The 72,089-nt window shown below is 42.1% G+C and overlaps 1 protein-coding gene across 1 annotated transcript; it reads left to right on the top strand.

Annotated features, from left to right (window-relative positions):
* The first annotated feature begins 61,174 nt into the window (after positions 1-61,174).
* On the top strand, positions 61,175-70,011 carry LOC123465818 (pregnancy-associated glycoprotein 1-like). Its single transcript, XM_045165836.1, has 9 exons — positions 61,175-61,275; positions 62,329-62,479; positions 63,465-63,582; positions 63,681-63,805; positions 64,997-65,190; positions 66,110-66,226; positions 67,883-68,024; positions 68,112-68,210; positions 69,898-70,011. The coding sequence occupies exons 1-9, from the start codon at positions 61,175-61,177 to the stop codon at positions 70,009-70,011; spliced, it is 1,161 nt and encodes a 386-aa protein (XP_045021771.1).
* The last annotated feature ends 2,078 nt before the right edge of the window (positions 70,012-72,089 follow it).

Genomic DNA, 72,089 nt, shown 5'->3' with positions numbered 1-72,089 from the left:
TCTGCCACATATGCCTGCTCTGTCCTGTCTAGTCCTACTTGGTAAGTGATGGCCCCAGTGGATCCCTGAGCCATCCCCCTTCTCCAGGGTCCACAATTCCCCTTTCTTTGCCTCCAGTGCTGCTGGGGAGAAAGCAATGCATGTATCAGGAGACCCAGGGTACCCAGAGCCTTAAGCCTTTCTGAGCTTCTCCATGGGTGGGGCTACAAACTGTTTGCTTGAAGCTGCCGTGGTTAGGCTGTTTTGCAGTGGAAGAATCTGTTCTTTCCCCCTGGAGGCCCTCAGTAGATGCCTCAACTGAGACAGCAGGGGTCAGAGGTTGATTTCCTTTCAGATTGACTGGTTTGTTCTCCTTGCCGTATAAGGGACTCTCAAGAATCTTCTCAAGCACCACAGTTCAAAAGCTCAATTATTTGGCGTTCACCATTTCTTATGGTCCAGATTGCACATCTGTATCTGATTACCGGAAAAACCATAGTTTTGACACTAAAGACCTCTGTAGCAAAGTGAGTCTCTGCTTTTTAATACACTGTGCACGTTTTTCATAGCCTTTATTCCTTCAAAGGAGCACGTGTGTTTTAATTTTGTGGCTTCAGTCAAGGTCCATAGTGGTTTTGGAGCCCAAGAAAATAAAATCTGCCACTGTTTCCACTTTTCCCTCATCTATATGTCATGAAGTGGTGGGACTGGATGCCATGAAGGTTGACTGTCTGCTTGTGAATAGTTTTTTGGATGTTGAGGTTAAGCTAGTTTTTTCATCTCCTCTCCTCATCAAGAGGCTCTTTAGTACTTCTTTGCTTTCTGCTATTAAGGTGGTGTCATCTTCATATCTGTGCATGTTGATACTTCTCCCAGCAATCTTGATTCCAGCTTGGGATTTATCCAGACCAGTATATTGAATTATGTATCCTACATATAAGTTACATAACCAGAGTGACAATGTATACCTTGTCATTCTCCTTTCCCCATTTTAAATCTTTCAGTTGTTCTGTGTCTGATTCTAACTGCCGCTTTTTGACCTACATACAGACTTGTTAGGAGAAAGGTAATGTGATCTGGTACTCCCATTTCCTTAAGAATTTTCCACAGTTTGTTGTGGTCCACACAATGAAAGGCTTTAACATAGTCAGTGAAGCAGATGGAAATGTTTTCTGGGATTCCCTTGCTTTCTCTATGATCCAATGGATGTTGGCAAGTTGATCTCTGTTTCCTCAAAGTAGTTTGCATAGCTGGAAGTTCTCAGTTCATGTACTGTTGAAACTTAGCTTGAAAGATATTGAGCATTACCTTGCTAGCAAGTGAGATGAGCACAATGGCATGATAAGTTAAACATTCTTTGAAATTGGCTTTTTTTTGCATTGAAAGGAAAACTGACCTTTTCCAGCACTGTGGCCACTATTGAGTTTTCCAAATTTGCTGACATATTGAATGCAGCCCTTTTACAGCCTCATTCTTTAGAAATTTTAAACATCTCAGCTGGAATTTCATCACCTTCCCTAGCTTTTCTTGTAGTGATGCTTCCTAAAGACCACTTGACTTCATACTCCAGTATATCTGCCTTTATGTGTGACCACAGCATCATCCTTATCCCAGTCATTATGACCATTTTTGTATAGTTCTTCTGTGCTTTCTTGCCACCTCTTCTTAATCTCATCTGCTTCTGTTAGGTCCTTGATTTTTCTGTCCTTTATTGTGTCCATCTTTGCATGAAGTGTTCCTCTGGTATCTCCACTTTTCTTGAAGAGATCTATACTCCTTACAATTCTATTGTTTTCCTCTAATTCTTGCACTGTTCACTTATGAAGACTTTCTTATCTCTCCTTGCTATTTTCTGGAAGTCTGCATTCCATTGGGTATATCTTTCCCTTTCTCCTTTGCCTTTCACTTCTCTTATTTTCTCAGCTATTTTTAAGGCCTCCTCAGGCAACCACTTTGCCTTGTCACATTTGTTTTTCTTGAGGATGGTTTCAATGACCACCTCCCATACAATGTTACAAACCTCCATCCATAGTTCTTCAGGCTAACAGACCTAATCCCTTGAATCTATCTTTCATCTCCACTATATAATCATAAGAGATTTCATTTAGGTCGTAGCTGAATGTTCTAGTGGTTTTCCTTACCCTCCTCAATTTAAATGTGAATATCATTTGCTTCTGCCTAAGCATTGCTTCCAGATCACCACCCACCACTCCCAGTGGGTGTGGAGCAAAAACACACAATTTGAGGACTGTTACCCTGGGTTTGTGCTTGGTTTTTCACATGCTTTGCTGTGTGAGCTTGATCAAGTATCTTAATCTCAGTTTTCTCATCTGGAAAATTGGAACCATGATGATAAGTCCACCTTCTAGATTGCATGTGTGCCTGCAAAGAACAAGTGGCCCTGAGAGGGCTTTCTGGATTTCTGAGTCTGGAACAAATATGAATTTTTCTGCCACCTGGGAGAAGGAAATCTTTGTTTAGAGATTATGGCTGCCATCCCCAAGGCTAAATATTGATTCAAGCCAAATTGTATCTATTTCTGAACCATGACACAGAACTCTGACTGAGCCGATGCTTCTGTTTTCCGGGCTCACACAAGAGCTAAAGATTACTGGCTCAGATTACTCCCTTCCTCAGCCTTACCAATAAGACTTTCCTTGTCAACTACTTCTCCCCCGAAATCACACTGAAAGGAAAGTCGCAAAGGCTCTTGCTCTCTGTCAGTTTCCCACATATCCAGCATAGCAACAAGTAGCTGTTATGGCTACTTGTCATAGCAACAACTATGGCAACTTGTACAGTCCAGTCTCCTCCTGTTAAATGAATCTTTCCCCATTTGGCCCCTCATATTTAAATTACCTATAGTTGCCTTAGTAACCTTCCTTTGCTTGCTGTTTAATGTTGAAATATGTGTTGGCCTCATCTAGTTTTCTTTCCCAAGCATAATTCAAACCATGCAATGAAGTAACCAAACATTTAGTCATCTAACTACCCACAGGAATTGACAAAAGCAAACCACCCATCATGCATTTTTTGCTTGCCCCAAAACACCATTGAAGTGATCTGCTGAAACAATACACTACAGTGGCATGTACACTCTAGAAGGGAAACTTTTTCTCTGGATTTGTTTTCCAACTAGTGCAGAATGTCTACCATAAGCCTGGCCCTCCATCAGCTGGTCACCTAATTTTTGCAGACTCAGCCCACTCCGTATCCCTTCCACATCCCTCAGTAAAATCTAGAGAACAGACTCAGTCAAAGTTCTCAGTCCTGCAGAAAACAGTTTTTTTTGTTTGTTTGTTTTAGAAAACAATATTTAATAACACATTCAAACTACTGTGCTCCTTGCCTTGGATTCAAGGACCTGCACCAGAGGATGGGAAGCCTCCCTTTCCACCTAAATCTTTCACCACTCCCACCGGGGCCACAGGCTTGACTGGACCTGAAAGACTTCTGCCTGCTCCCTGGTGTCCTCTGTGCATCAGTTCAGTTCAGTCTCTCAGTTATTGTCCAGCTCTTTGCTATATCATGGGGTGCAGCATGCCAGGTTTCCCTGTCCTTCACCAGCTCCTGGAGCTTGCTCAAACTCATGTTCATGAAGTCGGTGATGCCACCCAACAATTTCATCTTCTGTCTTCCCCTTTGCCTTCTGCCTTTAATATTTCCCTGCCTCAGGGTCTTTTCTAATGTGTCAGTTTTTCTCATCAGGTGGCCAAAATATTGGAGGTTCAGCTTCAGCATTGGTCCTTCCAATGAATATTCAGGACTTATTTCTTTTATCATGGACTGGTTGAATCTCCTTGCAGTCCAAGGGACTCTCAAGAGTCTTGTCCAACACCATAGCTTAAAAGCATCAATTCTTTGGTACTCAGCTTTCTTTATGATCCAATTCTCACATCCAATCACGACTTATGTTAAAACCATAGCTTTGACTATACAGACCTTTGCTGGTAAAAAAATGTCTCTGCTTTTTAGTATGCTGTCAGGTTTTTCATAGCTTTTCTTCCAAGGATCAACTTTTTTTTTTCACAGTTGCAGTCACTATCTACAGTGATTTTGGAGACCTGGAAAATAAAGTCTGTCATTGTTTTCATTGTTTTTTACATGTATTTGCCATGAAGTGATGGAATTGAATTCCATGATCTTCATTTCTTTGATCTGTATATACCACATCAACCATCCCAAAGAAAAAGAAATGCAAAAAGGCACAATGGTTGCCTGAGGAGGCCTTACAAATAACTTAGAAAAGAGGAGAGGCAAAAGGCAAAGGAGAAAAAGAAAGACATACCCATCTGAATGCACAGTTCCAAAGAATAGCAATAAGAGATTTGAAAAAAAGCCTTCCTAAGTGATCAGTACAAAGAAATAGAGAAAAATATTAGAAGAGTAAAGACCAGAGATCTCTTCAAGAGAATTAGAGATAGGGAAAGACTGTTTCAGGCAAAGATGGGCACAATAAAAGAGAGAAATTGTATGCAGCTAACAGAAGCAGAATATATTCAGAAGAGGGTGAAAGAATACATAGAAGAACTGCACAAAAAATATATTGATGACCCAGATAACACTGATGGTATGACCACTCACCTAGAGCTAGACAATCCTGAAATGCGAAGTCAAATGGGTCTTCAGAAGCATCACTACAAGCAAAGCTATTGGAGGTGATGGCACTGCAGTAGAGCTATATCAGATCCTAAAAGATGACGTTGTTGAAGTGCTGCACTCAATATGCCAGCATATGTGGAAAACTCAGCAGTGGCCACAGGACTGGAATGGTTGTTTTCCTTGCAGTCCCCAAAAAAGGTGATTTCAAAGAATGTTCAACTACCACACAGTTGCACTCATCTCACATGCTACTAAAGTAATTTCTCTAAGCATGTCTTCAATGGTACATGAACTGTGAAATTCCATATGTTCGAGTTGGATTTAAAAATGGAGAGGAACAAAAGATCAAATTGTCAACATTCATTGGATCATAGAAAAAGCAAGAGTTTTCTAGAAAAACGCCTACTTCTGCTTTATTGACCATGCAAAAGCCTTTGACCATATGGATCACAACAAACAGTGGAAAACTTATAGAGATGGGAATACCAGACCATCTTACCTGCCTTCTGAGAAATCTATATGCAGGTCAAGAAGTAACAGGTAGAACTGAACATGGAACAGCAGACTGGTTCAAAATCGGGAAAGGAGTATATAAAGGCTGTATGTTGCCACCTTGCTTATTTAACTTATATGCAGAGTACATCATGTGAAATGCCCAACTGGATGAAGCACAAGCTGGAATCAAGATTATTGGGAGAAATATCAATAGCCTCAGATATGCAAAAGACACCACCCTCACGGCAGAAATTGAAGAGGAACTAAAGAGCCTATTGATAAAAGTGAAATAGGAGAGTGAAACATCTGGTTTAAACTTCACATTCAGAAAATGAAGATCATGGCATTTGGTCCCATCACTTCATGGCAAATAGATGGGGGTAAAATGGAAACAGTGAGAGACTTTATTTTGGTGGGCTCCAAAGTCACTGCGGATGATGACTGCAGCCATGAAATTAAAAGATGCTTGCCTGTTTGAAGAAAATCTATGACAAGCCAAGCAGCATTTTTAAAGGCAGAGACATTACTATAAACACTGCTGTGATGAACATAGGGGTACATGTGTCTCTTTCAATTCTGGTTTCCTCGGTGTCTATGCCCAGCATGGGATTGCTGGGTAGTATGACAGTTCAATTTCCAGTTTTTTAAGGAATCTCCACACTGTTCTCCAGAGTGGTTGTACTAGTGTGCATTCCCACCAATAGTGTAAGAGGGTTCCCTTTTCTCCACACCCTCTCTAGCATTTACTGCTTGTAGACTTTTGGATAGCAGCCATTCTGACTGGCGTGAAATGGTACCTCACTGTGGTTTTGATTTGCATTTTTCTGATAATGAGTGATGTTGAGCATCTTTTCATGTGTTTGTTAGCCATCTGTATGTCTTCTTTGCAGAAATGTTTGTTTAGTTCTTTGGCCCATTATTTGATTGGGTCGTTTATGTTTCTGGAATTGAGCTGCAGAAGTTGCTTGGGTATTTTTGAGATTAATTCTTTGTCAGTTTCTTCATTTGCTATTTTTTCTCCCAATCTGAAGGCTGTCTTTTCACCTTGCTTATAGTTTCATTTGTTGTGCAGAAGCTTTTAAGGTTAATTAGGCCCCATTTGTTTTCTTTTTGCTTTTATTTCCGTTATTCTGGGAGGTGGGTCATAGAGGATCCTGCTGTGATTTATGTCGGAGAGTGTTTTGCCTATGTTCTCCTCTAGGAGTTTTATAGTTTCTGGTCTTATGTTTAGATCTTTAATCCATTTTGAGTTTATTTTTGTGTACAGTGTTAAAAGTGTTCTAGTTTCATTCTTTTACAAGTGGTTTACCAGTTTTCCCAGCAACACTTGTTAAAGAGATTGTCTTTTGTCCATTGCGTATTCTTGCCTCCTTTGTCAAAGATAAGGTGTCAATAGGTGTGTGGATTTATCTCTGAGCTTTCTAATTTGTTCCATTAATCTATATTTCTGTCTTTGTGCCAGTACCATACTGTCTTGATGAATGTGGCTTTTCAATATAGCCTGAAGTCAGTCCAGCTCCATTCTTCTTTCTCAAGGTTGCTTTGGATATTTGAGTTTTTTTGTATTTACATACAAATTGTGAAATTATTTGTTCTTGGTCTGTTAAAAATACCGTTGTTAGCTTGATAGGGATTGCTTTGAATCTATAGATTGTTTGGGGTTGTATACTCATTTTCACTATACTGATTTTTCCAATCCACAAACATGGTATATGCATCTATTAGCGTCTTCTTTGATTTCTTTCACCAGTGTTTTATAGTTTTCTCTATATGGGTCTTTTGTTTCTTTAGGTAAATATAGTCCTAAGTATTTTATTATTTTCGTTTCAATGATGAATGGAATTGTTTCCTTAATTTCTTTTTCTATTTTCTCATTATTAGTGTATAGCAATGAAAGGGATTTCTGGGTGTTGATTTTATATCATGCAACTTTACTATATTCATTGATTAGCTCTAGTAATTTTCTGCTGGAGTCTTTAGGGTTTTCTATGTAGAGGATCATGTCATCTGCAAACAGTGAGAGTTTTACATCTTCTTTTCCAATTTGGATTCCTTTTATTTCTTTTTCTGTTCTGATTGCTGTGGCCAATACTTCTAAAACTATGTTAAATAATAGTGGTGAGAGTGTGCACCCTTATCTTGTTCCTGTCTTTAGAGGAAATGCTGTCAATATTTCACCATTGAGGATACTGTTTGCTGTGTGTTTGTCATATATAGCTTTGATTATGTTGAGATATGTTCCTTCTATTCCTGCATTCTGGAGGGTTTTATCATAAATGGATGTTGAATTTTGTCAAAGGTTTCTCTGCATCTATTGCAGTAATCAAATGGCTTTTATTTTTCAATTTGTTAATGTGGTGTATTACATTGATATCTTTGTGTATATTGAAGAATCCTTGCATCCCTCGGATAAAGCCCACTTGGTCATGATGTATGATCTTTTTAATGTGTTGTTGGATTCTGATTGCTAGTATTTTGTTAAGGATTTTTGCATCTATGTTCATCAGTGATATTGGCCTGTAGTTTTGTTTTTTTTTTATAGCATCTTTGTCAGGTGTTGGTATTAGGATAATGGTGGCCTCATAGAATGAGTTTGGCAGTTTGTCTTCCTCTGCAATTTTCTGGAAGATTTTGAGTAGGATGGGTGTTAGCTCTTCTCTAAATTTTTGGTAAAATTCAGCTGTGAAGCCATGTGGTCCCGGGCTTTTGTTTGCTGGAAGATTTCTGATTACAGTTTCAATTTCCATGCTTGTGATGGGTCTGTTAAGATTTTCTATTTCTTCCTGGTTCAGTTTTGGAAAGTTGTACTTTTCTAAGGATTTGTCCATTTCTTCCATGTTGTCCATTTTATTGGCATATAGTTGCTGAGAGTAGTCTCTTATGATACTTTGTATTTCTGTGTTGTCTGTTGTCTCCATTTTCATTTCTAATTTTGTTGATTTGATTCTTCTCCCTTTGTTTCTTGATGAGTCTGGCTAACGGTTTGTCGATTTTATTTATCCTCTCAAAGAACCAGCTTTTGGCTTTGTTGATTTGTGCTATGGTCTCCCTTTTTTTTTTTTTTGCATTTATTTCTGCCCGAATTTTGAAGATTTCTTTCCTTCTACTAACCCTGGCGTTTTTCATTTATTCCTTTATAGTTGCTTTAGGTGTAGAGTTAGGTTATTTATTTGACGTTTTTCTTGTTTCTTTAGGTAAGCCTGTATTGCTATGAACCTTCCCCTTAGCACCGCTTTTGCAGTGTCCCACAAGGTTTGGGTTGTTTTGTTTTCATTTTCATTCATTTCTTATTTATTTATTTATTAATTTTATTTTATTTTTTAAACTTTACATAATTGTATTAGTTTTGCCAAATATCAAAATGAATCCACCACAGGTATACATGTGTTCCCCATCCTGAATCCTCCTCCCTCCTCCCTCCCCACACCATCCCTCTGGGTCGTCCCAGTGCACCAGCCCCAAGCATCCAGTATCGTGCATCGAACCTGGACTGGCAACTCGTTTCATACATGATATTTTACATGTTTCAATGCCATTCTCCCAAATCTTCCCACCCTCTCCCTCTCTCTCAGAGTCCATAAGACTGTTCTATACATCAGTGTCTCTTTTGCTGTCTCGTACCATATTTTGATATCTTTTTTGATTTCTTCTGTGATTTGTTGGTTATTCAGCAGCGTGTTGTTCAGCCTCCCTATGTTGGAATTTTTAACAGTTTTTCTCCTGTAATTGAGATCTAATCTTACTGCATTGTGGTCAGAAAAGATGCTTGGAAGGATTTCAATTTTTTTTGAATTTACAAAGCCTAGATTTATGGCCATGGCTGTGATCTCTCTTGAAGAAGGTTTCATGTGCACTTGAGAAAAAGGTGAAATTCATTGTTTTGGGGTGAAATGTCCTATAGATATCAGTTAGGTCTCACAGGCCTATTGTATCATTTAAAGTTTGTGTTTCCTTGTTAATTTTCTGTTTAGTTGATCTAGCCATAGATGTGAGTGGGGTATTAAAGTCTCCCACTATTATTGTATTATTGTTAGTTTCCTCTTTCATACTTGTTAGTATTTGTCTTACCTATTGTGGTGCTTCTATGTTGGGTGCAATTATTTTTGTAATAGTTATATCTTCTTCTTGGATTGATAGTTTGATCATAATGTAGTGTCCTTCCTTTTCTCTTTTCACAGCCTTTGTTTTAAAGTCTATTTTGTCTGACATGAGGGTTGCTACTCCTGCTTTCTTTTCGTCTCTCTTTGCATGGAATATGTTTTTCTAGCCCTTCACTTTCAGTCCGAATGTGTCCCTTGTTTCGAGGTGGGTCCTTTGTAGACAACATATACATGGGTCTTGGTTTTGTATCCATTAATCTAGTCTTTGTCTTTTGTTTGGGGCATTCAATCCATTTACATTTAAGGTAATTATTGATAAGTATGTTCCTTTACCTTCTGGGTATTTCTCTGCCTCTTCATCTTGTTTATATTGCTGTGTTTGGGGTCACCTTTCCGTATTCTGTCATGTTTAGGGAAGCTTGTGTCTGGTGGGGGGAGCTGGACTTTTTCTCTCTGAAGTGCAATGAAGTGTCCAGTAAAGAGTTATGAGATGTCAATGAGTTTGGAGTGACTTTGGGCAGCCTATATTTTGAAGCTCAGGGCTATGCTCTTGTGTTGCTGAAGAATTTGCGTGGTATGTCTTGCTCTGGAACTTGTTGGCCCTTGGGTGGTGCTTGGTTTCTGTGTAGGTATGGAGGCGTTTGATGAGATCCTATTGATTAATGTTCCCTGGAGTCAGGAGTTCTCTGGTGTTCTCAGGATTTGGACTTAAGGCTCCTGCTTCTGGTTTTCAGTCTTATTCTTACAGTAACCTCAAGACTTCTCCATCTATACAGCACCAATGATAAAATATCTAGGTTAAAGGTGAAAAGTTTCTCCACAGTGAGGGACACCCAGAGAGGTTCACAGAGTTACATGGAGAAGAGAAGAGAGAGGAGGGAGATAGAGGTGACCAGGAGAAAAATAGGGGGAATCAAAAGGGGAGAGAGGAAACTAGCCAGTAATCACTTCCTATGTGTTCTCCACAGTCTGGATTCCTCAGAGTTGTTCATAAAGTTACACAGAGAAGAGAAGAGGGAGGATGGAGATAGAGGTGACCAGGAGGAGAAGAGGGGAATTCAAAAGGGGAGAGAGCAAACTAGCCAGTAATCACTTCCCTATGTGCTCTCCACAGTCTGGAGCTCTCAGAGATATTCACAGAGTTACACATAGAAGAGAAGAGGGAGGAAGGAGACAGAGGTGGCCAGGGGGATAAAGGGGGGAATCAAAATTAGAGAGACAGATCCAGCCAGTAATCAGTTTCCTAAGTGTTCTCCACAGTCCGGAACACACAAAGAGATTCACAGAGTTGGGTAGATAAGAGAAGGGGGAGGAAGGTGATAGAGGTGACCTGGTGGAGAAAAAGGAGATCCAAAGAGGGAGAGAGCAATCAGACCAGTGATCTCGCTCCCAAGTAAAAATGGTTACTGAAGATTGGGTTCTTAAAGGTACAAAATTGCTAACAAATACCCAAAAGCAAAGATTAAAAATCTAGAGTAGAGGTCGGATTCTCAAAAATACAATATTAAAGAAAAAAACAAAGTCACAAAAATTATATATATATATATATATATAAACAAAGTCACAAAATTATATATATAATACATATATAATAATATATATAATATATATCTCTTTTTTCAAAGTATAGTAAGTTATAAAAATGAAAATTAAAGGAGTAGTAGTGGACTTAAAAATTAAAAAAAAAATAAATTTAAAGAATGAAAGTAGTAAAAATATATCTAGGACTTTCTCTGGTGTTGTTGTGGACAGTGTGGGGTCAGTTCACTTTTAGATAGTTCCTTGATCCAGCTTATACTTCTAAATATCTATAGGCCCCTTCCTATGCAGTTGGTGATAAATGCAGGGTTTTAATCTATTGCACCTGTCACTTCCAGGGCAGTTCCCTCTGTTGTAGCTTCTTCTGCTTGCTGGTCTCTTCAGTGTCTAATTTCAGCCCTGACACAAGTCGGTGGTGGTGGACAATTTTTTAGGCTGACTTGTTCAGTCAAGCTGTGGGGAGGGAAGGGCACTGCCAACAGATAACACTGGCATGTGGTTGCAGTAATTCGGCCACACTGGGTTTTCCCCCGCTCATGGCGTGTATGCTTTCACTGTCTACACTGCTCAGGCTCTAGGTTGCTCTGCTGGGAACTGTCTGAGGTGGGCTCTGGATTGCATGCACTTCCCAGGTCTAAGCTGCTCTGGTTCATGTACCCGGGTACTCCTCAAAGGCGCAGACTCGAATGGACCTGTGTTTTGTGCCCTTCCCAGGTCTGAGCCTCTCAGGTGACCAGGTGTTTGCTGAGCACGGTCGCTGAGACTTATTGCCTGTCCCGTTCCTGCCACTCGATTTTCTGGGTGTACCTTCTCAGGGGGATGTTGACCGTTCAGAATCCCAAGAAATCTTGGTTAGCAACGAAGCCTTCTTGCAGTTTTGTAGATGATGCCTCTCTAGGGCCGCAATTGCCCCCTTCCAGGTCTGGCTGCCCTCGCTCCTCTGTCTCTGGCAGGGGATGGGCCTGTCCACAGCCGGCTAGCTCTGCTCAGTCCTTTGTTCTGTGAGCAGGCCTGGCGGTGTCTTAGTTTAAGGCTTTTCACCAGGGTAGCTATCCCAGGGTCTGGTTTGCTATCTCAAGTTAGTTCCCTCAGATTTCCCTCGGGGCATTCAGGCCCGGTCCTTACTCTAAGCAATGCAACCTGCACCTCCCTGCCCAGCGGCCATTTGCTAGTGGTAGAAGCAGACGTCTGTGCTGCTTCTCCGCTGGGAGTTACCATTGGGCATGTAATCTGTGGGTTTAAATTATTTATTTATTTTTCCTCCCACTTATGTTGCCCTCTGAGGTTTCAAGGCTTGCCAAGGACTCATCAGTGAGAGTGTTTTCTGGTGTTTGGAAACTTCTCTCTTTTTCAAGGCTCCCTTCCCAGGACAGATCTCCATCTCTACCTCTTTTGCCTCTCTTTTTACTTTTACATTTTTTCCTCCCTCCTTTTGAAGACAATGGGCTGCTTTTCTGGGTGTCTGATGTCATCTGCCTGCATTCAGAAGTTGTTTTGTGGAATTTACTAAGCATTCAAATGTTCTTTTGATGAATATGTTGGGGAGAAAGTGGTCTCCCTTTCCTATTTCTCCACCACCTTAGGACTGCCCCCAAAATTACTCATAATTCCCATGAGATCAATAGGGCCCTGAAGACAATATTGCCTTGCTAGTGGGGAATAGTAAACCTGGTCTAAAGGCTGGTTTCATCTCAGCTTAAAAAGCTTTACAGCAAGCCTTGAAAAAAAAAAATGCAATTGTTTCCAAGAAATTAACAGTGTTTGCAAACAGTGGAAGGAATAATTTATAAAAACTAAAAAATTATCCAGCATCCAAAGGTAAAGTGACCACATCCACAATTCAATTAAAAATTTCCATATAAATTGTGAAAGTATTTGTCCTAGTTTCATTTCAATATTGTAAGGTAATTATCCTCTGATTAAGATAAATAAAGAAATATAAAAGAAAAAAATCCAGATGTGTAAAGAAGCAAGAAAATTTCCATAACGAGGGAAAAATCAATTAGTAAAAACACAAGTAAAATATATATTACATAATTTAATGTTCGATTACAGTAGTTGAATCTGTAACCTAACACTCATAATAGAATAACTAATCTTTGTGTTAGCCTTGTCTTGACATTAGGGTCTAAATGAGACAATATCTACTGGCGTATACTTAGAAGTGAGTCAAGTGACAGCCCTGCCCTCTGGAAGCTGTGCTCTAGTGTGGGATTCAGAAACTGAAGCAAGAACAAAGCCACATGCAGGAGAGATTCATGATCTTGTAGGAACCCTTGGGAGGGGAACCTCAATCAGTCCTGATCTCAGGAGGTTGCTTGAAGCAGGGACAATCCTCTATCAGTCTCCTCATAAATAGGCCATGGTGCCAAGTTTCATGTAAAAGTGATGTGTTTCAAATTCCTTCCAGAGTGTTTTCCCTTTTGATCCAGTGCTTAAGATATGCATTTGAGACCTGGTTTGGGAAGATTGCAAATGCCCCAGGGCAACTAAGCTGGTGGGCCACAACTACTGAGCCTGAGTGCCTTAGTGCCTGTGGTCTACATCAGGAGAAGCACTGGGTTGAAAAGCCAGTGCACTGACATTACAGAGTAGCCCCTGCTCGCTGCAAATAGAGAAGACATGAGCAGCAATGCAGACCTAGTGCAGCCAAAGTTAAAAAAAAAAAAAAATTCTCCCAGAGAAACCAGTGAGGTCTCAGAGAAGCAGGACATGAAAAAGGATGAAACCAGCCTTGGTCTGATATCATGCAAGTCATGTAGAGGGAAGATACAGCCTGTTTTCACAGGGAACTTGGGATATAAGTTGTGCCTCAAACGTGCCCCAACCCAAGGCTAGGGAGCTGGGATTTCACTCTCCCACTAGCGCCTCCCCCTCATCCTTCAACTAACACCCAGCTGGTTTTTCCAAGCCCTTGTATTAGATCCTCCAAAGACAAATCAAAGGTGACACTAGAAGCAAGACACCAAAGCTCAGAAATGAAACCCCAGTTAATATCTAGATTTCTGCACCCATTCTGCCATATACAGCATCATATCTGAAATCCTGTGAGTCTAAAGAACCCCATGGATCTCTATATGTAAGCATTTTTTTTCAAAAAAAAATTCAGGTTTGAATTTATATAGGAATGTAGTTGATTTACAGCATTGTATTAATATTAGATGTATGGGAAATTAATTCCCTTATACATACACATGTACCTATTGTTTCTTAGATTCTTTTCCCATACAGGATATTACAGACTATTGAGAAGAATTCCTGTGCTGTACAGTAGGTCTTTGTTGATTATCTATTAAATAAAGTAGTATACATATATTAATCTCAAACTCTCAATTTATCCCTCTTCCACCTTTCCACTTTGGTAACTATAATTATTGTTTTGATGGAGGGATGTTTCTAGGCAATTTTTGGATCAGGGTCTGTGCTTGTGAGAGTGCATGGCCAGGGAAAGCAAGGCTGAGAGAGACTCATTTGAGATGATGCTAAGTGTTGAGAAGGACCTGGCCATGCAAAAAGCTGGGAGAAAAACATTGTAGATGTGGGAAGTACCCCTGCTAAGGACCAAAGTAACCAAGCTTAATAAATGGCTACCCTTCCACTGCTAACCTTCCTTCCATGTTTGGAACTTGGCCTAGAGGTCAACCACCATACATCATCCTGTGCATCAGTGGTGGCTTAGAAGCAATGAGGCATGTCAGCCTTCCCAAGTAGGGAGAACCTGGGGCTATCACGAGACTGAATATGCTCTGGACTCAGGGACATGAACACAAACTGCTTATCACCAGGAGCATCAGGTGCCAGGGGCACCACCAATGCCTCTGACTATCTCCATGTACTTGTTCTCAGGAGTAGAAGTGCCAAGGAACTGATAGAGCAAAGAAATAAGTGATCACTCTTGTTTCATCTTGCCCCGTGTAATTCCCACAGCCCTTTGACCACACTGCTCTCTGACCAAAAACTCCTCTTTTGCTTCTTCAAAGGTGGCTTTTGAATTACATCAGCACCTGACTGTGAAGCCTGGTGGCTGGAACTCAACTCATAGTCAGCTGGGACCCAGAGAAGTCCCGCCTTGTCCTGTTTCTGTCCTTTTTCTCCAACCAGATTCATAAAGCAAAGTTCCTACGAAATATAAGGGTATTTGTCATTCTCTCAAGGCCTTTGAATCTCCAAGATCTATTTGGACCATCAAAGAGGGAACACATCCCCTGCATCCAAGCTAGTCTCAGAGCCGAACTCACTCAGCCAGTGGTTCCCTGAGGAAACATAAGACACATATCTAAGTTGCCAGAAGGCTGAGAAGAGAATGCTTCTCGTTGTGAATGCAGGTTCATGTTACCCAGTCAGCCAAGGGTCTGTCTTGTGTGGAGGAGGAGCGGGAGCTCTGGGGATCTGAGTTGGGAGTGAGTCAGTTACCACCTGCATGACTGCCTCCTAGGGTCACTACAGCTGGGACTCTCCCACTGTGTCCGGAACCAGAAGAAACAGCCCTGAATATTGCTTTTCTGCTGCTGCATGGAGGCAGCTCTGCTGATAAAATCAGAACCAGACTTGAGGGGCAATGGGAAATAAACTTCCACTCTGGTGCTTGCAGACATCTGAGAGTTACCCAGCAGTGGATACAATTGAGCTTTCTCACATCATTCCCTTCCTTGAAGTCTCCTAGCCTGGGGACCAGAGAGAGTTTCTGGTTCCCAAGTCTTCACTAATTTACCTGCAGCTAAGGTGAGTCATACACCCCAGGGTTCAGTGTTCCATCTCTTGGATGAGGGAGACTGGAATTGCTCCAGAACACTTGTTCCAGACTAAGCCTCAATGCCAATCGGTGGACAAGTGGATCTGATGGGCCTCTTGCTGAGCATGCTGAGTGAGGTTGCCTCTGATGGGCAGGGGGCTGTAACTGTCTGGTGATGATCATGGGCCCCGGGCTCAGGACAGGAAGTGGTTTACCACTTGGCACACAGCTGCTGTAACACCGAGGACCTTAGAAGCCTTGCCCCCTGGAACTTATCATCATTTGGGTTCTGTGGGATGAGATTAGGTAGTTATAAGTCAGAAGTTACCAATGGGGATGCTTGTAGATTCCTCAGCAGAAATCCAAATTAGTCTGATGAATCATCTCTCCTAAAAAACTCTGGGAACTAGATATGCCAGAACTCTTAGCCAAATTTTGTATATACCATTTAAAGTAGGTCATCTTTTGGATGACCTGCCTATTGCTCTCTGGCTTGGGATGATACCCACAGTTAGAGTGGAATCAAAGGGCCTCTGGGGGAGGCTGTCCTCACCCCGTGACTCATTAGCAGTGAGTACTGCTCTTACCCTACACATCTGGACCAGGAATTCCATTAGGAAGGACGTAATCTCCAAGTTTAAATGGAAGACTTAGGTAGTTCTGGCCCTCTGATAAGCACTATTCTTTTCCCAGTGCTTCTGCCTTCCCTCCTGTGTCCTGTGCAAGCTGCCCACCTCCTGGTTTCTGAGTTCTGAATTCTGCCTCCTTTCACTTGAGTGTCTCTATGCAGTCCCACTTGTGGCTCCCTCCCTACCCAGGCCCAATCCCTCACCTGAAGATGGCACTAAACAAGGGAAAACCAAGATGGGTCTGCCCCATTCATTCTTTCTTAAAATGTCTGCATTCCTTCTGTTTCCAGACCCTGTTCTGAATCATCAACATCTAAAGCTAGATGACTCAGCTTAGCAGAGGAATGGAGATGCAGATGGTGGTGGTGGTGGTGGAGTGGTGGGAGGTTAAGGGTTTCAGGTGTGGGGGACAGTTTTCAGATTACAAGAAATGAGTTGGAGTAAAGAGCATGTTGTCCTCCAACCACTTATTCACTGGGGACCTGCCTGAATCTGCTATCTTGGGCTCCTCAGCATATCACTAAGACAGATACTTAAAAATGGACTTTCTATAAACTTCTTACTGCAAAACAATTTCAAACATAGCAAATATAGGAAAGAAGAGTGTCATGAACCCTATATTTCATCATTAGGCATCAATAACTACAAAACTAACCTCTTAGTCCCACAGGTGGTCATACTCTGGAGACTATGCAACATCAAGGTGATGGCCAATTCAGTTCCCGGTGAAGACATTCTTGACTTGCATCAGTCTTTCTCTTCTTGCTATCTTCTCACATGTGGCGGTTGAAGGGAAGGAAGAAGAAGGAGAATTAGAGATAAAAAGAGGGAGAGGCAAGTCTCATCATGATGGACCACCATCAAAACCCCATGTCAACCTGGGTACCTCCCAGGGGCCCTACTTCCCAATACCATCACATTGGGAGTAAAGGATGGACACAATTCAATCCATAGCAGTATAGCATAACAGCTCTTTGTTTTTAAATCAAGAGAGACCATCATTTCATTCTCTCTTTTACCCCTTATTCATTTTTCCTGAAGTATTTTAAGGACAAGATGAACATTTCACAAAATGCACATGAGTATTTGTGGTAGAATGATAGGACATGAAAAAAAATGCTCTTTTGTTCCCAATAAAATGAACATTTAATATCCAGTCCATGTGCAAATTTCTCTGATTCTTAAAAAGCAGATGTCTTTTCACAGTTTATTGAAAGAATGCAGTCCTATGTTGCACTTGGTTGTTCTCCTTTAGGACTAAATAACTGTTACTCTCCCAACTTTAATGCCATTTATCTGTTAAGAAACAGAGAGGAAGCAGGGTGGTTTGTCTTACAGAATGTTCCACTATTGGTTTTAGAGCAGGAGTCCACAATACCAGCACAGTGGGTCAGGACCAGTACCAGTCCTTGGTCTATTAGTGAGAGAATCATTTCCTAGGCAGGTTGATAAGAAGTCTAGGGGTCCCAAGGAGAGAGGGGTCTGGAATTCTCAAGGAGGAAGAAGGGACAAACGTTTTTTCTTTCTCCACATTCCTTAGGATTATATAACAATAAAGTATCCTGCCTAAAGACAGTCTCTGGATTAAACCTTCTGTTATCTTAAAATGTAAATTATGGGAGTAGGTCTGATGAGGTCTTTACAACCTCCAGACATTCTTTGGATTATATAACTTCATTGTTAACACTAGCAAGCGGGTACTCTTTCTGCCCCCTTCTGATGCCTATGTCAGAAGCTTTCTCTATCTCCTTTATACTTTAATAACACTTTATTACACAAAAGCTCTGAGCGATCAAGCCTCGTCTCTGGCCCCGGATTGAATTCTTCTCTTCCTGGGGCCAAGAATCCCAGTGTCTTTGCGTGATTCAACAACAACCTTTCATTAGGAACCAGACCTCCACAGCAGGAGGTGAGCTGCAGGCCAGTGAGTGAGGCTTCATCTCTATTATAGCTGCTCCCCAACACTCTTTCATCACCCCCAAAAGGGACAGTCTATCTGGTTTTCCTGGAACTGTTCGTAGTTACATAACATATGCTTAATATAAACAAAAATACCATAAATATTGATGATTATTTTCCTTTCTCAGTGCTCAGAATGTTGAGTTGGTGCCCTAACAGTCTATCACAGTGACAAATTAGACGTTGCCTATTAACATTTGGACAGATCCAGCCAGCTTAAAATTAAATATTAAAAAACTAAGATCACGTGATCCATCCCCATCCTTCATGGCAAATAGAAGGAGAAAAGGTGGAAGCAGTGACAGATTTCTTCATGTTAGCCTCTAAAAGCACTGTGGATGCTGCCTGCAGTCTTGAAATCAGAAGACATTTGCTTCTTGGCAGGAAAGCTATGAGAAACATAAACAGTGTGTTGAGAAGCAGAAACATCATTCTGCCCAAAAAACTGGTAGGTGTTCAGCCTTTTCATTTGGATTCCTAAACTTTCTCTCCAGTCCCCATTGGTCTTTGAAGTCCCTCAGTTTTCTGGTCCTTCCTGATTCCCAAGATTATTTTGTGCATTTCTTTACCCAGTCCTGAAATCAGCCATCTCTTTAAGATCATCTGATGGGAAATGTATTTAGAAGCTAGATGTTAGACCTCAGAATAGTCACTGTTATCAAGTTGTCACTGCTTCTACACTTTACAGTGGATGGAGGAGGAACTACACATTTTCCTTAAAAATGAAAATAAAAAGGAATATAATTAGTTGGTACAAACTTATGCTTTATCTTCAACATTTAAGACAGCATAGTTTGAACTAAACTTCTATATATTATGTGTGAACCGCTTTTTCTAGCCACTGAAAGTGAGAGAGTAACAGGCAGGATGGCCAGGGGTCTCCTAATGGAGGAAATAGCTTTCAAGTGTCAGATATTTTTATCTTTCTTAAGCGGCAGGAGGAAACAAACTAGCAATATTTTTTTCCTTCTCTATAGAAATTTAAAAGGAGGTTTCTCTTAAAATTCAGTGTTGCCTTAGTGACACCTGGTTTCACCTGAAATTAACCAATGCCTTTTTCTTATGGAAATGTTTATCTTCAGTTCAGTTCAGTTCAGTCGCTCAGTCGTGTCCAACTCTTTGCGACCCTATGAATTGCAGCACACCAGGCCTCCCTGTCCATCACCAACTCCCGGAGTTCACCCAGGCTCATGTCCATCGAGTCAGTGATGCCATCCAGCCATCTCATCCTCTGTCGTCCCCTTCTCCTCCTGCCCCCAATCCCTCCCAGCATCAGAGTCTTTTCCAATGAGTCAACTCCTCGCATGAGGTAGCCAAAGTACTGGAGTTTCAGCTTTAGCATCATTCCTTCCAAAGAATCCCAGGGCTGATTTCCTTCAGAATGGACTAGTTGGATGTCCTTGCAGTCCAAGGGACTCTCAAGAGTCTTCTCCAACACCACAGTTCAAAAGCATCAATTCTTCGGCGCTCAGTTTTCTTCACAGTCCAACTCTTACATCCATACCTGACCACAGGAAAAACCATAGCCTTGACTAGACGAACCTTTGTTGGCAAAGCAATGTCTCTGCTTTTGAATATGCTTATCTAGGTTGGCCATAACTTTCCTTCCAAGGAGTAAGCGTCTTTTAATTTCATGGCCGCAGTCATAACCTGCAGTGATTTTGGAGCCCCAAAAAATAAAGTCTGACATTGTTTCCACTGCTTCCCCATCTATTTCCCATGAAGTGATGGGATCGGATGCCATGATCTTCGTTTTCTGAATGTCGAGCTTTAAGCCAACTTTTTCACTCTCCACTTTCACTTTCATCAAGAGGCTTTTGAGTTCCTCTTCACTTTCTACCATAAGGGTGGTGTCATCTGCATATCTAAGGTTATTGATACTTCTCCCAGCAATCTTGATTCCAGCTTGTGTTTCTTCCAGTCCAGCGTTTCTCATGATGTACTCTGCATATAAGTTAAATAAGCAGGGTGACAATATACAGCCTTTACATACTCCTTTTCCTATTTGGAACCAGTCTGTTTTTCCATGTCCAGTTCTAACTGTTGCTTCCTGACCTGCATACAAATTTCTCAAGAGGCAGATTGGTGGTCTGGTATTTTCATCTCTTGAAGAATTTTCCACAGTTTATTGTGATCCATCCAGTCAAAGGCTTTGGCATAGTCAATAAAGCAGAAATAGATGTTTTTCTGGAACTCTCTTGCTTTTTCCATGATCCAGCGGATGTTGGCAATTTGATCTCTGGTTCCTCTGCCTTTTCTAAAATTAGTTTGAATATCAGGAAGTTCACGGTTCACATATTGCTGAAGACTGGCTTGGAGAATTTTCAGCATGACTTCACTAGCGTGTGAGATGTGCAATTTTGCGGTAGTTTGAGCATTCTTTGGCATTGCCTTTCTTTGGGATTGGAATCAAAACTGACCTTTTCCAGTCCTGTGGCCACTGCTGAGTTTTCCAAATTAGCTGGCATATTGAGTGCAGCACTTTCACAGCATCATTTTTCAGGATTTGGAATAGCTCAACTGGAATTCCATCACTTCCACTAGCTTTGTTTGTAGTGATGCTTTCTAAGGCCCACTTGACTTCACATTCCAGGATGTCTGGCTCTAGGTCAGTGATCGCATCATCGTGATTATCTGGGCCTTGAAGATCTTTTTTGTATAGTTCTTCTGTGTATTCTTGCCATCTCTTCTTAATATCTTCTGCTTCTGTTAGGTCCATACCATTTCTGTCCTTTATCGAGCCCATCTTTGCATGAAATGTTCCCTCGGTATCTCTGATTTTCTTGAAGAGATCTCTAGTCTTTCCCATTCTGTTGTTTTCCTCTATTTCTTTGCATTGATCGCTGAGGAAGGCTTTCTTATCTCTCCTTGCTATTCTTTGGAACTCTGCATTCAGATGCTTATTTATTTCCTTTTCTCCTTTGCTTTTCACTTCTCTTCTTTTCACAGCTATTTGTAAGGCCTCCCCAGACAGCCATTTTGCTATTTTGCCTTTCTTTTCCATGGGGATGGTCTTGATCCCTGTCTCCTGTACAATGTCATGAACCTCATTCCAGAGTTCATCAGGTACTCTATCTATTAGATCTATGCCCTTAAATCTATTTCTCACTTCCACTGTATAATCATAAGCGATTTGATTTAGGTCATACCTGAATAGTCTAATGGTTTTACCTACTTTCTTCAATTTAAGTCTGAATTTGGCAATAAGGAGTTCATGATCTGAGCTACAGTCAGCTCCTGGTTTTGTTTTTGCTGACTGTATAGAACTTCTCCATCTTTGGCTGCAAAGAATCGAATCAATCTGATTTCGTTGTTGACCATCTGGTGATGTCCATGTATAGAGTCTTCTCTTGTGTTGTTGGAAGAGGGTGTTTGTTATGACCAGTGCATTTTCTTGGCAAAACTCTATTAGTCTTTGCTCTGCTTCATTCCCTATTCCAAGGCCAAATTTGCCTGTTACTCCAGGTGTTTCTTGACTTCCTACTTTTGCATTCCAGTCCCCTATAATGAAAAGGATATCTTTTTTGGGTGTTAGTTCTAAAAGGTCTTGTAGGTCAAGCTGGACAAGGGGAAAGCAAAAACTCTTCAGTATCCTGTCATCTGATGGTTTCTGAGCACACAGGTAGCAGGAGGTCCTGGACCTCTTCAGAAGACATGATGGGTGGAGCCAGGTCATGTGACTCAACTTCTAACCTCCTCTGCGCCACTCATTAGCCAGTTACTGACCTCAGTCTGGTTCTCAATCGCTCCTAGCCTTGATTTCTGCATCTGTAAATAGAATCCTTATTAGGGCCTTGGTGGGTAGACAAGCACAAACACAAGTTCTCCAACAGTGCTGTTGTTACTGTCCTCCAAAGATATCCCCTTCTTTTCTCTCTACAGATGCAGCGGAAGGGCAGTAAGGTGATGTTTGGTGGGATGGACAAAGCCTACTACCAGGGAGCACTCAACTGAGTACGATTAATCCAAGCGGGAGACTAGAATGTACACATCGACCTGTAAGTCTCTCCCTCCAAGGGTCAGCCCAAGTGATGCTCCACATCTGTACATTGACATAGGCATACGCACACAGATGTATTCTTAGACACATAGTGACACAGACATATAGACCACCGACAATGACACAGACAGACACACAGACACATGGAAACACACAAGCAGACACATATAAACATGCATAGCTAGTCAGAGACACAAAAGCACAATTAAAGACACATACAAACATATATACAAACAAACGCATAAACATGCAGATATGCAAACAACCCATGGGTTCATAATCCCCAAGCCTTCTGACCAGGGCTCTGACCAGGGTCCTAAAAGGGTCTGGAGAGGTCTGTGCAGCTGGGAGAGGGCTGCACCCACTGCCCTGTGAGGCGTGGGGCATGGTTAGAGGATGCTACAGTGCGGAGAACAGAGGATCAGGGAGGATTACACCAGCGTGAACAGAGTTACAAGATGACCAACTGTCCAAGGCTACCTGGGGCCAAGGAAGTTCTCAGTACAGATAAATGTCAGTTTAAAAACAGGGAAAGTCCTGAGCAAATGGGGAAAACTGATCTCCTTAGGGATCAGCTACCCAGCAGTGGAGAGAGGTTTGCTGTAGTCTTATGACTTGAAAGCAACTAATAAAAAAGATACCCCATGTACCTGGGCACACAGCTGGGCAGGGGCTATAACAGAATCAGGAAGGTGGGATCCAGGGGTGACCTGAGGACAAGATGCATAATTGATAGAATTCTGTGTGATACCCTCAGACAAAAGCTGACCTGTCCTTTGGAATTTCTGTGGGTCAGTTATGTATTTCCTGGCCAGGGTCTCAGGGTCTGAGGTGATTATAGGAGCAGTGATGGGAAACACCCTCTCCCAGTGGAGCCCCACTCTCCCACCATTATGAGACTCTGCTGTCCTCACGAATCTCCATCTTCACTCTGTGGTTGACCCATTATTTGTTCCCCACCAGATACAACTCTCTGGATGTTTTTCATTCCTTTTCACAGTCTTCACTCACTCACACTAAACAGACAAGCATTGGGCATCCACTGTGTGCCAGGCACTTTAGGGAGGCAAAGAGAATAAAACTCGCCCTCACATCTAAGAAGGCAGATGCACAAGAAATGACACACACACACACACTTAGTGAATTGTGACTTTGTTACATACTAGACTTGAACATGTGTGTGTGTCATGAGCATGTACCAAGGTCACAGTTCCCTATGTGTGTGTGTGTGTGTGTGTGTGTGTGCCATTTCTTGTGCATCTGCCTTCCTAGATGTGAGGGCGAGATAGTGAATTGTGACTTTGGTACATGCTAGAAATGAGAAACGGAGAAGGCAATGCCACCCCACTCCAGTACTCTTGCCTGGAAAATCCCATGGATGGAGGAGCCTGATAGGCTGCAGTCTATGGGGTCGCAAAGAGTGGGACACAACTGAGTGACTTCACTTTCATGAATTGGAGAAAGAAATGGCAACCCACTGCAGTGTTTTTGCTGGAGAATCCTAGGGATGGGGGAGCCTGGTGGGCTGCCGTCTATGGGGTCGAGCAGAGTCAGACACAACTGAAGTGACTTAGCAGCAGCAGCAGCAGACATAAGAAAGGGTCTGAAGTGACCTGACAGGAGACTGATAAACACCAAAGGAAAGACTTCCCTGAATCAGTGACAATTAAGCTGGAATCTGGAAGATAACAATACATTTGCTAATCAAAGGGGAGGGGACTCTTCTATGTAGGAAGACCAGCTTGTGTCAAGATATAAAAAATCCTGGTGTATTCAAGTACTGCATTCAAGGATGTCAAGGAAGGTACTGTGTCCAGAGCAAAAGAAAAGAGTCAGCGCAAAAGATGGAGGGCTGTTTAGGAGACAGTCGGGAAGCGGGCAGCTCTGGGGAGACTCAGAGTGACCTTGATGCCTGCTTTGTCACACTGTCTTTCAACATCTCCATGAAAAGAAAGGTTATTGCTTGTTCTGATGGCTGCGAGGCCCTTGTGGATACTGGGACATCACTGATCCTTGGCGCAAGAAGACTAGTCAATAACATCCAGGAGCTCACTGGCGCCACACCATGGGGCTCCGAGGTGAAGGGTCATGCTCCAGGGTCACTCCCAGTCTCCACACACAAGAAGGATCTCCAGGGCTAACTTCTCTCGCTCTCTCTCTAACAGCGCTACGTTTCATGTTTTGCCATCAATACGCTGTCCTCTCTTATCTTCACCATCAATGGTATCAACTACCCAGTGCCAGGTCAAGCCTACATCCTCAAGGTGAGGGGAGAACCCTGAGGGGTGGTTCTCAAATAGGAACTTGCAGGAACCCTTGGGCTGCTGCTGGGAGGAGGGTGCCCTCTCAGGCCACCTCACACTATTGCAGATGCTGAGCCCTGGGGTTGGCCAAAGCCTCCCACAAAACAAACCACCTGAGAGTAAAGGGCCGTGTGGGACACTGATCATCCTGAAATAAATGTGGAAACAGCATACCATGCTGGCATGGTGGGAGTCACAAGGTGAAGGGAACCTTCGATCTGAACCCTCAGATGGAAGAACATGAAAAGTCGGCTCTAGCAGCCTTAAAATAAGTCATGTGACAAGGAGAGTGGCTGGGGACAGTCCCAGTGTGCTCTCCCACCATAGGGATTAACAGTCTCCTTTCACTTCTCTCAGTTTTCCTGGTTTGGATGATAAATCACATGGTCACTCTAGTTCTCGGATACATCTTCCCCTAGCTCTGGCCGGGTGCCCACTTTGAGAGTCAGGCTACCCGACCCCTCTGTGGGGAGGTTGAATGCTAATGTGAATAAAGGGTGCACAGTGACTGATCAGCCCTGGCACAGGGTTGAGGCTTCATGTCAGCTCCTTAGGGGAGTTCAGAGCTGGCTGATAGGCTCAAAGAAGACTTTGAGGAAGGGAGGGAATTTCAGGAATAATACTCATGGAACCATATGGAGGGTTGCTTGGTTCTAGGCAAAACTGCACTGGATTCTATGCAAATGCATCCCAAGGTGGTCTGCTTTGGGGCACTGGGGACTTACTCGGGATGATGAGGGCTATGGATTGACCAGTGGGGATGGGGAACCAGAGTATGTTACCCAACCAAACCTGGAGTGGCCAAAGAGGGTGAGTGCAGACCGAAGGAAGGTTCCCAGAGTTCCTAAGTTAAGTCATCAAGAACGTGTTGAGGGCTCTGCTCTATTTAAGATGGATAACTAACAAAGAGTTACTGTGTGGCACAGGGAACTAGGCTTAATTATATGACAACCTGGATGGTAGGGGTATTTTTGGGACCAGGATACATGGATACATATGGTTGAGTCCCTTTACTGTCCACCTGAAACTCAGAATATTGTTAATCCACTATACTCCAATACAAAATAAAGTTTTTTGATAAAGTATGGATTGTGGGGATGCAGGAGGAGAACCAACATTCTCTGCAGAGAAAACAAGGAGCAGGAGTCAGAAGGAAAGAAACAGGGAGAGAGAACTACAGACACTTTTTCTTTTCTAAAATTTTTATTGAAGTGTGGCTAACCTTCAGTGTTGCATTAAGTTCTACTGCACAGCAATGTGACTCAGTTATACACATACAGAAATATATTTTTTTCCTTATTCTTTTTCAGGCAGTTTATGACTGGATATTTAATATATTTCCTTATGCTCTTCAGTAGGACTTTGTTGTTTTTCATTCCTCTGTATCTTGAAATCCCAGTCCTCCCCTCTCCAACACCCTTCTTCATGGCAACCTCATGTCTTGGCCGTTTTTGGTTGTGGATGAACTCTCATATCCCCTGCTAATGAGAAAATCCCTTGATACTTACCAAAAGAGGGAAATACGACCAAGAGTTGTGCTTGGACTGGATATTTGTGGGAGTCACACGTAAGGGCTCATGCTGACTGGTGTGTGTCTCTGACTCCCCCAGGATTCTAGAGGCCACTGCTATACCACCTTTAAAGAGAACACAGTGGGGGTGTCTAGAGAGACCTGGATCCTTGGTGATGTCTTCCTGAGGCTGTATTTCTCAGTCTTTGATAGAGGAAATGACAGGATTGGCCTGGCACCAGCAGTATAAATGCTTGGAGTTGTTCAGGAATCATTAAGGCCATTCCGAGCAAACAATCACTCACACTTAGGGTGCTCTTGCCCGGGATGCTGGTGAACAGTATTTCGTGGTGCACACCCTATGCTCATTAAATAATCAAGGGTTTCACTCATAAGGGTGCTGAAACAAATAGGTGCCTCTTTTTGTGTCTGGGAGGTGTACAGTGATCGGGAAGGATCTAGAACCAAGTCTAAATCACAGTTGAGAGGAGCCCACCTCCAACTGGCTTCAAAGAAAGGGGACTCACTGAAATGATTCTGGGAATCCAGGACACAAGACTCTGAGCAAATACAAAGATCTCAGTGACTGGACCCAAGAAATCAGAAGTCAACAGTTCTCTATTTCACACCCTCACTGTTTCATTCCCTCTTCTTTGATGGTCTTAGCCTGACAATTTTCTTCCTTAAGGCTTGTACACCTATTGAGGGAGTCCAAGCTACCTACCCTAGGGTTTTATATCCTGAAGGCATCTCCAATAAGGAAAGAAAATATTGAAGACATCAGAGTTCAAGGGTGTTCTCTGAATGACCCACCTCATATCATGTGTACAGTCCTAGATAAGCCATCCTGTCAGGGCCATGGGGTACTATGATTGGCTTTACATGGTCATTGACCCTGACTCAGAAGCACACATGATTGTCAATTTCCTCCAGAACTATATGCTTGAAGTTGGGGAGAGGCAGAGCCAAAGAAAGTGACTGGGAGATAGTCTAGGTCATGGAAGAGTTTGTGGTAACCCACCAACACCACCACCTCCTCATTCAGAGGAATTATAAGGGGTAATGAAATAGACTCTCTTCATCCCATCTCAGATAAACTTATCACTGGGCTTCTCCTCCAAGGGAGTTTGGGTGAGGTACTTCATGCAGAGCTGGTTCCCTTTTGTCCCACACCCAGTCACCAGGTCTCTGAGACATAAGCTTGCTCTGTCCTTTCCAGTCCTACTTGGTAAGTGATGGCTCCAGTGGATCCCTGAGCCATCCCCCTCCTCCAGGGCCCAGAATTCCCCTTCCTTGGCTTCCAATGCTGCTGGGGAGAATGCAGTGCATGTATTGGGAGACCCAGGGTACACAGAGCCTTCAGCCTTTCTGATCTTCGCCATGGGTGGGGCTACAAACTGTTTGCTTGGAGCTGCCATGGTTAGGCACTTTTGCAGTGGAAACAAACATTCTTTCCACCTGGAGGTCCTCAGTAGATGCCTCAGCTGAGACAGCAGGAGTCAGAGGTTGATTTCCTTTCAGGTTGACTGGTGTGATCTTGTTGTATAAGGGACTCTGAAGAATCTTCTCAAGCACCACAGTTCAAAAGCTCAATTGTTTGGCATTCACTGTTTCTTATGGTCCAGATTGCACATCTGTACCTGATTACTGGAAAAACCATAGCTTTGACACTATAGATCTCTGTAGCGAAGTGAGTCTCTGCTTTTTAATACACTGTGCAGATTTTTCATAGCCTTTCTTCCTTCCAAGGAGCAAGTGTGTTTTAATTTTGTGGCTGCAGTCAAGGTCTATAAAATAAATCTGCCACTGTTTCCAATTTTCCCTCATCTATATGCTATGAAGTGGTGGGACTGGATGCCATGAATGTTGAGTGTCTTTTTGTGAACAGTTTTTTGAATGTTGAGTTTAAGCTAGTGTTGCCATCTCCTCTCTTTATCGAGAGGCTCTTTAGTTCTTCTTTGCATTCTGCTATTAGGGTGGTGTCATATTCATATTTCTGGATATTGGTACTTCTCCCAGCAATCTTGAATCCAGCTTGGGATTTATCCAGACCAGCATATTGAATGAAATATCCTACATATAAATTAAATAACCAGAATGACAATGTATACCTTGTCATTCTCCTTTCCCAATTTTAAATCTTTCAGTTGTTCCTTGTCTGATTCTAACTTCCGCTTTTTGACCTACATACAGACTTGTTAGGAGAAAGGTAATGTGATCTGGTACTCCCATTTCCTTAAGAATTTTCCACAGTTTGTTGTGGTCCACACAGTGAAAGGCTTTAGCATAATCAGTGAAGCAGATGGAAACGTTTTTCTGGGATTCCCTTGCTTTCTGTATGATCCAATGGATGTTGGCAATTTGATCTCTGGTTCCTCAAAACAGTGTGTATATCTAGAAGTTGTCAGTTCGTGTACTGTTGAAACTTAACTTGAAAGATATTGAGCATTACCTTGCCAGCAAGTGAGATGAATAAAATTAAAAAAAAAAAAAGCGTATAAATAAAACAAACAAAAAAAAGAGATGAACAAAATGGCATAATAGGTTGACATTCTTTGGAATTGCCTTTCTTTTGGATTGGAATGAAAACTGACCTTTTCCAGCACTGTGGCCACTGATGAGTTGTCCAAATTTGCTGACATATTGAATGCAGCACTTTTACAGCCTCATTCTTTAGGAATTTTAAACAGCTCATCTGGAATTTCATCACCTTCCCTAGCTTTTCCTGTAGTGATGTTTCCTAAAGCCCACTTGACTTTATAAACCAGTGTATCTGCCTTTAGTGAGTGACCACAGCATCATCCCTACCCCAGTCATTATGGCCTTTTTTTGTATAGTTCTTCTGTGCATTCTTGCCACCTCTCCTTAATCTCATTTGCTTCTGTTAGGTCTTTGAATTTTCTGTCCTGTATTGTGCCCATCTTTGCATGAAGTGTTCCTCTGGTATCTCTACTTTTCTTGAAGAGATCTATACTCTTTACAATTTTATTGTTTTCCTCTAATTCTTGCACTATTCACTTATGAAGAGTTTCTTATCTCTCCTTGCAATTCTCTGGAAGTCTGCATTCCATTGAGTATATTTTTCCCTTTCTCCTTTGCCTTTTACTTCTCTTATTTTCTCAGCTATTTTTAAGACCTCTCAGGCAACCACTTTGCCTTCTCACATTTGTTTTTATTGAGGGTGATTTTGATGACCACCTCCCATACAATGTTGCAAAACTCCATCCACAGTTCTTCAGCCTAACAGACCTAATCCCTTGAATCCATTTTTCATCTCCACTATATAATAATAAGGGATTTGATTTTGGTCATAGTTGAATGTTCTAGTGGTTTTCCTTATTTATTCAATTTAAACGTGAATATTGTTTGCTTCTCCCTAAGCATTGCTTCCAGATCACCACCCACCACTCCCAGTGGGTGTGGAGCAAAAACACACAATTTGAAGACTGTTACCCTGGGTTTGTGCCTGGCTTTTCACAAGCTTAGCTGTATGAGCTTGATCAAGTATCTTAATCTCAGTTTTCTCATCTAGAAAATGGGCATCATGATGACAATTCCACCTTCTATATTGCATGTGTGCCTGCAAAGAGCAAGTGACCCTGAATGGGCTTTCTGGGTTCCTGAGTCTGGTACAAATATGAATTATTCTGCAACCTGGGAGAAAGAAGTCTTCTGTTTAGACATTATGACTGCCATCCCCAAGGCTAATTATTGATTCAAGCCAAATTACATCAATCTCTGAACCATGACACTCTCTGACTGAGCTGATGCTTCTGTTTTCTGGGGTCCCAGAAAAGCTAATGATTACTGGCTCAGATTACTCCCTTCCTCAGCCTTACCAGTCAGCCTTTCCTTGTCAACTACTTCTCCCCTTAAAATCATACTGCAAGGAAAGTCATAAAGGCTCTTGGTCTCTTGTCAGTTTCCCACATCTCCAGCATAGCAACAAGTAGCTATTACGGTTATTTGTCATAGCAACAACTATGGCAACTTGTACAGTCCAATCTCAGCCTGTTAAATGAATTTTTCCCCATTTGGCCCCTCATGTTTAAATTACCTATAGTTGCCTTATTAACCTTCCTTTGCTTGCTGGTTAATGCCGAAATATGTGTGGACCTCATCTAGTTGTCTTTCCCAACCCTAATTCCAACCATGCAATTAAGTAACCAAACATTTAGTCATCTAGCTACCCACAGGAATCTACAAATGCAAACCACCCATCATGCATTCCTTGCTTGCCCCAAAACACCATTGAAGTGATCTGCTGAAACAATGTAATACATTGGCATGTACACTCCAGAAGGGACACGTTTTCTCTGGATTTGTTTTTCATCTAGTGCAGAATGTCTATCATAAGCCTGACCCTCCAGCAGCTGGTCACCTAATTTTTGCAGACTTAGCCCACTCCATATCCCTTCCACACCCCACAGTAAAATCTAGAGAACAGACTCAGTCAAAGCTCTCTGTCCTGCAGAAAACAGTTTTTGTTTGTTTGTGTGTTTTATTTTGTTTTTGTTTGTTTTTTTAGAAAACAATATTCGGTAACACGTTCAAGATCTTGTGCTCCTTGCCTTGGATTCAAGGACCTGCACCAGAGGATGGGAAGCCTCCCCTTAGACCTAAATCTTTCACACCTCCCACAAGGGCTACAGGCTTTACTGGACCCCAAAGACTTCTACCGGCTCCCTGATGTCCTCTGTACATCAGTTCAGTTCAGTCTCTCATTCATGTCCAACTCTTTGCTATATCATGGGGTGCAGCATGCAATGTTTCCCTGTCCATCACCAACTCCCAGAGCTTGCTCAAACTCATGTTCATCAGGTTGGTGATGCCACCCAACAATTTAATCTTTTGTCTTCCCCTTTGCCTTCTGCCTTTAATCTTTCCCTGCATCAGGGTCTTTTCTAATGAGTCAGTTCTTCTCATCAGGTGGCCACAATATTGGAGGTTCAGCTTCAGCATTGGTCTTTCCAATGAAGATTCAGGACATATTTCCTTTAGCATGGACAGGTTGGATCTCTTTTCAGTCCAGGGGACTCTCAAGAGTCTTGTCCAACACCACAGTTTAAGAGCATCAATTCTTTTGTACTCAGCATTCTTTATGGTCCTACTCTCACATCCACTCACGATTTCTGGTAAAACCATATCTTTGAATCTACAGACCTTTGCTGGTAACGTAATGTCTCTGCTTTTTAGTATGCTGTCAGGTTTTTCATAGCTTTTCTTCCAAGAAGCTAGTGTGTGTTATTTTTTTTTCACAATTGCAGTAACTATCTATATTAATTTTTAAGCCCAGGAAAATAAAGTCTGTCACTGTTTTCATTGTTTTTCGAGGTATCTGCCATGAAGTGATGGAACTGGATGCTATAATCTTCATTTTTTGATCTGTATATACCACATCAAGACCATCCCAAAGAAAAAGAAATGCAAATAGGAAGAATGCTTGTCTGAGGAGGCCTTACAAATAACTTAGAAAAGAAGAGAAGCAAAAGGCAAAGGATAAAGAAAGACATACCCATCTGAATGCACGGTTCCAAAGAATAGCAAGAAGAGATGAAAAAAAAAAAGCCTTCCTAAGTGATCAGTGCAATGAAATAGAGGAAAACATTAGAAAGGTAAAGACCAGAGATCTCCTCAAGAAAATTAGAGATAGGAAGGGAATTTTTCAGGCAAAGATGGGCACAATAAAAGAGAGGCATGGAATGGACCTAACAGAAGCAGAATATATTAAGAAGAGGGTGAAAGAATACATCGAAGAATTGCACAAAAAAGATGTTGATGACCCAGATAAGCATGATGGTGTGATCACTCACCTAGATCTAGACAATCCTGAAATGCGAAGTCAAATGTGGATTCAGAAGCATCACTAAGGGTAAAGCTAGTGGAGGTGATGACATTGCAGTAGAGCTATATAAGTTCCTAAATTTGATGCTGTTAAAGTGCTGCACTCAATATTACCAGCAAATGTGGAAAACTCAGCAGTGCCCACAGGACTGGAATGGTTGTTTTCCTTGCAATCCCCAAAAAAAGTGATTTCAAAGAATGTTCAACTATCACACAGTTGCCCTCTTCTCACATTCTAACAAAGTAACTTCTCCAAGCAAGTCTTCAACAGTACTAGAACTGTGAAATTCCATATGTTCAAGCTGGATTTAGAATAGGCAAAGGAACCAGAGATCAAATTGTTAACATTTGTTGGATTGTAGAAAAAGCAAGAGACTTCTAGAAATACACCTACTTCTGCTTTATTGACCATGCAAAAGCCTTTGACTGAGTGGATCACAACACACTGTGGAAAACTTACACAGGTGGGAATACCAGACCATCTTACCTGCCTTCTGAAAAATCTGTATGCAGGTCAAGGAGCACCAGTTAGAACTGAACATGGAACAGCAGACTGGTTCCTATTTGGGAAAGGAGTATGTAAAGGCTGTATATTGTCACCTTGCTTATTTAACTTATATGCAGAGTGCATCATGTGAAATGCCCAACTGGATGAAGCACAAGCTGGAATCAAGATTATTGGGAGAAATATCAATAGCCTCAGATGTGTAAAAGACACCACCCTCATGGCAGAAGTTGAAGAGGAACTAAAGAGCCTCTTGATAAAAGTGAAATAGGAGAGTGAAACATTTGGTTTAAACATCACATTCAGAAAATCAATATCATGGCATTTGATCCCATCACTTCATGGCAAATAGATGGAGAAATAATGGAAACAGTGAGAGACTTTATTTCTGGGGGCTCCAAAATCACTACAGATGATGACTGCAGCCATGAAATTAAAAGATGCTTGCTCATTTGAAGAAAAACTATGGCAAACCTATACAAATGTTTTAAAAGTAGAGACATTAATTTGCTGAAAATGTTCAGTATAATCAAAGCTATGATTTTTCCATTTGTCATGTATGGATATGACACTTGCACCATAAAGAATGGTGAGCGATGAAGAATTGATGGTTTTGAACTGTGGTTTTGGAAAAGACTCTTGAGAGTCCCTTGGACTGCAAGGAGATCCACCCAGTTATCCTAAAGGAAATCAAACCTGAATATTCATTGGAAGGACCGATGCTGAAATTGAACCTCCAATACTTTGGCCAACTGATGTGAAGGACTGAATCATTAGAAAAAAACCTGTTACTGGGAAAGATTGAAGGCAGGAGCAGAAGAGTTTGACAGAGGATGAGATGGTTGGCTGGAATCACCAACTAGATGGGCATGAGTGTGCCCAAGCTCCAGGAGTTGGTGAAGGACAGTGAGCCCTGGCGTGCTGCAGTCCATGGGGCTGTAAAGAGTCGGACATGAGTGAGCAAATGAACTGAACTGAAGAGACAACATAGCAAATTCTATTTGTAATTGGCCTGTTTCTCCAGCAAGACTGGGGCTCCCTAAGGCCCCAACACATATCCCCAGTCAAATCTGTCCCCATGCACAAAAGTCAGTGCCTAGCATTCACAAGGCATTCTGTGAATTCTGATTGCAGGGGGACCTCCATTATAGTCGACATAAAGAAGTAAATGACACATTTATCCTCCTGTCTCAAATAACTCCAAAGTAGAAAAGACAAATGAAAGAGCATTGTTTTACACCACACATCTGGCAGAAGAGAATGGATTCCTGAGGCTGGGAGCAAGCAAGGAGACTTCTACAATTACCCCAACTTTAGGAATAGTTTCCAACACATACATGGAAGGTGTACATAGGCAGAGACAGTCTCCCTAAAGAAGATAGATTTATGACTCTATATAGTTAGAGTTCACAGGAGAGAGCTACATACAGGGAACTGTAGGAACAGGTGATACCCTTCCAGGTTTCATCAGAGTTGATACTACTGGTCTGAATTATAGGGAATAATCCTTGAGTCTCAAATTGCACCAAGTCTAATTGTGTCCCACCCACCAGCGTGAAAATTACTCATATTTCAAATATAAATTTATTTTAATTGAGGCTAATTACTTTAAAATATTGTATGATTTTGCCATACATTGACATGAATCTGCAATGGGTGTACACATGTTCCCCATCCTGTACCCCCCTCCCACCTCCCTCCCCATACCATTCCTCTGAGTCATCTTAGTGCACAAGCCCTGAGCATCCTGTATCATGCATCGAACCAGAACTGGAGATTCGTTTCACATATGATAATATACATGTTTCAATGCCATCCTCCCAGATCATCCCACCCTTGCACTCTCCCACAGAGTCCAGAAGACTGTTCTATACATCTGTGTCTCTTTTGCTGTCTCGTACACAGGGTTATGGTTACCATCTTTCTAAATTCCATATATATGTGTTAGTATACTGTATTGGTGTTTTTCTTTCTGGCTTACTTCACTCTGCAGGATAGGATTCAGTTTCATCCAACTCATTAGAACTGATTCAAATGTATTCTTTTTAATGGCTGAGTAATACTCCAATGTGTATATGTACAAAAACTTTCTTATCCATTCATCTGCTGATGGACATCTAGGTTGCTTCCATGTCATGGCTATTATAAACAGTGCTGCGATGAACATTGGGGTACACGTGTCTCTTTCAATTCTGATTTCCTTGGTGTGTATGCCCAGCAGTGGGATTTCTGGGTTGTATGGCAGTTCAATTTCCAGTTTTTCAAGGAATCTCCACACTGTTCTCCAGAGTGGCTGTACTAGTGTACATTCCCACCAACAGTGTAAGAGGGTTCCCTTGTCTCCACACCCTCTCCAGCATTTACTGTTTGTAGACTTTTGGATAGCAGCCATTCTGACTGGAGTGAAATGGTACCTCATTGTGGTTTTGATTTGCATTTCTCTGATAATGAGTGATGTTGAGCATCTTTTCATGTGTTTGTTAGCCATCTGTATGTCTTCTTTGAAGAAATGTCTGTTTAGTTCTTTGGCCCATTTTTTGATTGGGTCGTTTATGTTTCTGGAATTGAGCTGCAGAAGTTGCTTGGGTATTTTTGAGATTAATTCTTTGTCAGTTTCTTCATTTGCTATTTTTTCTCCCAATCTGAAGGCTGTCTTTTCACCTTGCTTATAGTTTCATTTGTTGTGCAGAAGCTTTTAATTTTAATTAGGTCCCATTTGTTTTCTTTTTGCTTTTATTTCCGTTATTCTGGGAGGTGGGTCATAGAGGATCCTGCTGTGATTTATGTCGGAGAGTGTTTTGCCTATGTTCTCCTCTAGGAGTTTTATAGTTTCTGGTCTTATGTTTAGATCTTTAATCCATTTTGAGTTTATTTTTGTGTACAGTGTTAAAAGTGTTCTAGTTTCATTCTTTTACAAGTGGTTGACCAGTTTTCCAAGCAACACTTGTTTAAGAGATGTCTTTTGTCCATTGTGTATTCTTGCCTCCTTTGTCAAAGATAAGGTGTCCATAGGTGTGTGTATTTATCTCTGGGCTTTCTAATTTGTTCCATTGACCTATATTTCTGTCTTTGTGCCAGTACCATACTGTCTTGATGAATGTGGCTTTTCAATATAGCCTGAAGTCAGTCAGGTTGATTCCTCCAGTTCCATTCTTCTTTCTCAAGGTTGCTTTGGCTATTTGAGTTTTTTTTTTGTATTTCCATACAAATTTTGAAATTATTTGTTCTAGCTCTGTGAAAAATACCATTGGTATCTTCATAGGGATTGCATTGAATGTATAAATTGTTTTGGGTAATATACTCATTTTCACTATATTGATATTTCCGATCCATGAACATGGTATATTTCTCCATCTATTAGGGTCTTCTTCGATTTCTTTCACCAGTGTTTTATAGTTTTCTATATATAGGTCTTTTATTTCTTTAGGTAGATATAGTCCTAGGTATTTTATTCTTCTCGTTGCAATGGTGAATGGAATTGTTTCCTTAATATCTCTTTCTATTTTCTCATTATTAGTGTATAGGAATTCAAGGGATTTCTGTGTGTTCATTTTATATCCTACAACTTTACTATATTCATTGATTAGCTCTAGTAATTTTCTGGTGGAGTCTTTAGGGTTTTCTATGTAGAGGATCATGTCATCTGCAAACAGTGAGAGTTTTACTTCTTCTTTTCCAGTCTGGATTTCTTTTATTTCTTTTTTTGTTCTGATTGCTGTGGCCAATGCTTCTAAAACTATGTTGAATAGTAGTGGTGAGAGTGAACACCCTTGTATTTTTCCTGACTTTAGGGGAAATACTTTCAGTTTTTCACCATTGAGGATAATGTTTGCTGTGGGTTTGTCATATATAGCTTTTATTATGTTGAGGTATGTTCCTTCTATTCCTGCATTCTGGAGGGTTTTACCATAAATGGATATTGAATTTTTTCAAAGGCTTTCTCTGCATCTATTGAGATAATCATATGGCTTTTATTTTTCAATTTGTTAATGTGGTGCATTATATTGATTGATTTGTGGATATTGAAGAATCCTTGCATCCCTGGGATAAAGCCCACTTGGTCATGGTGTATGATCTTTTTAATGTGTTGTTGGATTCTGATTGCTAGCATTTTGTTAAGGATTTTTGCATCTATATTCATCAATGATATTGGCTTATAGTTTTCCTTTTTGGCACATCTTTGTCAGGTGTTGGTATTAAAATAATGGTGGACTCATAGAATGAGTTTGGCAGTTTGTCTTCGTCTTCAATTTTCTGGAAGAGTTTGAGCAGGATAGGTGTTAGCTCTTCTCTAAATTTTTGGTAGAATTCAGCTGTGAAGCCGTCTGGACCTGGGCTTTTGTTTGCTGGAAGATTTCTGATTACAGTTTCAATTCAATGCTTGTGATGTCTCTGTTAAGATTTTATGTTTCTTCCTGGTTCAGTTTTGGAAAGTTGTACTTTTCTAAAAATTTGTCCATTTCTTCCATGTTGTCCATTTCATTGGCATATAATTGCTGATACTAGTCTCTTAGGATCCTTTGTATTTCTGTGTTGTCTGTTGTGATCTCTCAATTTTCTTTACTAATTTTGTTGATTTGATTTTTTTCCCTTTGTTTCTTGATGAGTCTTGCTAATGGTTTGTCAATTTCATCTATCCTTTCAAAGAACCAGCTTTTGGCTTTGTTGATTTTTGCCATGGTCTCTTTTGTTTATTTTGCATTTATTTCTGGCCGCATTTTGAAGATTTCTCTCCTTCTACTAACGCTGGGGTTCTTCATTTCTTCCTTTTCTAGTTGCTTTACGTGTAGAGTTAGGTTATTTATTTGACTTTTTTCTTGTTTCTTGAGGTATGCCTGGAGTGCTATGAACCTTCCCCTTAGCTCTGCTTTTACAGTTTCCCACGGGTTTTGGGTTGTTTTGATTTCCATTCGTTTCTATGCATATTTTGACATCTTTTTTGATTCCTTTTGTTATTTTTTGGTTATTCAGCAGCATGTTGTTCAGCCTTCCTATGTTGGAATTTTTAATAGTTTTTCTCCTGTAATTGACATCTAATCTTACTGCATTGTGGTCAGAAATGATGCTTGGAATGATTTCAATTTTTGAATTTACCAAGGCTAGGTTTATCGCCCCAACTGTCATCTATCTTGAAGAGGGTTCCATGTGCACTTGAGAAAAAGGTGAAATTCGTTGTTTTGGGGTGAAATGTCCTATAGATATCAATTAGGTCTCACAGGTCTATTGTATCATTTAAGTTTGTGTTTCTATTTTAATTTTCTGTTTAGTTGATCTAGCCATAGATGTGAGTGGGGTATTAAAGTCTCCCACTATTATTGTATTATTGTTAATTTCCCCTTTCTTACTTGTTAGCATTTGTCTTATATATTTCAGTTCTCCTGTGTTGGGTGCATTTATATTTATAATAGTTATATCTTCTTCTTGGATTGATAGCTTGATCATTATGTAGTGTCCTTATTTGTCTCTTTTCACAGCCTTTATGTTAAAGTCTATTTTATCTGATATGAAGATTGCTACTCCTGCTTTTTTTTGGTTTCTATTTGCATGGAATATGATTTTCCAGCCCTTCACTTTCTGTCTGAATGTGTCCCTTGTTTCGAGGTGGACCTCTTGTAGACAACATATATAGGTGTCTTGTTTTTTATCCATTCAGCCAGTTTGTCTTTTCTTTGGGGTATTCAACCCACTTACATTTAAGGTAATTATTGATAAGTATGATCCCATTGCCATTTACTTTATTGTTTTGGGTTTGAGTTTATACACCCTTTCTGTGTTTCCTGTCTAGAGAATATCCTTTAGCATTTGTTGGAGAGCTGGTTTGGTGGTGGTGAATTCTCTCAGCTTTTGCTTGTCTGTAAAGCTTCTGATTTCTCCTTCATATTTGAATGTGATCCTTGCTGGGTACAGTGATCTGGGCTGTAGGTTTTTTTTTTTTTTTTTCTTTCATCACTTTAAGTATGCCCTGCCATTCCCTCCTGGCCTGAAGAGTTTCTATTCAAATATCAGCTCTTATCCTTATGGGAATCCCCTTGTGTGATATTTGTTGTTTTTCCCTTCCTGCTTTTAATATTTGTTCTTTGTGTTTGATCTTGTTAATTTGATTAATTTGTGTCTTGGGGTGTTTCTCCTAGTGTTTCTCCTTTTTGGGACTCTTTGGGTTTCTTGGGCTTGTGTGATTATTTCCTTCCCCAATTTAGAGAATTTTTCAACTATTATCTCAAGTATTTTCTCTTGGTCTTTCTTTCTGTCTTCTTCATCTGGGACTCCTATGATTCGAATGTTGGGGCATTTAACATTGTCTCAGAGGTCTCTGAGATTGTCCTCATTTCTTTTAATTTGTTTTTCTTTTTTCCTCTCTGTTTCATTGATTTCTACCATTCTATCTTCTACCTCCCTTATCCTATCTTCTGCCTCTGTTATTCTACTCTTGGTTCCATCCAGAGTGTTTTTGATCTCATTTATTGCATTATTCATTATATATTGACTCTTTTTAAATTTCTTCTTGGTCCTTGTTAAACCTTTCTTGCATTTTCTCAATCCTTGTCTCCAGGCTATTTATCTGTAATTCCTTTTTGTTTTCAAGATTTTGAATCATTTTCACTTTCATTATTTGGAGTTCTTTATCAGGTAGATTCCCTATCTCTTCCTCTTTTGTTTGGTTTGGTGGACATTTATCCTGCTCATTTACATGCTGGGTATTTCTCTGCCTCTTCATCTTGTTTATATTGCTGTGTTTGGGGTCGCCTTTCCGTATTCTGGAAGTTTGTGGAGTTCTCTTTATTGTGGAGTTTCCTTGCTGTGGGTGGGGTTTGACGGGTGGCTTGTCAAGTTTTCCTGGTTAGGGAAACTTGTGTTGGTGTTCTGGGGGGTGGAGCTGGATTTCTTCTCTCTGAAGTGCAATGAAGTGTCCAGCAATGAGTTATGAGATGTCAATGGGTTTGAAGTGACTTTGGGCAGGCTGTATATGGAAGTTCAGGGCTATGTTCCTGTGTTGCTGGAGAATTTGCATGGTATGTCTTGCTCTGGAACTTGTTGGACCTTGGGTGGTGCTTGGTTTCAGTGTAAGTATGGAAGCATTTGATGAACTCCTATCGAGTAATGTTCCCTGGAGTCAGGAGTACTTTGGTGTTCTCCAGATTTGGACTTAAGCCTCCTGCTCCTGGTTTTCAGTCTTATACTTACAGTAGCCTCAAGACTTCACCATCTGTACAGCACCAATGATAAAATATCTAGGTTAAAAATGAAAAGTTTCTCCACAGTGAGAGACACCCAGAGAGGTTCACAGAGTTACATGGAGAAGAGAAGAGGGAGGATGGAGATAGAGGTGACCAGGAGAAGAAAAGGGGAATCAAAAGAGGAGAGAGCAAGCTAGCCAGTAATCACTTCACTATGTGCTCTCCACAGTCTGGATCCCTCAGAAATGTTCAGAGTTATACAGAGAAGAGAAGAGAAGAGGGAGGAAGGAGACAGAGGTGTCCAGAGGGCATAAAGGGAGAATCAAAAAGAGAGAGACTGATCCAGCCAGTATTAAGTTCTCTAAGTGTTCTCCACAGTCTGGAACACACAAAGAGATTCACAGAGTTGGATAGATAAGAGAAGGGGGAGGGAGGAGATAGAGATGACCTGTTGGAGAAAAACAAGATCCAAAAAGGGAGAGAGCAATCAGGCCAGTGATCTCACTCACATGTAAAAATGTTTACTGAAGATTGGGTTCTTAAAGGTACAAAACTGATAACAAATACCAAAAATCAAAGATTAAAAACCCAGAGTAGCGTTTGGATACTCAAAAATACAATATTAAAGGAAAAAACAAAGTAACAAAAATTATATATCAGATCAGATCAGTCACTCAGTCGGACCCCATGAATCGCAGCATGCCAGGCCTCCCTGTCCATCACCAACTCCCAGAGTTCACTCAGACTCACGTCCATCGAGTCAGTGATGCCATCCAGCCATCTCATCCTCTGTCGTCCCCTTCTCCTCCTGCCCCCAATCCCTCCCAGCATCAGAGTCTTTTCCAATGAGTCAACTCTTCGCATGAGGTGGCCAAAGTACTGGAGTTTCAGCTTTAGCATCATTCCTTCCAAAGAAATCCCAGGGCTGATCTCCTTCAGAATCGACTAGTTGGATGTCCTTGCAGTCCAAGGGACTCTCAAGAGTCTTCTCCAACACCACAGTTCAAAAGCATCAATTCTTCGGCGCTCAGCCTTCTTCACAGTCCAACTCTCACATCCATACATGACCACAGGAAAAACCATAGCCTTGACTAGATGAACCTTTGTTGGCAAAGTAATGTCTCTGCTTTTGAATATGCTATCTAGGTTGGTCATAACTTTCCTTCCAAGGAGGAAGCGTCTTTTAATTTCATGGCTGCAGTCACCATCTGCAGTGATTTTGGAGCCCAGAAAAATAAAGTCTGACACTGTTTCCACTGTTTCCCCATCTGTTTCCCATGAAGTGATGGGACCGGATGCCATGATCCTCGTTTTCTGAATGTTGAGCTTTAAGCCAACTTTTTCACTCTCCACTTTCACTTTCATCAAGAGGCTTTTTAGTTCCTTTTCACTTTCTGTCATAAGGCAATGGCAAAGAATGCTCAGACTATCGCACAATTGCATGCATCTCACATGCTAGTAAAGTAATGCTCAAAATTCTCCAAGTCAGGCTTTTGAGTATTACTTAACTAGCATGTGAGATGCGTGCAATTGTGCGATAGTTTGAGCATTCTTTGGTATTGCCTTTCCTTGTGATTGGAATGAAAACTGACCTTTCCCAGTCCTGTGGCCACTGCTAAATTTGCTGGCATATTGAGTTCGGCACTTTCACAGCATCATCTTTAAGGATTTGAAATAGCTTAACTGGAATTCCATCACCTCCACTAGCTTTGTTCGTAGTGATGCTTTCTAAGGCCCACTTGACTTCATATTCCAGGATGTCTGGCTATAGGTCAGTGATTACACCATCATGATTATCTGGGTCCTGAAGATCTTTTTTGGACAGTTCTTCTGAGTATTTTTGCCACCTCTTCTTAATATCTTCTGCTTCTGTTAGGTCCATACCATTTCTGTCCTTTATCAAGCCCATCTTTGCATGAAATGTTCCCTCGGTATCTCTAATTTTCTTGAAGGGATCTCTAGTCTTTCCCATTCTGTCATTTTCCTCTATTTCTTTGCATTGATCGCTGAGGAAGGCTTTTTTTTTTATCTCTCCTTGCTATTCTTTGGAACTCTGCATTCAGATGCTAATATATTTCCTTTTCTCTTTTACTTTTCACTTCTCTTCTTTTCACAGCTATTTGTAAGGCCTGCCCAGACAGCCATTTTGCTTTTTTGCCTTTCTTTTCCATGGGGCTCATCTTGATCCCTGTCTCCTGTACAATGTCATGAACCTCATTCCATAGTTCATCAGGCACTCTATCTATTAGATCTAGGCCCTTATCTATCTCTCACTTCCACTGTATAATTATAAGGGATTTGATTTAGGTCATACCTGAATGGTTTTATTTTTATTTATTTTTTTTATTTTTTAATTAAATTTTATTTTATTTTTAAATTTTACATAATTGTATTAGTTTTGCCAAATATCAAAATGAATCCGCCACAGGTATACATGTGTTCCCCATCTTGAACCTTCCTCCCTCCTCCCTCCCCATACCATACCTCTGGGTCGTCCCAGTGCACCAGCCCCAAGCATCCAGTATCGAGCATCGAACCTGGACTGGCAACTCATTTCATGCATGATATTTTACATGTTTCAATGCCATTCTCCCAAATCTTCCTACCCTCTCCCTCTTCCACAGAGTCCATAAGACTGTTCTATACATCAGTGTCTCTTTTGCTGTCTCGTACACAGGGTTATTGTTACCATCTTTCTAAATTCCATATATATGCGTTAGTATACTGTATTGGTGTTTTTCTTTCTGATTTACTTCACTCTGTATAATAGGCTCCAGTTTCATCCACCTCATTAGAACTGATTCAAATGTATTCTTTTTAATGGCTGAGTAATACTCCATTGTGTATATGTACCACTGCTTTCTTATCCATTCATCTGCTGATGGACATCTAGGTTGCTTCCATGTCCTGGCTATTATAAACAGTGCTGCGATGAACATTTGGGTACACGTGTCTCTTTCCCTTCTGGTTTCCTCAGTGTGTATGCCTAGCAGTGGGATTGCTGGATCATAAGGCAGTTCTATTTCCCGTTTTTTAAGGAATCTCCACACTGTTCTCCATAGTGGCTGTACTAGTTTGCATTCCCACCAACAGTGTAAGAGGGTTCCCTTTTCTCCACACCCTCTCCAGCATTTATTACTTGTAGACTTTTGGATCGCAGCCATTCTGACTGGTGTGAAATGGTACCTCATAGTGGTTTTGATTTGCATTTCTCTGATAATGAGTGATGTTGAGCATCTTTTCCCTAACCCCTCTCTACTGTACCCAATTCTGTGAATTTCTGTGTGTTCCAGACGGTGGAGAACACTTAGGGAACTGATTACTGGCTGGATCTGTCTCCCTCCTTTTCATTTCCCCCTTTTATCCTTCTGGCCACCTCTGTCTCCTTCCTCCTTCTTCTCTTCTCTGTATATCTCCGTGAACATCTCTGAGCGGTCCAGTTGTGGAGTGCACATAAGGAAGTGACTACTGGCTAGCCCACTCTCTCCACTATTGATTCCACCTCATCTCATTTGGGTCACCTCTAACTCCCTCCTCCCTTTTCTCTTCTCCATGTAACGCTGTGAACCTCTCTGAGTGACCCTCACAGTAGAGAAACTTTTCATCTTTAACGTAGATGTTTTATCAACAGTGCTGTATAGAAGGAGAAGTTTTGAAACTACTGTAAAAATAAGACCGATAACTGGAAGTAGGAGGCTTAAGTCCAAACCCTGACTCCAGGGAACTCCTGACTCCAAGGAACATTAATTGACAGGAGCTCATCAAACGCCTCCATACCGACACTGAAACCAAGCACCACACAAGGGCCAACAAGTTCCAGGGCAAGACATACCAAGCAAATTCTCCAGCAACAAAGGAACACAGCCCTGAGCTTCAAGATACAGGCTGCCCAAAGTCACCCCAAAACCATAAACATCTCATAACTCATTACTGGACATTTCATTACACTCCAGAGAGAAGAAATACAGCTCCATCCACCAGAACATCGACACAAGCTTCCTTAACCAGGAAACCTTGACAAGCCACCTGTACAAACCCACACACAGCGAGGAAACACCACAATAAAGAGAACTCCACAAACTGAATGGTTTTAGAAAAGGCAGAGAAACCAGAGATCAAATTGCTAACATCCGCTGGATCATCAAAAAAGCAAGAGAGTTCCAGAAAAACATCTATTTCTGCTTTATTGACTATGCAAAAACCTTTGACTCTGTGGATCACAATAAACTGTAAGAAATTCTGAAAGAGATGGGAATACCAGACCGCCTGACCTGTCTTTTGAGAAATCTGTATGCAGGTCAGGAAACAACAGTTAGAACTGGACATGGAACAACAGACTGGTTCCAAATAGGAAAAGGAGTACGTCAAGGCTGTATATTGTCACCCTGCTTACTTAACTTATATGCAGAGTACATCATGAGAAACACTGGGCTGGAAGAAACACAAGCTGGAATCAAGATTGCTGGGAAAAATATCAATAACCTCAGATATGCAGATGATACCACCCTTATGGCATAAAGTGAAGAGGAACTAAAAAGCCTCTTCATGAAAGTGAAAGAGGAGAGTGAACAATTTGGCTTAAAGCTCAACATTCAGAAAATGAGGATCATGGCATCCGGTCCCATCACTTCATGGGAAATAGATGAGGAAAGAGTGGAAACAATGTCAGACTTTATTTTTTTGGGCTCCAAAATTACTGCAGATTGTGACTTCAGCCATGAAATTAAGATGCTTACTCCTTCGAAGGAAAGTTATGACCAACCTAGATAGCATATTCAAAAGCAGAGACATTACTTTGCCAACAAAGGTCCGTCTAGTCAAGGCTATGGTTTTTCCTGTGGTCATGTATGGATGTGAGAGTTGGACTGTGAAGAAGGCTGAGCACCGAAGAATTGATGCTTTTGAACTGTGGTGTTGGAGAAGACTCTTGAGAGACCCTTGGACTGCAAGGACATCCAACCAGTCCATTCTGAAGGAAATCAGCCCTGGGATTTCTTTGGAAGGAATGATGCTAAAGCTGAAACTCCAATACTTTGGCCACCTGATGCAAAGAGTTGACTCATTGGAAAAGACTCTGATGCTGGGAGGGATTGGGGGCAGAAGAAGGGGATGACAGGATGAGATTGCTGGATGGCATCACTGACTGGATGGACGTGAGTCTGAGTTAACTCCGGGAGTTGGTGATGGACAGGGAGGCCTGGCATGCTGCAATTCATGGGGTCGTAGAGTCAGTCATGACTGAGCAATTGAACTGAATTGAACTGTGTGTGTGTGTGTGTGTATATATATATATATATATATATATATATATATATATTTATAAATAGGGTCTTTTTTTTTCAATGTAATAGTAGGTTATAAAAATGGAAATTAAAGGAGTAGTAGAGGAGTTAAAAAAAATAAATTTAAAGAATGAAAATAGTAAAAATATATCTAGGACTTTCTCTGGTGTTGTTGTGGACAGTGTGGGGTCAGTTCACTTTCAGATAGTTCCTTGATCCAGCTTATACTCCTATAAGATCTATAGGCCCTTTCTCATGTTCACTTCAGTTCACTTCAGTCGCTCAGTCGTGTCCGACTCTTTGTGACCCTATGAACAGCAGCACGCCAGGCCTCCCTGTGCATCACCAACTCCCGGAGTGCACTCAGACTCGCGGCCATTGAGTCAGTGATGCCATCCAGCCATCTCATCCTCTGTCGTCCCTTTCTCTTCCTGCCCCCAATTCCTCCCAGCATCAGAGTCTTTTCCAATGAGTCAATTCTTCACATGAGGTGGCCAAAGTACTGGAGTTTCAGCTTTAGCATCATTCCCTCCAAAGAAATCCCAGGGCTGATTTCCTTCAGAATGGACTGGCTGGATCTCCTTGCAGTCCAAGGGACTCTCAAGAGTCTTCTCCAACACCACAGTTCAAAATCATCAATTCTTTGGCGCTCAGCTTTCTTCATAGTCCAACTCTCACATCCATACATGACCACTGGAAAACCCATAGCCTTGACTAGATGGACCTTTTTTGGCAAAGTAATGTCTCTGCTTTTGAATATGCTATCTAGGTTGGTCATAACTTTCCTTCCAAGGAGTAAGCACCTTTTAATTTCATGGCTGCAGTTACCATCTGCAGTGATTTTAAAGCCCCCAAATTAAAGTCTGACACTGTTTCCACTGTTTCCCCATCTATTTCCCATGAAGTGATGGGACCAGAACCCTATGTAGTCAGTGCTAATTGCAGGGTTTTAATCTATTACACCTGTCACTTCCAGGGCAGTCCCCACTGTTGTAGCTTCTGTTTTCTGGTCTCTTTAGTGTCTAATTTCTGCCCTGTCCCAATGGGGTGATGGTGGACAACTTTTTTAGGCTCACTTTTTCAGTCATGCTGTGGGGAGGGAGGAACACTGCTAACAAATATCATGGCATGTGTGGGGACTGCTCCCAGTGTCTCGGGCACACTGGGTTTGTCCCCGCTTGTGGCATGTGTCCTTTCCCAGTCTACACTGCTCAGGCTCTAGTTTGCTCTGCCGGGAACTGTCTGAGGCGGGCCCTGGGTTGCATCTGTTTCCCAGGCCGCTCAGGTGACCAGGTGTTTGGCAAGCACAGTCGCTCCTACTTATCGCCTCTCCCGTCCCTGCTGCTCGGTTTTCTGGGTGTACAACTGGCACACCTTATTAGGCTGATATTGACCGTCCAGAATCCCAAGAAATCTTGGTTAGCAATGAAGCCTGCTTGCAGTTTGGTAGATCATGCCTCTCTGGGGCCACAATTGCCCCCTTCCAGCCCTGGCTTCCCTCACTCCCCTGTCTCTGGCAGGGGATGGACTGCTCTGCAGCTTACTACCTCTGCTCAGTCCTTTGTTCTGTGAGCAGGCCTGGTGGTGTCTTAGTTTAGGGGTTTTCACCAGGGTAGCTATCCTAGGGCCTGGTTTGCTATTTCAAGTTAGTTCCCTCAGATTGCCCTCGGGGCATTCAGGCCTGGTCCTTACTCTAAACAATGCAGCCTGCACCTCCCTGCCCAGCCCCCTCTTGTTAGGAACAGATGCAGGTGTCTGCTCTGCTTCCCCGCTGGGAGTTACTGTTGGGCATGTAATTTGTGGGTTTAAATTTTTTATTTATTTTTCCTCCTACTTATGTTGTCCTCTGAGGTTTCAAGGCTTGCCACAGACTTGCCAGTGAGAGTGTTTCCTGGTGTTTGGAAACTTATCTCTTTTTTAAGACTCCCTTCCCAGGACAGATTTTCATCCCTACCTCTTTTGCCTCTCTTTTTGTCTTTTAAATTTTTTCCTAACTCCTTTTGAAGACAAGGGGCTGCTTTTCTGGGTGCCTGATGTCCTCTCCCTGCTTTCAGAAGTTGTTTTGTGGCATTTACTCAGCGTTCAAATGTTCTTTTGATGAATTTGTTAAGGGAGAAACTGGTCTCCCTGTCCTATTCCTCTGCCACCTTAGGACTTCCCCCGAAATTACTCATAATTCACATGAGATCAATAGAGCCTTGAAGACAATATTGCCTTGCTAGTGGGGAATAGTAAACCTGGTCTAAAGGCTGGTTTCACCTCAGCTTAAAAAGGTTTACAGCAAGCCTTCAAAAAATGCAATTGTTTCCAAGAAATTAACAGTGTTTGCAAACAGTGAAAGGAACAATTTATAAAAATTAAAATATATCCAGCATCCAAAGGTAAAGTGACCGTATCCACAATCCAATTTAAAATTTCCATATAAATTGTGAAAGTATTTGTCCTAGTTTCATCTCAATTTTGTAAGGTAATTTTCCTCTAATTAAGATAAATAAATAAATTTAAAAGGAAAAAAATCCAGATGTGTAAAGAAGCAAGAAAATATGCATACTGAGGAAAATCAATTAGTAAAAGCACAAGTAAAATATATATTACATAATTATCAGGGAAGGACACTAAAATGCTTACTACATCAATAATGCTTATATGCATGAAGCTGAAGAATATTCAGTATGTTAAATAGAGACATGTAATATAGAAATGCAAAGACTGTGGGAAAAAATTAATTGTGCATCAGTGAGCTTTGAAGTAACTTTAAGAGTGCTAAAATATATGTAAATGGAATCTCACAGGAAGTGAAAGACAGAAGAATAGAGCAAAGAACTTCATAATTAATGGCTAAAAAATTTCCAGATATGATGAAAGCTTTAAACCCATTAACATAGAAGCTCAATTAAGTCAAGGACAAGAAATATGACAACTCTACAAAGGCACCTCATAATTCACGGTTTAAGACAATCAACCAAAGAAATGTAACCAGAATGAAAAACAGTCACAATAGAACAAAAAATGAGGATGACAGCAGATTAGGCAAATGAAACAATGTTAGCCAGAGGACACTGGCACCATATCTTAAATGCTGAGAGAAACATAATTAACTCAGAATTATACACCCAAGAAAAATGCATATCAAAAACAAGATAAAATACTTTCTCAGACATACAACAAATGCAAAACTGCATCACCACCAACAGACCAATGTAGTAAATGTTTCTTAAAGGTCTCAAGTGAGAAGGAATTTAAAACAAAGTGAAAATCTGGATCTACAGGGGGGATGAACATTATCTAAAATGATAAACAGGTAATATGTATTAAAAGGTAAATATAGGGACTTCCTTGGTGGTCCAGTGGTTAAGGATCTGCTTTACAATGCAAAGCATATGCAAATGGCAAAGTTTTATTCCTTTGCCAGAGAACTGTGATCCCACATGCCACTGAGCAACTAAGCCTGCATGTCTCAAATAGAGTTCACATGCTGCAAATACTGAGTGTGCCCTCCTCAAATAGAGAGTTACTTCCACAAGGAAGATCCTGCATGCCACACTAAGACCCAGTACAAAGAAATGATAAATAAATACATAATTTAATAATTATCATATTTAATAATGATAGACTGGCAAGTTAAAGATGCATACCATGGATCTTAAAACTACTTAAAAAACAGTTATAGTTAATAAAATGACAAAGGATATAATAGGGAATCAGGAAAAGTACTCAGTCACAGAGAAGTCAGGGATAAAAAGAGACATGGAAAGAAAGAACAAGGGACAAACTGAAGATAAAGAGCAAGATGATCGAATTAAACCCAACTAGAGTTAACACCTCAGATGTGAACCCAGACTGAAGATATAACCCAGGGCACAGACGACAGCAGATCCCCATACACTGCACTGTGCAGCCGAAACAGAGCCTTCCAGGCCTCATGGCCCCTTGTGCCTGGGCACAGAACAGCACCAAAAGTTTATATGGAACAGTAAATTAGAAGACTTCAATCATACAAAGTACATCCTCTGTTTATAAAGAAATGGCATTAGAAATCCATGTTCACTAGACAGAAGAAGAATAAGGTGCTAGCATAGTGCAGACCTTCCCTCTTTTACAACTCTAATTCTTCTCAGGAGGGAGCAGATAAATTGACAGGACTTACATCTCTTCAATACTAGACATACTTGACATACATAGACAATACTAGACATTCATGTTTGATTTAAATGGTTCAGTCTCCTCTCTCTTCTCCTGTCTTGCTCATTCTGGGCAACAGGGACTGTTCCTTTAAACCACATCTCAATCACTAAACACAAAGCTGGAAGATATGTGCCGAGTCTTTCACATAAACCAGTGAAAACTTGTTTTCTCCTCTTTCGCACTCTTGGCTCTTTTCAACCAACCACGGCTCTTGTTCTACCTGCTGGGACTCTGGTCCTCTGTCACTTGCAGCCATGTTCCCATACACTGGGCCTCAATTACATCCAGTGAAATTCCTATGAAGAGTGGCCATGATACATGCAAAAAGGGAAAGAACAGGCAGCTCCTTACTCTCCTCTCTTGTTCCTTCACTACATACATTCACTGAAAACCTGTGTAGCAAGTTTGTTACATATAAACGTTCAAGTTGAAAACTTTCAAACATGTAAAAGTGCATTTGGATGTGCAATCATATCAGTTAGATCACAGATCTGACACACATTGTCGTGGATAAATCCAAGACAAGTTTGTGTGCATTTGTATACTTTACTGTACAGAACTGTATGGAGTACAATAGTGCAGGACTTTATTTCAAGCCTACGCTGTCTGAAAGGAAGCATAAATGCAGTGGTAATGTAAATGGTACTACTATTCTATTTTTAAAGGTGTGCTTAGTTGCTCAGCTGTGTCTGAATTTTCAACACATGGACTGCAGTCCGCCAGGCTCCTCTTGCCATGGGGATTCTCCAGACAAGAATACTGGAGTGGGTTGCCATGCACTATCCAGGTACTGCAAGATTAAAAATGTTTTCTTTATTGTGTTTGTTTTTTATGTATTATTTGTGTGAAAAGTACCCTAAAGTTGTTAAATTGCAGTAACATATAGCCACTTGTCTTAGTTGGCTGTCTAAGTAACTTTGCTGGACTTATGAAGAAATTGGGATTTTTGAACACTCTTTTGAAATGTAATTTGTTCATACTCAGGGGACTTACTGTTCTGCTAAGACCTGTGGATCCAAAAGTGAGTGCATCCCCTCCAGGTCCAAGGAAGTCACATTCTTGGTTTTAATTTTAGAGGAAATGTGAGACCTCCATAATTCTAGGCATATCAGTTCTTCAAAAGACCTTGATCAGGAGAAACTTATATTAAAGTAGAAATAGTTACTGTGTTTCTACCCACTTCTAGAAAGTGTTGCTAAGTTCTCAATACTGGATCTTGTAATGCTGGTAGACTAGATGGAGAAGTGATGTGAACAGAAATAAGGAAGGTCAGAATGTGAGATAACAAAGACAAGATATTTAAAAGCTAAAGAATTGAGAGAGATTTGGGACCTGAGTTGGAAAAGCAGTTTTCAAAACAAATTGGGTCATGTGGTATTTGTAATCCTCACTTCAGTCATTAGGAGATCTCTACTGACCAGTCTGCCTCTATTTTCTGCAGCACAGTTCAGTTCCATCTAGCTGTTTTTCATTGCTGTTCCTTCCTCCTGGTTCCCACACTGTGGCCAGCTGTTCAGCCTATTCCATTCTTTTTTTTATTTTTTTGTTCTTTAAGGCAGGTGCTGCAGGCTACCTGCAAAATGATCTATTCTTTGATTCTTTTTCAAAACTGAAAATAGTTTGTTATATAGCCATGATCCCAGTAGCTACAGGACTGCACTTCCTACTCACCTGTGCTCTTAGTCACTACAGGTGACTTAGAGATGCAAGCAGAACTGTAAGAGGGATTCCTTGGAAGACTGCTTTCAAGGAGCTGATTTAGCTGAGAGATGGGACTCTTCCCTTCCTCACCTACTTCCTAACTGTTGTCTGAGTTTTAGTTGTGATGGCTGGAACTTCCTCAGTTATAGTGGACAATCATGTAACCTTGGAGATGGATAGCATCCAAGCTCTGGCTTTGCCCACCTCCAGCTTTGTTTCAGTGGGAGAGAAAAATCAAGTTTATCTTGCTAAAGTTATGGTTGTTTTACTTTTATGCAATATGCATCCAAACTTAATTCTGATACTACTATGTTTTCAGTATGATATAGCCTTATTATTTTGTTGGGTTTAGTGAATATATTTATATTTTACATTTCTCTTTTTTATTTTATAAATTGATTCATCAACCATTATACCTAAATTGTATAAATGCAAAATTATGATTATAAGCACGTTTTCCTTTTGACTTTGCATTTTTATACTTTTTTTTAAATCTTCTTTCGATTCATATTTTATCCATATTTGTTTTCTCCAGTAGCCTGGGCCATGTCCTCTCTTATAACTTCATCCATATCCATATCTACAGGCTAAAACAGACTGAGAGCTGTGTGGGTAGAACCAAAGAAGAATGAATTACAGAGACATGAATGAAGGGTGGTGGCCCTTATTACTCATCATGAATGTTCTTCAGTAGGATCACATTCCCCTGACCTTCTGTGTGCCCACCACCCCCAGGTTTGCCATGACCATGGAAGATACTTTGGCCAGTGGAATTTGAGTAGAGGTGATATGTCACTTCCAAATGGAAGTATTAATTTCTGCCCCACTAGCTGGAAAGCACATGTAATGACAGGAGCTTGAGCAGCCATCTTAGACCAGAGGTAAGTAGCACAGGCGGAAGCTGTGACACGAAAGAAGTGGGCCCTCATCTCTGTGGAGAGACCTGCACTAACACTATGTGACAGAGAATTGAAATTGTATTGTATTTAAGACAATATTACTAAGGTTTTGATTACAGTCGTTGAACTTGTAACCTAACACTCATAATAAAATAACTGATCTTTGTGTTAGCCTTGTCTTGACATTAGGGTCTGAATGAGACAATATCTACTGACATATACTTAGAAGTGAGTCAAGTGATAGCCCTGCCCTCTGGAAGCTGTGGTCTAGTGTGGGATTCAGAAAGTGAAGGAAGAACAAAGCCACATGGCAGGAAAGCTTCAAGATCCTGTAGGAACCCTTGGGAGGGGAACTTCAATCAGTCCTGATCTCAGGAGGTTGCTTGAAGCAGGGACAGTCCTCTATCACTCTCCTTAAAAATAGGCCATGGTGCCAAGTTTCGTGTAAAAGTTATTTATTTCAAATTACTTCCAGAGTGTTTTTCCTTTTGATCCAGTGCTTAAGATATGCGTTTGAGACCTGGTTTGGGAAGATTGAAAATGCCCCAGGGCAACTAAGCCAGTGGGCTACAACTACTGAGCCTGAATGCCCTCGAGCCTGTGATGTACATCAAGAGAAATATGATTGAAAAGCCAGTGCACTGCAATTACAGAGGAGCCCCTGCTCGCTGAAAATAGAGAAGTCCTGAGCAGCAATGAAGACCTGCTGCTGCTGTTAAGTCACTTCAGTCGTGTCCGACTCTGTGCGACCCCATAGATGGCAGTCCACCAGGCTCCCCCATCCATGGGATTCTCCAGGCAAGAACAGTGGAGTGGGTTGCCATTTCCTTCTCCAGTGAATGAAAGTGAAAATTGAAGGTGAAGTTGTTCAGTCGAGTCTGACCCTCAGCGACCTTATGGACTGCAGCCTTCCAGGCTCCTCTGTTCATGGGATTTTCCAGGCAAGAGTACTGGAGTGAGTGTCATTGCCTTCTTCACAATGAAGACCTAATGCTGACAAAAAAAAAAAAAAAAAAAAAAAGATTCTCCCAGGGAAACCACTGAGGTCTCAGTGAAAGCAGGGCATGAAGAAGGATGAAACCAGTCTGGGTCTGATATCATGCAAGTCATGGAGAGGGAAGCTACAGCCTGTTTTCACAGGGAACTTGGGATATAAGTTGTGCCTCAAACGTGCCCCAACCCAAGGCTAGGGGGCTGGGATTTCCCTCTCCCACTAGTGCCTCCCTCTCATCCTTCAACTAACACCCAGCTGGTGTCTCCATGCCCTTGTATTAGATCCTCCAAAGACAAATCAAAGGTGATGCTAGAAGCAAAAGACACCACAGCTCAGGAAAATGCAACCTCAGATAATGTCTAGATTTCCACACCCAACCTGCCATCTCCAACATCATATCTGAAATCCTGTGAGTCTAAAGAACTCCATGGATCTCTACATGTAAACATTAAAAAAAAATCAGGTTTTAAATTATATAGGAGTGTAGTTGATTTACAGCATTGTATTAATATTAGTTGTATGGGAAATTAATTCCCTTATACATACACATGTACCCATTGTTTCTTAGATTTTTTTTCCCATACAGGATATTACAGACTATTGAGCAGTATTCCTGTGCTATACAGTAGGTCTTTGTTGATTATCTATTAAATAAAGTAGTATACATATATTAATCTCAAACTCTCAATTTATCCCTCTTCCACCTTTCCACTTTGGTAACTATAATTATCGTTTTAATGGAGGGAAGTGTCTAGGCACTTTTTGGATGAGGGTCTGTGCTTGTGAGAGTGCCTGGCCAGGGAAAGCAAGCCTGAGAGAGACTCATTTGAGATGATGCTAAGTGTTGAAAAGGACCCAGCAATGCAAAAATTTGGGAGAAAAACATTTTAGATGTGGGAATTAGCCCGTGCTAAGGACCAAGGTAACCAAGCTTAATAAATTTCTACACTTCCACTGCCATCCTTCCTTCCATGCTTGGAACTTGGCCTATAGGTCAACCACCATGACCTCATCCCATGCTTCAGTTGTGAGTTATCAGTAATGAGACATGTCAACCTTCCCAAGAAGGGAGAACCTGGGGCTATCACGAGACTGAATATGCTCTGGATTCAGGAATGTGTCCTCAAACTGGTTATCACCAGGAGCATCAGGTGTCAGGGGCACCAACAATACCTCTGACTATCTCCACGTACTTGTTCTCAGGAGTAGAAACGCCAAGGAACTGATAGAGCAAAGAAACAAGTAATGACTCTTGTTTCATCTTGCCCCGTATTATTCCCACAGTCCTTTGACCATACTGCTCTCTGACCAAAAACTCTTTCCTCTATTCCTTCTTCAAAGATGGCTTGTGAATAACATCACAACATGACTGTGAAGCCTGGTGGCTGGAACTCAACTCACAGTCAGTTGGGACCCAGAGATGTCCAGCCTTGTCCTGTGTTTCTGTCCTTTTGCTCCAACCAGATTCATAAAGCAAAGTCCCTACAAAATATAAGGGTGATTGTAATTCTCTCAAGGCCTTTGAACCTCGAAGATGTCTTTGGTGCCTCAGGAGGGAACACATCCCATGAATCCAGGCTAGTCTCAGACCCTGAACTCGCTCAGCCAGTGGTTCCCTGAGGAAGCATAAGGCATATATCTAAGTCGCCAGAAGGCAGAGAAGAGAATGCTTCTTGCTGTGAATGCAGGTTCATGTTACCCAGTCAGCCAAGGGTCTGTCTTGTGTGAAGGAGGAGCGGGAGCTCTGGGGACTCTGAGTTGGGAGTGAGTCAGTCACCACCTGCATTGCTGCCTCCTAGGGTCACTACAGCCAGGGTTCTCCCAGTGCCTGGAACCCAGAAGAAACAGCCCTGCATATTGCTTTCTTGCTGCTACACAGAGGCAGGTCTACTGATAAAATCAGAACCAGACTTGAGGGGCAACTGGAAAGAAACTTGCACTCTGGTGCTTGCAGATATCTTAGAGCTACCCAGTAGTAGGAGCAATTGAGCTTTCTCTCATCTTCAACTTCCTGGATGTCTCCTAGCCTGGGAACCAGAGTTCCTGGGTCCCAAGTCTTCACTAACTTACCTGCAGCTTTAAGGTGAGTCATACACCCCAGGGTTCAGTTTCCCATCTCTTGGATGAGGGAGACTGGACTTGCTCCAGAACACTTGTTCCAGACTGAGGCTCAGTGCCAATCAGTGGACAAGGGGCTCAGAGGTGGATGTTGCTGAGGATGCTGAGGCTGCCTCTGGTGGGCAGGGGGCTGTAACTGTCTGGTGATGTTCATGGGTCCTGGGCTCAGGACTGGGAGTGGTAGACCACTTGGCACACAGTTGCTGTGGCACTGAGGGCCTTAGAGGCCTTGCTCCCTGGAACTTACCATCATTTGGGTTCTGTGGAATGAGATTAGGTAGGTATAAGTCAAAAGTTACCAATGGGGAAGCTTGTAGATTCTTCAGCAGAAACCCAAATTAGGCTGATGAATCATGTCTCCTAAAAGACTCTGGGAACTAGATATGCCAGAACTCTTAGCCCAATTTTGTATATTTTAAATACTATTTAAAATAGGTCATCTTTTGGATGACCTGCCATTTGCTGTCTGGCTTGGGATGATACCTGCAGTTAGCATGGAATCAAAGGGCCTCTAGTGGAGGCTGTCCCTCTCCCTGTGACTCATTAGCAGTTAGTACAGCTCTCTCCCCTCCATATCTTCAGCAGGAATTCCAGCAGGAAGGAAATGACCTGCAAGTTTAATTGGAAGACTCAAGAAGTTCTGGAACTCAGGTAGGCACTATTCTTTTCCCAGTCCTTCTTCCTTCCCTCCTGGGTCCTGTGCAAGCTGCCCACCTCCTCGTTACTGGGTTCCGAATTCCTATTCCCTTCACTTGCAGATATCTAGGCAGTCCCACTTGTGGCTCCATTCCTATCCAGTCTCAATTCCTCACCTGCAGATGGCACTAAAGAAGGGAAAAACCAAGACGGGTCTTCCCAGTTCATTCTTTCTAAAACTGTCTATATTCCTTCTGCTTCCAGACTTTGTCCTGAATCATCAACATCTCCAGCTAGATGACTCAGCTTAAGAGAGGAATGGAGATGAAGATGGGGAAGGGGCGTGGTAAGGGTTTCAGGTGTGGGAGACAGTTTTCAGATGACAAGAGTTGTGTTGGAGTAAGGAGCATGTAGTCTTCCAACCACTCAATTATTGGGGACCTGCCTGAATCTGTTATCTTGGGATCCTCAGGGTATCACTAAGACAGAAACTTCAAAATGGACTTTCTATAAACTTCTTGCTGCTGCTAAGTCGCTTCAGTCATGTCTGACTCTGTGAGACCCCATAGACGGCAGCCCATGAGGCTCCCCCGTCCCTGGGATTCTCCAGGCAAGAACACTGGAGTGGGTTGCCATTTCCTTCTCCAGTGCATGAAAGTGAAAAGTGAAAGTGAAGTTGCTCAGTCTTGTCCGACTCTTAGCAACCCCATGGACTACAGCCCACCAGGCTCCTCCATCCATGGGATTCTCCAGGCAAGAGTACTGGAGTGGGGTGCTTTTTAGTGCAAAACAATTTCAAACATGACAAATATAAGAAAGAAGAGTGTCATGAACCCTATATTTCATCATTCAGCATCAATAACTACAAAACTAAACTCAGTCCCACAGGTTGTCATAGACTGGAGACTATGCAACATCAAGGTGGTGGCCAATTGAGTTCCCAGCAGAAACATTCTTGACTTGCATCAGTCTTTCTCTTGTTGGTATGTTCTCATATGTGGTGGTTGAAGGGAAGGAAGAAGAGGGAGAATAAGAGAGAAAAAGAGGAAAAGGCTAATCCCATCATGAGGGACCACCATCAAAACCCTATGTCAACCTGGGTACCTCCCAAAGGCCCTACTTCCTAATACCATCACATTGGGAATAAAGGGTGGACACAGTTCAATCCATAGCGGCTATGCATAGCAGAGCATAGCAGCTATCTGTTTTTTTAATCAAGACAGACCATCATTTCATTCTCTTTTTACTCCTTATTCATTTTTCTTGAAGTATTTTAGGGACAAGATGAACATTTCAACAAATGTACATAATGAGTATTTGGGGTAGAATGATAAGATATGAAAAAAATGTTCTTTGGTTCCCTCCAAAATGAACATTTTATATCCAGTCCATGTGCAAATTTCCCTGATTCTCAAAAAGCAGATGTCTTTTCACAGTTTATTGAAAGAATGTTGTCCTATGTTGCACTTGGTTGTTCTCCTTTAGGACTAAATAAGTGTTCCTCTTCCAATTTTAATGCCATTTATTTGTTCAGAAATGGAGAGGAAGTAGGGTTGTTTGTCTTACAGAATGTCCCACTATTGGTTTAAGAGAAGGAGTCCACAACACCAGCACAGTAGGTCAGGACCAGTACCAGTCCTTGGTCTATTAGGAGCCAGACCTCCACAGCAGGAGGTGAGCTGCAGGCCAGTGAGTGAGGCTTCATCTCTATTATAGCGGCTCCCCATAACTCTCTCATCACCCCCAGAAGGGACAGTCTAGCTTGTTTTCCTGAAGCTGTTAGTAGTTATATAACCTATGCTTAATAGAAACAAAAATAACATAAACATTGATGATTATTTTCCTTTCTCAGTGCTCAGAATGGTAAGTTGGTGCCCTAGCAGTCTATCACAGTGACAAAGTAGATGCTGCCTATTAACATTTGGACACATTTGGCCAGCTTAAAATTAAATATTAAAAAGTTAAGATCATGGCATCCAGCCCCATCCTTCATGGCAAATAGAAGGAGAAAATGTGGAAGCAGTCACAGATTTCTTCATCTTAGCCTCTAAAACGACTGTGGATGCTGCCTGCAGCCATGAAATCAGAGGACGTTTGCTTTTTGGCAGGAAAGCTTTGACAAACATAAACAGTGTGTTGAGAAGCAGAAACATCATTCTGCACACACACACACAAAAACTGGTAGGCGTTTGGCCTTTTCATTTGGATTCCTGAACTTTCTGTCCAGTCCCCATTGGTCTTTGAGGTCCCTCAGCTTTCTGGTCCTTCAGAATTCCCAAGATCATTTTGTGCATTTCTTTACCCAGTCCTGAAATCAGCCTTCTCTTTAAGATCATCTAATGGGAAATGTAGTTAGAAGCTACAAGTTAGACCTCAGAATAGTCACTGTTATAAAGTTGTCACTGCTTCTAGGCTTTACAGTGGTCAGAGGAGGAAGTACCAATTTTCTTTAAAAATTAAAATAAAAAGGAATATAATTAATTGGTACAAACTTGTACTTTCAGTTCAAGATTTAAGACAGCAGGGTTTGAACTGAACTTCTATATATTATGTGTGAACCTCTTTTTCTAGCCACTGAAAGGCTTACTTCAGAACATTAGTTTTAATTATTATCTTGCTTTTACCTGTTAACATATATACAATTCTGTCACAACAGAAACAATATGTGGAACAATAAGTTGTTGAATTATAGCTTGCCTCAGCTGCAATGGCGGTGCAGATGTATGGTGGCTGCGACGTCAGTGCCAAAGCGTGGTGGAGAGGAACTTCCCCACATCCAAATCAGGGGTGGCAGCCAAGAGGAGCTACCCTACTACCAAGGTAAGGAGCAGCGGCTCTGCTTTGCTGGAGCAGCTGTGAAGAGATACCCCATGTCCAAGGTAAGAGAAACCCAAGTAAGATGGTAGGCACTGAGAGAGGGCATCTGAGGGCAGACAGACTGAAACCACAATCACAGACAACTAGCCAATCTGTCACACGGATCACAGCCTTGTTTAACTCAAGAAACTAAGCCATGCCATGTGCGATCACACAAGATGGACAGGTCATGGTGGAGAGGTCTGACAGAATGTGGTCCACTGGAGAAGGGAATGGCAAACCACTTCAGTACTATTGCCTTGATAACCCCATGAACAGTATGATAAGGCAAAAAGATAGGACACTGAAAGATGAACCCCCCAGGTTGGTAGGTGCCCAATTTTTACTGCAGATCAGTAGAGAAATAACTCCAGAATGAATGAAGGGATGAGCCAAAGCAAAGACAACACCCCGTTGAGGGTGGGACTGGTGATAGAAGGAAGATTCAATGCTGTAGAGAGCACTATTGCATAGGAACCCGGACTGTCAGGTCCATGAATCAAGGCAAATTGGAAGTGGTCAAAGAGGAGATGGCAAGAGTGAACATAAACATTCTAGGAATCAGTGAACTAAGGTGGGCTGGAATGGGTGAATTTGACTCAGATGACCATTATATCTACTACTGTAGGCAGGAATCCCTTAGAAGAAATGGAGTAGACATCATAGTCAACAAAAGAGTCTGAAATGCAGTACTTGGATGCAATCTCAAAAACGACAGTATGATCTCTGTTTGTTTCCAAGGCAAACCATTCAATATCACTGTAATCCAAGTCTATGCCCCGAAAGTAACACTGAAAAAGTTGAAGTTGAACAGTTCTATGAAGACTTATAAGACCTTCTATTACTAACACCCAAAAAAGATGTCATTTTCATTATAGGGGACTGGAATGCCAAAGTAGGAGTCAAGAAACACCAGGAGTAACATGCAAATTTGGCCTTTGAGTACAGAATGAAGCAGAGCAAAGGCTAAAAGAGTTCTGCCAAGAGAACACACTGGTCATAGTAAACACCCTCTTCCAACAACACAGGAGAAAACTCTGCACATGGATATCACCAGATGGTTGGAACCAAAATCAGAATGATTATATTCTTTGCAGCCAAGAATGGAGAAGCTCTATACAGTTGCAAAAACAAGTCTGGGAGCTGACGGTGGCTCAGATCATGAACATCTTATTGCCAAATTCAGACTGAAATTGAAGAAAGTGGAGAAAAGCACTAGACCATTCAGGTATGACCTAAATCAAATCCCTTATGACTATGCACTGGAAGTGAGAAATAGATTTAAGGGACTAGATCTAATAGACAGAGTTCCTGATGAACTATGGGCATAAGTTCATGACATTGTACAGGAGACAGGAATAAAGACCATCCCCCAGAAAAAGAAATGCAAAAAAGAAAAATGGCTGTCTGAGGAGGCAGAGCTGTGAAAAGAAGGGAAGCAAAAAGCAAATGAGAAAAGGAAAGCTATACCCATTTGAATGCAGAGTTCCAAAGAATAGCAAGGAGAGATAGGAAAGCCTTCCTCAGCGATCAAAGCAAAGAAATAGAGGAAAGCAATAGAATGGGAAAGACTAGAGATTTCTTCAAGAAAATTAGAGATACCAAGGGAATATAGTTGTTGAATATAGTGTCAGGTTTCTTTCCTTTTTTTCTTTTGGTTTTCTTTGGTTTTGTTTTTGATGGGCAATATTTTGTTTTTCTTTAGAAGATATTCCACTCTGCATGTAGATTCATAAGTCTGAATTTTAAAGCCACTTAAGTAATGTGTTGTTATAGGTAGCTAGTCAACAACTTGATTCAATTAGATTAATTAGTCTTTGTTCTCAATTTGTTCAGTTCAGTCCTTCAGTTGTGTCCATCTTTTTGCAAAGTCATAGACTGCAGAATGCCAGGCTTCCCTATCCATCACCAACTGCCAGAGCTTGCTGAAGCTCATGTCCATCGACTTAGTGATGCCATCCACCCATCTCATCCTCTGTCTTCCACTTCTCCTCATGCCTTCAATCTTTCCTAATATCAGGATCTTTTTCAATGAGTCAGCATGTTTACGATGGATTCAGTCTCTTTAAAAATCAACCAACATGAACTAAATTCCTCTCTGTCCCCACTGCACTCCCAAGTCTAGGCCAGAAACAAAAATCTGCAGAGACTGAAGGCTGATTCCAACACATCGCTGTGGAGATTTCATTCCCACTGTTTTTTTGGGGGAAAAAATAATATTAGTTGCTAACATTAAAATCAGTGGATTGTACATAAATATCCAAACTTCTGATTCTCTTGAAAACATGGCCATCTGGCCTGCTTTCCAGCAAGGGTGAAGTGGAGGAAAAGCTGCACCCAGTGGTAAGGCTTGTGCTGCCCCTATTCCAACATGGCCACCTAGTCCTAGAACCATATCTCCTGCCTCCTGGGGCCATGGATTTGTGAGAACTAGACTTCTAGCTCTCTTGAGCTAATAACTATTTTTGTCTTGATCAACTTTGACTTTGAAGCCTTTAATCCACAACCTAGCACACAGTTCTTCCTTGTACAGTTGTTGGATGACATAAAATATCTTAAGGATGCATATGACATTTCTTCCAATACTGAAACCATGCAATTGAAGTACTGCTCGGCCCTAAATCTTTGATGCAGTCTGGCATCATAGGTGCCCCTGATGTCTGCCATTAGACCCACTACCTAAGCCAGTTGTGTGTCCCTGGGCTATCCCTGAAGTCTTCACTTTGCCATTCGACAACTTATCCTCCTAGTAATCTCCTCTCCAACGAAGACAGCAATGCATATTTCATGAAGTGGCTAGGAAGATGACATGAAATGACGAGTGTCGAGCATCACCCCTAGTATCCATTTTCATGATGTTCTTAGCTGTTTTTTCTCCAAGTAGGAAAGGTTCTCTGTCTTCTTAGATGTCCATGCAGATCAGTTTGATTTTCCAGCCAAGCTTCAAAGAAGAGATTACAGTTCAATTCTCTGTATTCTGAAAAGCTTCAAAGGCCATTTGCCAAGGACACTGATGCAGGTAAAGATTTTATCTAGAGTTTTTTTTTTTTTCCCAGATCTTTTAGTGGCCTAAAGGAGAAAACTAGGGTAGGTCAGAGCATATATAACCAGGGGCTCCTGGTCACCACTACATGCTACAAACCCAAAGTTCCCTGATTACTTGGAGCCAGGAAAGAAACATGAAGTGGCTTGTGCTCCTCGGGCTGGTGGCCTTCTCAGAATGCATAGTCAACTAAGTATGGGGACTGTAAGCCACATCATATTCCTTTCTCGGATTTTTCTTTTCATCTGATTATTCTTCCACCCATCAGGTTTAGAAGGTAATGAAGTATTTCCCTAAGAATCTTAAAGTTCAACTCTTTATTATGGATAAGTAACTTGCTATAGGAACTGTGGATCCCAAGGTCTTGGTGTAGATTTGGGTTGCACAAATCTTGGGGTCCAGTCATATCATGACCTATTGAAAATGCAACTCCTTGCAACTGTTCAGTGCACAGTCTATGAAGATGTCAATGTGGTACTGTGGAATAGCACTTTTCTACATTTTTTTCAACATGTCCTCTTTTTTCCTGGTCTATGTCTGCATCTCTGTATCACTGTCATTTATTTCTCCATCTCTTTGGAAGTCACTGGGAGTGTGTTTCTCTTTGTGTTGTTTTCTTTTAATTTTTCATTTGACTCGTGCTTCCTTCTCAAGCCTCTGAATTTCCCTTATTGTTCCCTATATCTTGGATTCATCTTTCAACTCTCTCTTCTCTTTCAACTTGGAGAAGATACACTGTTTTACACTGTTTATATCAGACAAGCAGTGTGACCACAGCCAACTCAAAAACCTCTTGCATTTCAAATTGCTCCCTTGTAAAAGAGGATAAGAGTCCCCCTTCTACCTCCTTCCTTGAGGTTCTATAAGAAGGAATGAGTTGATGACAACAACAATGCTAATGGCTGTAATTGCTGAGACTTCCTATTTATCAGGTACCTTATATCCATCACTTCACCTATCCCCAAGGTATTCTATTTGGAGGGTTTGTATTGTTACAGTCCACCATTTTACCAAAGGGGAGATTGAGACAACACATTGTCATATATCTTACCCAAGATTGCAGAACAGAACCTGTATTGAAGTCTATGTCTTTGCCATGGTATATGCATAAGATTCTGATAATAATGTGCTTCATAAAATGATTAGACAATATACAGGGCTGTTACAATGACAGTTATACCTAAACACTCAGAGCTAATTGTAGCATCTTCTTTGTTTTCTTTGTCAAATGCTCGGTGAAAGAATACCTCTAAGGAGAGTGAAGACCGTGAGAAATACCGTCAGTGGAAAAAACACGCTGAACAATTGCCTGAAGGAGCATGCTTATAGACTGTCCCAGATTTCTTTTCGTGACTCAAATCTAACTACTCTCTCGCTAAGGAACATTATGGATGTGAGTATTTTGGGAGGATGGTGCTCCACAGCACCCACTGTTGGCTCTAGCCTAGCACTTGGGCTCATCTGGAGATGCCAGGAGGGATGTTGGGGTTGGGGTTCCTGCAGGAGGCAGAGACACTGGAAAAGAGGGACCCCACCCAGAGGAGAAGGCACTCTCATCCTCAAATGTTGGTCTTTGTGACTGGGCCCGGCAATTACCAGGTGGCATGTAAACATCCATTTCTGTGTCAAAGATGTGTCATTAGTTTGAGGGTGATTGTTCCTTCTGAACTAAGTGAGCCACTCAGTTATAGATGAAGAGTTAATCGTCACTGATCAAAAGGTGGAATCAACTGCAAAGCAACTGTGAATCTCCAGGTAGAGGAATTCAGTTTCCACAGATGCAAGAACCACAGCAGGAAAAAGTTACTGAACCTGTATTCTGAGTATGGCCATAAGAATTATTTTGTTTCCTGTTTTTAGATAAGAAAAAGGACTTATTTTGTCTTCAAGATGTCTTCAAAAATGCCCATGCCAGCCTGAGAGATAGGCAAAGAGTAAATACATGTCAAATGAAAAGGTCAACTGTGTGCTGTTGATTGGATGTGGTCTGAGTTTAGAGGGAGTGGCTGGGGTTGACCAAGAAGACCTCCTGGAGAAGTGGGTGCTAAGGCTGGGCTTGAAGAGACTACAGAGCTTCTCAAATGAAGGCACCAGGACTTCCCTGAGTGTCCAGTGGTCCTGGAGGCCCAGTGGTTATGCCTCTGGGCTTTCCATGCAGGAGGTACTACTTCAACGCCTGGTGATAGAATCAATATCCTGCATACAATGTAGCGCAGGAAAAATATATCAAATGCAGATACCTCGGTGACCAAAGTCTGTGAGCTGCACGGTGGTTAGAAAGTGATCTCAAGAGATATGTGACACCCAGAGGGAGGCATCAGTGTGGGAATAGAGGGTAGCCAGTTCTGCACTAACCCAGTCCTTCCTTCTCCCTGTAGATGCTGTACATGGGTAACATCACCATTGGAGCACCCCCTCAGGAATTCCAGGTTGTCTTTGACACAGGCTCATCTGACTTGTGGGTGCCCTCCGACTTTTGCACTAGTCCAACCTGTTGTGAGTACAGACACCCTGTACCTGGACCATCCTTCACTTGCCCTGCCACCATGTTTCCACCCTTGACACCTGATGACACTCATCTCTTGTGTCTGCAGCTATACATGTTAGGTTCAGACATCTTCAGTCTTCCACCATCTGGCCTACCAATAAGACCTTCATCATCACCTACACATCTGGGAGAATTAAAGGAATTGTTGTTCGTGACACAGTTCGGGGAACAGTGTAAAAAATGCTGAGTCAGGACTGGCTATGGAGTTACCACTGCTTGCAAAACAGATGCAGGATCATCTGGCAGGACCCTTCCTAGCCTAACTCCTATAGATATTGGCCATCTTATCCACAGGGTCATGTCTCTGGGGAGGCAGGGCCCATGGTACACATGAGCAAACAAGTTAGCTAACCCAGGAAGTGGCTTGAGGTTTGGACTTGAAGCTCCTCTGCCTATGAGCAGTTCAAGGTTCATTTTGCTGGGAACGAGAAGAAGGGATAAAGGAACCCACTTTTATATTCACAGACTGTTCCAGGCACTTTCAGGTGATAACTGGTTTAATCCTGCAATGACCCCACACAGCAGTTACTCTGATTAGCTCATGAAACATATGAGAAAACTGAGGTGCATACAGCAAGGGCCTTGCTGAGGTCACACATGTGGTAAATGGTGGAGTTAGGCTGGCTTTTCAGGACTGAAGTTACTGTGGGGTATTTGGGGACAGGATAAAACTGATTTGTGGACCCTGGGGGCAGTCAAGGGCTTCAAGTATCCAGAGTTGAAAACTGGGGGCCTGAGAAGTCAAGGGGCCTGAAAATGAGTTCTCACTCTAGAGGACCCTTGAGCGTCTAATAAACCTATGGCCTGCCTCCCCCAAAATACTTGAGTTGCCCCCCTCTCTCTCTTTCTCCCTCATACACACTCACAGAAACATACACATACCCCTAAAAGTGAATTCTCCAGGCAGTAATTTCATAGAACCCTACAAGCAATATTGTGTTTTTGGCTTCTGTCTTCCTGGGCAGATGCAGAATCCAAAGTACATTACAAAGAATGCAGTCCATTCCTGTCATTAGGTCACAGTGATGCCAAAGAGAAGGCGCTCTTGCTCTTGATTGTTTTTTCTATAAAGTGGCACCAGTGGGACCTGGCCTGACTCTTGGTCACACCACCTGTACAGAATCCACGAGGCCAATTTGGCTCACATGGGTGGTGTTTTTCAGAGGGGCAGATATTTTAAAATTCACAGCCTCTCACAAATGGAACCCAAATTTCCCTCCCAGCTTGATCTAACTGTCGGTGGGCCACCAAGGACAGAGCCCAGCTTCAATTATTCTCTGAGCATCTAATGGCAATGCACCCCTGCCCAGTCCTAGCCCCTCTTCACGTATCTATAAGTGGGAACACCCTTCTCTCCCACAGATTGGGGACCTTGTAAGCACTGACCAGCTGTTCAGTCTAAGCCTGGTGGAATACGGGTTTGATGGTATACCTTTTGATGGCATCTTGGGCTTGAACTACCCAAACATATCCTCCTCTGGAGCCATCCCCATCTTTGACAAGCTGAAGAATCAAGGTGCCATTTCTGATCCTGTTTTTGCCTTCTACTTGAGCAAGTAAGTCTGAGATGGACAGTCCCTTTCTCCAAATTAGCTATAAGATGCTTTCAGTTGCATGAAAATTATAGAACACTTGATAAAGAAGTATCCTGAGTGATAATCTAACACAGATAACTATGGCCCCAGGGTCCAACTGGCTTCACCCCTGGCTTTTATAAATAAAATTTTATTGGAACACAACTCTACTACTGGGCTCAAGGCAAAATGGTCTAGGGGAGTGAGTGAGGAGGAAGGCTAATGGAAGGCAACAGGAAACAAGTTGAAGGAAAAAGCAATATGATTTGCTTATGAATTTGATAAGGAAAGAAGAAGAATTATTTTGGATATCTTTTCTTCCTCATTAACATTCCACTGGGAGCCCAGGACCAGCTACCCAATTTGTAGGAGCCAGTGAGAAACAAAAGTGTGGGACACAAAAGTGTAGGACCCCCTTGTTCAAGAAATATTAGGCATTTCAAGACAGGGAGAGTAGAGGTGGGGTCCCTTCTGAGTGTGGGGCCCTTTGGACAGAATAGGTCACAGGCCAGTGGAGCCAGCTCAGGGTGACCTGAACCCACACCCTTAGAACTCCCAGGCCTTGATTTTCCTGAAAAATGACATGGTGGACAAGGGGAAATCCAAACACTTCAGCACCCTGTCCTCTGAGGGTGTCTGAGCACTCAGGTTGCTGGGGGTCTAGGGAGTCTTCAGAAGACATAGTGGGTGGAGCCCAGCCAAGTGATTCAGCTTCTAACCTCCTCTGTGCCACTCATTAGCCAGTAACAGACCTTACTCTGGATCTCAGTCTCTCCTAGGTGCTATTTCTGCATCTGTATATGGGGACCTTATTAGGGCCTTGATGGGTGAACAAGCACAGCTCTCAGACAGTGCTGTTGTTACTGTCTCCCAGGGGTTCCCCCAACACTTGTCTCTACAGATACAAGCAGGAGGGCAGTGTGGTGATGTTTGGTGGGGTGGACGAATGCTACTATGAGGGAGAGCTCAACTGGGTACCATTGATCCAAGTGGGCGACTGGATTGTACACATGGACTGGTAAGCCTCTCCCTCTGAAGGTCAGCCCAAGTGATGCTCCCACTAATTTTCATGGACACAGGAAGACACACACAAATGCATTCTCAGACACACAGTCATACAGACATATACGCCACACACAAGAACACAGACAGACACACAGACAAATGGAAACACACAAGCAGACACATATAAACATACCCAGAGACACATAAAAACATGAATAGCTAGTCAGAGACACACAAGCACACACAGAGACATATACAAACACACACACACAAATACACAAACAACCCATGGGTTAATAATCCCCAGGCCTTCTGAGCAAGGCTCTGACCGGGGTCCTGAAAGGGTCAAGACAGGTCTGTTCCGCTTGGAGAGTGCTGCACCCACTGCCCTTTGAGGTGGGGAGCATGGTTAGAGGGCTCTACAGTGTGGTGAACAGAGGATCAGGAAGAATTTCTCCAGCCTGAACAGAGTTATGATAAGATGACCAAATGTCCAGGGCTACATAGGACATAAGAAGTTCTCAGTACATGTAAATGTCATTTTAAATCAGGGACAGCCATGAGAAAATGGGGAAAACTGGTTTTTTTAGGGAGCAGCTACCTAGCAGTGGAGAGAGGTTGGCTGCAGTCTTAAGACATGAAAACATCTAATAAAAAAGACACCGCACATTCTTGGGCATGCAGTGGGAGGGGCTATAACAGAGAATCAGGTAGGTGGGATCCAGGAGTGACCTGAGGACAAGAGGCATAATTGACAGTATTCTGTGTGATACCCTCAGACAAAAGCTGATCTGTCCTTTGGAGTTTCTGTGGGCTAGTCATGTATTTCCTGGCCAGGGTCTCAGGGTCTGAGCTGGTTGTAGGAGCAGTGCTGGGAGACACCCTCTTCCAGAGGAGCCCCTCTCTCCCCCTACTCTGAAAATCTGCTGCCCCTACAAATCTACATCTTCACTCTGTGTGTGACCCGTTATTTGTTCCCCACCAGATACAGCTCTCTGGAGGTTCCTTATTGTTTCTCAGTCTTCATTCACTCATTGAACAGAGAAGCATTGGGCATCCACTGTGTGCCAGACACTTTAGGGAGGCAAGGAGAATAAAACTTGCCCTCACATCTAAGAAGGCAGAGGTACATGAAGTGACTCACCCACATAGTGAATTTTGACTTTGGTACATGCTAGACATGAGGGGGAGAGGGCAATTGCAACCCACTCCAGTACTCTTGCCTGGGAAATCCCAGGGATGGTGGAGCCTGGTGGGCTGCCCTCTATGAGGTCCCACAGAGTCGGACACGACTGAAGTGAGTTAGCAGCAAAAGCAGCAGCAGACGTATGGAAGATTCTACAGAGAGTGACCAAGTCAGGAGACTGATAAGCACCAGGGGAAAGACTTCCCAAAAACAATACAATTAAGGTGTAACCTGGAAGATGAGAAGAAATTTGCTAGTCAAAGTGGAGTGGAGTCTTCTAGGAAGAAAGATCAGCTTGTGTCAAGGTACAAAAGATCCTGGTGTATTCAAATACTGCATTCAAGGATGTCAAGAAAGGTGCTGTGTCGAGAGCAAAGGAAAGAGGGCAAAGATGAAGTGCTGTTTAGGAGACATTCGGGAAGGGGGCAACTCTGGGGAGACTCAGAGTGAACTTGATGCCGGCTTTCTTCCATTGTCTCTCAGCATCTCCATGAAAAGAAAGGTTATTGCTTGTTCTGGTGGCTGCCACGCCATTTTTGACACTGGGACATCAGTGATTGAAGGCCCAAGTACACTGGTCAATAACATACAGAAGCTCATTGGTGCCACACCACGGGGTTCCAAGGTGAAGGCTCATGCGCCAGGGTCACTCCCAGTCTCCACGCACAAGAAGAATCTCCAGGGCCAACCTCTCTCCCTCTCTCTCTAACAGCACTACGTTTCATGTTCTGCAGTCAATACCCTGGCCTATATTATCTTCACCATCAAAGGCATCAACTACCCAGTGCCAGATCGAGCCTACATCCTCAAGGTGAGGGGCCAATACTGAGGGTTTGTTCTCAAACTGGAGCTTGAAGGAACCCTTGGGCTGCTGCTGGGAGGAGGGCGCCCTCTGGAGGCCATGTCACACCATTGCAGATGCTGCTGAGCCCTGTGGCTGGGCCAGTGCCTCCCACAAAACCAATCACTGAGAGTAAAGGGCCGTGTGGGACACTGATCTTCCAGAAATAAATGTGGAGACGCCATACCATGCTGGCATGGTGGGAGTCAGGGAGAGGGGAACACTAAGGTTCACAGTCCAATATGAGCTTCGATTCAATCTGAACCCTTAGATGCAAGAACATGAAAGTCAGCTCTAGCAGTCCCTGAAATAGGCCATGTTACAAGGAGAATGGCTGGGGACAGTCCCAGTGTGATTTCCCAGCATAAGTTAACAGTCTCCCTTCCCTTCTCACAGTTTTCCTGGTTTGGAAGATAAATTACATGGTCAGCCTAGTTGTTGGCTGTGTCTTTCCCTTGTTCTGGCTAGGTGCCTCCTTTGTGAGTTGGGGTACCTGACACCTCTGTGTGATGTTGGATACTAAGGTGAATAAAGGGTGCACAGTGACTGCTCAGCCCCGGCACAGGGTGGAGGCTTCATGTCAGCTCCCTGTGAGAGTTCAGAGCAGGCTGATGGGCTAAAGAAGGATTTGAGGAAGAGAGGAAATTTCAGGAATTCTAAAACCACAAACTCATTGAGCCATATGGAGGGTTGCTTGGTGCTGGGCAAAACTGCACTGGATTCCATGCAAATGGCATCTCAAGGTGGTCTGCACTGGGGTACTGGGGACTTACTAGGGGTGATGAGGGCTATGGACTGACCAGTGGGGATGGGGAACCAGAGTACTTTACCCACCCAAGCCTGGAGTGGTCAAAGAGGGTGAGTGTGGGCCGAAGGAGGCTTCTCAGATTTCCTGAGTTAAGTCTTCAAGAACGTGTTGTGGGCACAGCTCTATTTAAGATGGATAACCAACAATGAGTTGCTGTGTAGCACAAGGAACTCCGCTCAGTTATATGACAGCCTGGATGGGAGGGGTGTCTTTCAGACCAGGATACCCAGATACATAGAGTTGAGTCCCTTTACTTTCCACCTGAAACTCAGAATATTGTTAATTAGCTATACTCCAATACAAAATAAAGTTTTTTAATAAAGTATGGATTGTGCTGATGCAGGAGGAGAACTCACATTCTCTGAAGAGAAAAAAAAAAAGAGCAGTAGCCAGAAGAAAAGAAACAGGGAGTGAGGGGAACTATGGACACACTTTTTCTTTTCTAAATAATTATATTGAAGTGTGGCTACTCTTCAGTGTTGCATTAAGTTCTCCTGCACAGCAATGTGACTCAGCTATACACATAAAAATATATTTTTTCTTATTCTTTTTCATGTGGTTTATCACTGAATATTGAATATAATTCCTTATGCTCTACAGTAGGACTTTGTTGTTTTTCATTCCTCTGTTTCCCCAACTCCCAGTCCTCCACTCACCACACCCTTCCTCATGGCAACATGTCTTGGGCCTCTTTGGTTTTGGATGAACTCTCATATCCCCTGCTGCTGAGAAAACCCCTTGATACTTACCAAAAGAGGGAAATAAAACAAAGAATTGTGCTGAGTCTGGATATTGGGGAGAGTCACTGGTAAGGGCTCATGCTAACTGGTGTGTGTTCGGCACCCCCAGGATTCTAGAAGACACTGCTACACAACCTTTGAACAGAACAAAGTGAGTTCATCTAAAGAGACCTGGATCCTGGGTTATGTCTTCCGGAGGCTGTATTTTTCCGTCTTTGATTGAGGAAATGACAGGATTGGCCTGGCATGGGTAGTGTAAATGCTTGGAGTGGTTCAGGTATCAGTAAGGCGACTCCTAACACACACTCACTCACACTTTAAGCACTACTTCCCAGGATGCTGGTGAACTGTATTTGGTGATCTGCACACCCTATTCTCAGTAAAGAATAAAGGGTTTCACTCTTAGTGGTGTGGACACAAACGGTTGCCTCTGTTTGTGTCTGGGAGTGAAGGATCTAGAACCAAGTCTGAATCAAAATGGAGAGAAGCCCTACTCCAACTGGCTTCAAGGAAAAGGGAGACTCACTGAGATGATTCTGGGAATTCAGGACAGAAGAATCAGATACAAATACAAATATCTCAGCCCAAGAAATCAGAAGTCATCAATTCTCTCTCACCTTCGCTCTTTCCTTCCCTCTTCTTTGATGGTCCCAGCCTGACCACTTTCTTCCTTAAGGCTTCTACACCTAGTGAGGGAGTCCAAGCTACCTGCCCTAGGGCTTTAAATCCCAAAAGCATCACCTAGTAAGGAAGAAGATTGCAAATATCAGAGTTCAAGGGTGTTCTATGAATGACCCACCTCAAGTCACATATACAGACAGCCCCAGATCATCCATCCTGGCAGGGACATAGGGTCTTATGACTGGCTTTGCATGGTCTCTGGCTCTGACCCAGCCACACACATGATTGTCAATTTCCCCAGAACTACATGACTGAAGCTGGGGAGAGGCAGCCCAAGGATAATGACTGGTAGATACTCTAGGCCATGGAAGAGTTTGTGATGACCCACCAACTCCACCACCTCCTCATTCAGAGGAATTATAAGGAGTAATGAAATAGACTCTCTTCATCCCATCTCGGATGATCTTATCACTGGGCTTGTCCTCCAGGGGATTTTGGGTGAGGTACTTCATGCAGAGATGGTTCCTCTTGTTCCCACACCCCAGTCACCAGCTCTCTGCCACATATGCCAGTTCTGTCCTTTCCAGTCCTACTTGGTAGCATTTGCCCAGTGGATTCCTGAGCCATGCGCCTTCCTCCAGGGCCCAGAATGCCCCTTCCTTGTCCTCCAATGCATGTATGCAATGCTGTAACAGGGGACCCAGGGTACGCAGAGAATTCAGCCTTCTGAGGCTTCTTCCAGGGGTGGAGCTACAAACTATTTGCTTGGAGCTGCCATGGTTAGGCTCTTTTGCAGTGGAAGCATCTGTTCTTCCCATCTGAAGGGCCTCAGTAGATGCCTCAGCTGAGACAGCAGGGGTCACAGGTTGATTTCCTTTCAGATTGACTGGTTTAATCTCCTTGTTGTATAAGGGACTCTCAAGAATCTTCTCAAGCACCACAGTTCAAAAGCTCAGTTTTTTGCCATTCACCCTTTCTTATGGTCCAGATCGCACATCTGTACCTGATTACTGGCAAAATCATAGCTGTGACACTGCAGACCTCTATAGCAAAGTGAGTCTCTGGTTTTTAATACACTGTCCAGGTTTTTCATAGCCTTTCTTCCTTCCAAGGAGCAAGTGTCTTTTAATTTTGTGGCTGCAGTCAAGGTCCATAGTGGTTTTGGAGCCCAAGAAAACAAAATCTCCCACTGTTTCCACTTTTCCCTCATCTATATGCCATGAAGCAGTGTGACAGGACGCCATGAATGTTGAGTATATTTTGTGAATTTTTTTAAATGTTGAGTTTTAAGTGAGTTTTTGCATCTCTCTTTCTAAGAGGCTCTTTAGTTCTTTTTGGCTTTCTGCTATTAGGGCAGTGTCATCTTCATATCTGTGGATGTTTATATTTCTTCCAGCAATCTTATTTCCAGCTTTGGATTTATGCAGTCCAGCATATTGAATGATGTATCCTATATAGAAGTTACATAACCAGAGTGAGAATGTAAACGTTGTCACTCTTCTTTCCCAGCTGTAAATCTTTCAGTTGTTCCATGTCTGATTCTAACTGCTGCATTTTGAGCTACATACAGACTTTTCAGGAGACAGGTAGGCGATTTGGTATTCCCATTTCCTTAAGAATTTTCTGCAGTTTGTTGTGGTCCACACAGTGAAAGGCTTTAGCATAGTCAGTGAAGCAGAC

This window comes from Bubalus bubalis, chromosome 5 (assembly GCF_019923935.1).
Source record: "Bubalus bubalis isolate 160015118507 breed Murrah chromosome 5, NDDB_SH_1, whole genome shotgun sequence".
In the NCBI taxonomy this organism is placed as follows: domain Eukaryota; kingdom Metazoa; phylum Chordata; class Mammalia; order Artiodactyla; family Bovidae; genus Bubalus; species Bubalus bubalis.
Note: the sequence above shows the minus strand (reverse complement) of the source record. Positions and strands in the feature narration are given on the sequence as shown.

Coding starts and splice junctions, on each gene's coding strand:
- LOC123465818 (XM_045165836.1), top strand. CDS start 61,175: ATGCTACAAACCCAAAGTTCCCTGATTACTTGGAGCCAGGAAAGAAAC. Junction 61,276..62,328: donor TTCTCAGAATGCATAGTCAA/CTAAGTATGGGG, acceptor GCTCGGTGAAAG/AATACCTCTAAGGAGAGTGA. Junction 62,480..63,464: donor CGCTAAGGAACATTATGGAT/GTGAGTATTTTG, acceptor TTCTCCCTGTAG/ATGCTGTACATGGGTAACAT.